The sequence below is a fragment of the Euprymna scolopes genome, chromosome 22, assembly GCF_053919585.1.
Source record: "Euprymna scolopes isolate OS-2025 chromosome 22, ASM5391958v1, whole genome shotgun sequence".
Taxonomy (NCBI): domain Eukaryota; kingdom Metazoa; phylum Mollusca; class Cephalopoda; order Sepiida; family Sepiolidae; genus Euprymna; species Euprymna scolopes.
This window is the reverse complement of record NC_136503.1, coordinates 53,904,636-53,976,724: the sequence shown is the minus strand read 5'-3', so window position 1 is coordinate 53,976,724 and position 72,089 is coordinate 53,904,636. Positions and strand designations below refer to the sequence as shown.

Genomic DNA, 72,089 nt, shown 5'->3' with positions numbered 1-72,089 from the left:
ACTGTAAAAACCTAGACACCAGAATCGAAAGCCGGGATTAAGAAATCAGCAGTCTCGCCCGAGGAAGAGCAATTTGACCTGCAAAATGTTTCTGGGCATTCCTCGTCGGCATTTCCTATTAAGGGTACCCAACGCGATTATTAATAAACTAACTCATTTGCAAAGCGAGAATGCAAAGCCCGAGAGGGTAGATTTCTTAGAATTGCACAGAACCAGTATCACACTGCAATGAATAAGGACCATGTCATTACAGGGATTGTTCAATTCTTGTTGATTTTAAGGCCCGAGGTTTAAATCTCTAGCCGCTTAATATCTTATGGAATTGGCAAAGAAAGTGCGTTTTTAATCTTAACGATTTATATCACCAAGCTAGCAACACTTCTGGATGACAGCAAACAAGCATTACATGATATTTTTATTTCAAAATAACCTAAAATGACAGGAACAAAATGAAAATTTCGCTGAAAGTTTATTTGATTCCTTGTTCTTTTTTTCTTTCCTTTTTTTTTTTTTTGGCTTTTAGCTCTTTTATTATTTTATATTTAGTCTTTGGTGCCTTATTTACATTATTGTTTCTTTGAGGTTCCATTGTTTTCCCATAAATTGACTTTCTGCCTTTTACTCCACCTCATTCTGCGCAGAACTAAGAAAACAATAATAAAAAGAAACCTTGTATAATGGTAACAACAGAATTCCTGTTTTTATATTTGTATTTATTTTATAATTTACAACAGACACATAAAAATTGATAGAAAAAAAGCCCAAAAAAAAAATTCTTCGACACTTCGGTCTTTTCCTGTGTTTATTCATTTTTCTCCTGATGAAGTTTCATTGGAAATTTCACAATGGCTGTGTTCGGTGATGAATAATGCTTCTCAAAGACGGTGCTTCCTGGTGTGTTAATTAGTTATAAGTGCTTAGGAAGCCATTATTCTCATTCCTTTCTCTTCTTGTTTCCTCATTCAAAAATGTATAAAGCAACACTTTCATTAATTTGGTTGGAAGGGAGAATTCTTTAATATCTTTACCGCATTTAAGATTACACATTTTATTTAAAATCAGACCCCATTATACGTGAAAATCTATAAAATATAAAATGATGAAAGATTCTTTTTGGAGCAATGCTGACTTGGCCCAGTGTGATTCTCTTCGGTTTGGTTTAATTCGGTTTGGTTTATTTGTCTTTTGTTTGGTTCTGTTTATTTCAGTTCTACCACATAATCTATGTTGGTTATTGAATGCTACATTTTATTTATTAACAAATAAAAGTTTGGATTATTTGGATTATTGAGACTACTGTTCTCATCCTGACTGTTGTTTTCAAAGCATTTCAGCCAATGTAACCTCCGACCTTCTAAGGTGTATCTTGTCGAACTCTGGAGTCTTTTTATCAAACTTGGGAATCTCTACGGGATTCCAAACAGAACTCATTATTTAAGACACAGGGGTAGTATACTCTCTTAGTAATTTGCAGTTGTATTTTGAATATCATTCACACTGAAGATTGAACCTATAGCCTCAAGAATAGTGTCACCCCCACCTGTATTTTGACAATTACTTTATTTGTTATGCTATAAAAGTATATATGTAAATGTACATCAGCTCATTTGCTATAACGGTTAGAATGGCTACAAGTGGACCAGGTGATCAATGCTAAGCCGACTCATACTGAAAAACTGGTACTTCCTGCCCACTTGCTTAACACTCAGCATTGTTATGTTTGGATCAATCGGGGTTACGTGGATTAATTCTGGGGAAAAAAAAGTGGCAGCATTCCCTACACCTTGGTGCAATAGTTCATGAAAAGCGTGTTCTCGGTTACCCTCGACGATGATGAACCACTAAACTTACTTAACCTTGAAATGAAACATCATATTTCTTTTTTTTTTCTTTTTTTTTTTATTACATTTTCACCCCAAACAAGGCACATTGCCACTTTGGTGTAGGGGGCTACTATCAGGAGCAACAACTACTGGGGTACTATGTAGGGATTTGGGCAGCAAGGTGTCGGTCCACGTTACACTTGAACTTCTGCACGTCAGTACTGTTGTGGAAGCAGGGACCTGGAATGGAATTCCAGAGTCTAGCGGTTCTGGGGAAGAAACTATTGGAGTAAAAAGATCTTTTACATCTAGGGATCTCTACAGTGTGGGGGTGGGATTTAGCAGCCTGTCGGGTTTGTCGAGGGTGCTCACGTCGTGGGGGCACAAGTGATTGCAGTTCGTCAGAGCATTCACCACTAAAATACTTGTAGAAAAGGCAGAGGGATGCAACATTTCGTCGATGGTGTAGGTGTAAGCATGTTATGGCGAGGTATGCAAACTATCCCTGCAAGAATTGTTGCATTTCAACATTATACCACCATTCCAAATCATGTTTTACAAAATAGGTATCAGCATGTTTTATTTTAGTTTTCAATTAAATAATTTCACGTAAGAAATAAATTAGAACTAGGAAAGAGGTTGCAATATTTGTATGCATCTGGTTCTTTATATCTTCAAGTATTTATTCATTGTGTTTGGTGGTGTTGCTTTGTTTTACAGAATATCAACACTTTTCAAGTAATTTTAAGGCCGAATCCAATAATTTTGAAAAAATTTCTTATGCTTCCAAGTTCTTTATATCTTTAAATATTTATTCACGGTGTTTGGTTTGGTTTGATTTAGTTTGGTTGAGAAAAATTGTTTAATTTGTTTTGTTTTTTTTTAATTTGGGGAACATGATTGAGTTTTGCAAAGGGGAAACAAATAAAAAAAATCATATCAATGTTTGGTGCATTTTAGGTAAAGCAGTGAGTATTTTCCGACTTGAGTTGAGCTTTTACTCTTAAACCCAATAATATATAGTCACATCTATGTGTTATGTATACATTAATGTTCAAAGTACCAGCGTTTATCCAATGTGTCACATGTCGTTTTGAGTAATTATAAAAACATTACTCCATAAAAAGAAATGGAAATGTCTTCTCAGTTTCTGTCTCTTCCGAATTCGAAAAGTGAATTTGAATCTTTCTAAATGTTTACCACAGAAAGGAAAATATTATTTCCGAAATGTTTTTCTTTTTCTTTTCTGTTTAAATTGGCCATTCTCTGCCAAAATGTGAATGTTCTTTAGAAATTGGCATAATCGAAGCTGTCTTCTTTAATGGACGAACTCACAACAAAGATCTTCAATTGTTAGGACGCAGACAGCAGGGAAGAAAGAAAAGCTGAGGAAACGTCAGCATATCAGTTTCACAGGCTTCCAAACAAGTTAACCATTTTAACTTCTAAGTGATTCTCAATTTGGCCCCTTCTTGAATAATATTGAAAATCTTGCTTTAAAATTTAATTGCTTTTTTTTTTCTATACTAACATATTTTGAATAATAGCGTTCGTTTTTGGGGGTTTTTTTTTGTAAATAGATGAGTAAAACCGGTCTATATGTGAACAATTAAAGTATTTCTGAGGAATAATATTTTTTTTTATGAAAACAGGATCGTTATAATTTATAATATATAATTTATATAATTTATTTGTTTGTAAGCGAATGTATTTTACTTAGTATATGATTATTCTCGAATTGGATTGACATAAGCCAATCAGAATACAGCAACAACTCCCTAACCCTGAGAGGGCGTTTTGCATGTACTAACAGAAGTAGTATATGTTGAAAGAAAATTTAAAGGAATAGCAAAATGAAACAATAACAGCTTGAGTTTGGAAATCATGCAGTAAAGGCGAATTTCCGGTGAATATGGGATAGGGAAAGTAGATATTTGCGAGTGAGTGAAAGTCACGCCCATTTCCTCTAAGTATGACTGATTTGTGAGAGTCAGAATGGTCAGAAATAATGTAGGAATTCATAAAAGCTTATGAAATGGGCGAGTAATTCCTGGAAACCTGTATCACTTATTGGCGGGAGTTTGGATCATATTGGAATTGTATTTAGATATGGTGACAGTTCTATTGGGTCCAAATTAGAGGGAAAAATCGACTTTATTTTATGTTTGGATAGAACTTCCTTATAAAAATTCCAAATACAATTTTTCTTATTTTTATTCTATCTTTACACTTTTCTCTTTGAACTATTGTCCTCGTCACTACTAATATTTTTACAAAGTAAGAAAGAAAGATATCTGTGAATATAAAAACAACTAAGAAAAAGTGCATTTAACAAGAACATTAATTAGTTGTGAGACTGCATACCTTCACTTGACAACGTAAGTATGATCCAAAGTCTTATCTGGGACACTTTCCATATTGTATGAATTCTTCTTCAAGTTCTGCCAGAGAAACGTTGATAACTAAAAAAAAAAATTATTTATTGCTGTTATCAAATTGAAAAAAATTAGAAATTGGAATTTTGTCAAAATTTCGATCATGATTGCATTATTCATATAAGATGCAGAACTTTACTAGCTACAATATGGGTCAAGCAGCTAGTCTCTATGATGAACAGTTATTGCCAAAAATGGGACTTTGCCCTTCTAAAATGAAATCATATTTGCATTTTAAAAAAGTCTACACTATATACAGTGTTGCTCATTCATACTTTAACATTTGTCTGACGTCACTTCCGCCGAATGGCTTTGTAAACAAAGAAGTACGACTCCTAACGAAAGCAGTAAAAACGTAACCTCTTTTTTGCACAAGTCAAAATGAGATATTTTTTAAATTGTTAATGTTTTTTTAAATTAATTCTAAACATTATATCAGACAACTAACGACGCAGATGTTTCCAACAGTTCTCCATATAATCTCAAGTGCAATTACGTGGATTTCCCCCTAATCATTTGAAATCTTAACTAGGTCGAGTGTGATTTTTTTGGAAAGCGTTTTCTATTAGCTATCATCAAAGAAAAAAGTCGCAAGGACTTAAATCTAGTGACCTAGGCAGGTAATCCGGGCCTCAACTTAGAGAGCAAGCACCGAGGAAACATTGTCATGAATGTTACATGATCATTGAAAGAGAAAATGAATATTATAAAAATTGTTATAAATGATGAAGGAAATAGAAATTATAGCTTACTGATTGAAACGGGTCCCACAATCACTATAGCTTGCCAACTATTTTGGAGGGCCTTGAAAAATTAACATAAATTAACCTGATGGTTGACATCACACTCTACTGGTTAGTAGTGACAGAAGTTCCTTTAATGTAATCCATTGCTAACTCTTGCTATAACACTAGCACCTGCCCTTATGGTATAATCAAGATAACAAAACTTCTGAACAACCTCTATACCTTTGCCATCCAAATATACTTCATCCTAAACTGAATTATCATCCGTCTTCACTCTGGTACACTTCTTGCACACAAATTACTCATTGGCTCGCAAACTACAAGTAATTTCACTGCATTTACTTCTAAAAAAAAAATGACATGGTCAAGAATGTTGGAATGAACCAGATGGACTACGAAAAGGTTTTAAATGAGAATTCGTACGCGTGAAGGTAATGGCAGAGAGAGAAAATTTTATGCAAAGCATGTGAGCATACTATTCTTAACTACTCCAAGAAAATATAATTGCCTCCTTCCAGCCAGATTTAATGATTTTCAAATTGATTCACCCTGTAGAGAATACGCCTGCCCGAAAGCTATGATAAAAATGGCTTTTTGCTGCATAACATTTTCTTTTAAAAGCCAAGTAGTTTTTTTTTTTTTGCTTTAAATCTTTGGTTTCTTGAAACTCTTAGCACTAAAAATAAAACTAGCCTAGAAGAAATAGACTGATATACCACCAAATGTTTTGGAGACTGGTGCGCTCTGCTAGTACTATCTTTTGATTAGGAACAAAGTATGGAATCTGTTCTGACAATACACTTAATATATTGTCCTATATAAGTGAAGGTGAAATACTTCTAGACTGAGACAATATTTTTCATCAATCAACACTGCGCTTTTGATGGGAGCTGGGATTCTCTACACAAAAATAAACGACCTTGTGTCTAACTACCCTCGTGGGAAGGCAAGTATGTGCTTTATAATTTCTGGAAGTAAACCATGAACTATTAACGCCAATTAGAATCCAAGAACTAGAACCTCTCATTGATCATCATTATTGTCTGTTCATCATACGACATAATTACATTGACACATTGAAGTTAAGCAACGTTGGGACTGGTTAGTACCAGATAGGTGACTATGTGTAGACCCGTGCTAGGGGTCACAAATGAAAGAAACCACAAGTAGTGTAAAGTGTATAAAATATATGTATTTATCATAAAGAATACAGGAGCCACTAAGGTGGTATATGAGGAACGTGTGAGTAGCATGTGGTAAAACATGGTATAAATGTCTCCATTTCGTCTCTGAAACCAGTGGTATTCATAGGACTGGTTGATTCCACTTAATTCTCAAATAGGGGTGATTTGTACTCCACAACAATATTTGTATCTGTTTGTATGTGGATGGACGGTGACACCTCTTTGCAAAAATTAACGCCATCTATCCTGATTAGGTTATACATTTGACTTCGAATTGGTAGTGTATTTAATATATTTTTATTGCATTTTTGCCCCAAACAAGGTATGGTGCCACTTTGATGTAGGCAGCTATTATTTGGGACATAGGGATATTATGTTGGGTACTGGCCAAGCTCAACGTTGCTTAATTTCGGTGATCTGACATGAACTGTGGTGTCTATGTGATTGTGCAGGCATACCAAACCTATTGGAATCTGTTGTATAATTATTCGGATGCTGCTTTCTTCATCCAGTTGGTTATGATATCATGACTGTTGGTGTCGAGATATCGAAATTTGGAAACTTGAGCTAGTTGTTGCTTTTGAGAATCATTCATTCATTTTGAATGTATCATATGATTATTGTTGGCATTCCTTTTCTTTATATCTTTCTAGTTAGAATTATTTTAAGAAAGACATCGAAAACTTATGGGAGAAACCACGTGGAAGTTGTCAACATCGCCAGGGGAAAGTATTTCTGGATGCGGACTTGCCACATCCATGTTGTCTGTCTGTATCATTAACCATTTCGTCTCCATCACATCCCTGTTGTTGTTGTTGTTGTTGTTGAGCATTGTTTTATTTTGTATGAATCCAATGTTGGCATTCGTCCTTCCCGATGTATTTCTAGAGAGATATCAGGTACTTACGGAAGTGTCTTTCAAAGATTACATATACTGCCTGATATATATGATGATTGCAACGTCCTGCCAGACGAGTGCCACTCCCTCAGACATTTAACATCCATGAGCCCAAATGTCTGAGGGAGTATCTATACAAATATGATGTTACAGAGTCTTAGCTTTGTACGACAGCTAAGTCTCTCTCTCGGTTCAAAATTTTGAGATCCAGCAACAAGCAAAAGCAAGATAGCTAGCAACAAATTAAACTGCATACCAGCTTAATGCGGGTACTGGTCTTCCGCTTTATGTTTTTTTTTTAATCAGAGATTTGCTTCTCCTAGAAAGGTTGCCTTCACCACGGCTTATGGGAGCACTCTCTACCCCAATACACATACACACACACACACACACAAATATACACTGTGCTAGTTGGCCGTTGACCCAGAAAAAGAGTTCATTCGCCCTTTGGAAGGTCTTGTTTTTAATCCTTCAGGGAGACTAGCCGCCCTCCTCACCAAACAAGTCTGGTGGGGGAACCAGTTTAGTCGCCGGTGACCCGAACATGAGGCAGGTAGTACTGGGTTACATGATACCAGTAGCATATGACATGACCTGATATATATATATATATATATATATATATATATATATGTCACAATGCTGTATCAGTTTTCAGAATACTGTGAAAATTTAGAGTGGAAGGATTCAACCAGTTTCATCTATTATTCAATCAAAAATAAATTTTTGGTAAGTAGTTCTTATATGATAAGTAATCCTACATTCGTATATATATATATATATATATATATATATATATATATATAATCAATGCTTTAAGCATTCTATATAGTCCATACTTGAAATTAATTTTAGTATCAAATAGTATTGTATTTCTAAAAGATTGTGCATGGTAAGTAAGAGAAAATATTGGCATTAATGTGTAAAATAATTATTGTAATATTATTAAGAAAAAGCGTGTTACAGAAAGTATGCGTCCGATTCTGTGGACATAACTGTAATCAATAACATCCCCAATGTTTAATCGTAACTGTATTTGTTTTACTACGTCCATTTATTACAGAAATAGGTAGATCGACTTAGACCAGAACACTAACGTTAAAGGAATAGATATGCCATAAAATCAGACAATCTGAACCAACTTGTGTTTCAATACAAAAAAAAAAGAAAATGGATTGCATACTATTTCTGAAAAGCTTCACTACATAATTGAGAACACAATTTCTGCATGTGGGAAGAGGTTGTTGTTCATTTTGTCTTAACGCATGTGTGAATAAGCAGATAATACTGAAGTACTTGCTAAAAGTATCTTTTTTGCCAAGTTGTTTTGTCACCCTCACACATATGTAGAATATTATTCTGGGCAACGCTGGGATTATTGCTGGGTGCACACACGCATATGGAGCTGGCTGCACACACGCAAATATTGTTGACAAACGAAGAAATGAAATCAAAAGTCATAACAATTGAAAGAAATGTGCAGAAGCTTTGAAATCAACATTCTTCAACTGACAAGTTTTGAAAATAGTCATTTTGAAATTTCGCCTTGGACGAATTTAATAAGGGACAGGATAATGCGATATCGGAAAACGAAATTCCTATCCAAAGTTTTTTTTTTTTTTTTTGTAAATAAAAACAAATGCCAGACAAAGAAGAATTCAGTCAGAGAGAGTGACGGACACCGAGCTGATCGACTTGTCATTTTGTCTTCACCTACAACACTCCACCACACACACCATCTCTCTCTCTCTCTCTCTCTCTCTCTCTCTCTCTCTCTCTCTCTCTCTCTCTCCTTCACTTCATAGCATATTTGTGGAAATATTATAGCAAGAATAAAATTGTCATTTTTTTATATACCCAAAATTGACAGTGTTTGTTATATACATTCGCCAAACATTTTGGCACACGATTTATGAATAAGTAGAACTACAGCATAACGTAACACATACAGCGCCTGGTATTGCCAGATAGTCACGCATTTGGTACTGACCAGACTCAGGATTGCTTTTCTTTGTTACGTGATTATGCCGTATGTTGCCATATAATGATTATAATCTTACATAATTACTATCTTTGACCAAGTTCAACCGTTAAAATGATGGCATGACTCTGATCTCTTCCATTGCTCCTGGACGGCGATAAAAGACCATTCTTGATCCTCTTCAATATCCATCAAAGCAGAATCGCCATTAAATGACTCGTGTAATACGAAAAGTGGGAAATCCTATTCACGACAACTGCTTATCATATTCTTCACCTTCGCTGTTTGTGTCATAAAATGAATAGGCCACGCTTATGAAGAGAACGGTACCCGCCGCCACACGTATGTTCATTTTGAATTATTCCAGACAGCATTTGATTTGAATCTAATTCCTCACTTTTGCTCTAAGAGATTTATTTACCAAACAGGAAGACACACTTTTATCACCGATCTCAGCTGCCTAGATTTATCAGTCACATTAATCCTTTTAGACTTTTGGTGTAATAAACGGGAATCAGGAATTATGTCCAAATCTAAAATCTGGCGCCAATGACTCATATAAAGCGTGCCTCTCCACAATGACAATTTTTAAGGAGAATGTGTTACCATTTCTAATTATCAAATATTCCTGCAACTTTTAGAATTATTCATGGTGCCTTAGTGTTTCTTTTTTTTCTATTATTAAGCGTTTGCTTTTGGTTGTTCTTTTATTCAGCAATATAAATCATTATACGTTTCTTTTTGCTATTGAACTCACTTGCATGTCGATGTTTATGTAAAAGTTTAATATAAAAATAGCCAGTTACCACAAAAGACTGAAGAGACAATTAGTACATGCATGAGATAGAGAGTAAAAGATAAACGGATAGCCACAATTTATCAAGTCCAAAAGCCATTCGTGGATAAAGATTGAAATAAGACGCTTTCATTCAAGCTGCTCGTTTGACGAGTTTTTTTTTTCTTTTATTGAAATAGCTTCAGAAAAGCATGAATCCACCTCATGCAAGGAGCTAAAAATGTGGTAAAAAAAAGACAGCCAACGATAAGTGTTAGATGAATATATACAAACCCAGAAACCAGCAATTCCTTTTTTTTTGTGAGAAATATCGCTCATTGTATGTGAGGACAAATAAGCAAAATAAAAGAATCTACATGTTTTTTTTTATTCAAGTTTATGACTGAAAATGGTATTTCGTTTTATTATTGTGACACACCAAACTGACAAAAAGAACCGATCATCGAAATACTTCAAATAAAATAACATGTATACGTTCAATGTACACGTTTTAATGATGAACACGCTGTTCCAAACTTGAAACACTGTTACATTTTAGCTTACATATATAAACCGTTACACACCAGTGTTGTCATCGTCATGAGCTCAGATTCTTTTCGTCTATTGACAAACTCACTCGGATACAGATGTTATATGAAATGTTTATTTATAAAAGTCAGTCACAGAAAAACACCATCAGAGAGACATGTATATGCGTGAGAAAAAGAAAGACGGATAGCAGCACTGCAGAACAGCACCCAGATGCGTTCTTCTTGCTTGAAATCTTGCTAAATAAGAGACAGAAAAAAACAGACTGTAATCACGTGATTTCATCAATTTTCACTGGGTTGACTTCTTCAGTTTAAACTTTTCCACTCATCCTTGCTATGTAAAAATATTCAGGAAATATTATCGACCTAATGTACGATTGATGTGGAATATGGGCGATAAAAACAGACTTAGATCTGAAGAGTAAAGAGGAAGATTAAATATGAGATAGTATAGGGAGATGTGTGCAAAACGGGAGATTTCGATGGTATAGCCACGTCGTGTTAGTAGATACAGAACAGTTTATTAAGCAAGTTCGGTTCACAGGAAAATATGTGAGGTAGTGCTGAGAATGAACTTGAGAAAAAGACTTGAACAAAGATAGGTTAGTTTGGAAGTCAATTTCCGAAAGCCGTCCAACACATGCCAATATGTAAAATGGACGTTAGGTTGGTTATTTTGTTTTACGGCATATCAGTGCCGTATTATTGACTGGACAATGCTGGATTTTATGAATAGCAACACATAAACAAAGAAGCAGCCTGGGCATCCTTGTTATTGAACTAGAGATTATGTCAATGGCCATAAAAAAAGAGCGCAATGAAAAATTGATCAATATAAACACATGCACACACAACAAAGGACAGACAGAAAGGCAGTTAGAGAGAGATCAAGCAGACACGTGTGTGACCTCAATTCGTTGCAAATCCGCCAGCCCCGTCTTTTATTTATTTTCTCTCTCTCTCTCTCTCTCTCTCTCTCTCTCTCTATATATATATATATATAAAGTAACCTTGTCAGTGTTTGTGCAAAAAGTCTCTACATAACTCCTTTCTGAATATTTAGTTTCAGAATTTTAATTTCATAGAGTATTTTGATCTATAGCACACTTTTGATTTGGGTTTTAGCCGATAAAATAGCTGTTAAGGGGGTCATAATTGAAATAAAAACATTAACTTTGACCTGATGTTAATTGACTGTCAATTACAGGTTAAAGCATGTTATTTTCTGCAGTTTTTTGTCTATGTGTGGATTTAGGTCATACGCTACCAGATAAGGCTGGATAGCTCTATGCTTTGGTTTCAATTCTAGTTCATGGCCCATATGTCATTTTTATTAACTTTTGAAATTACTACTTTATATTAGATACAATATGATAATTGATAGAGAATTGACTCAATAAAAATAAATTTTAAAAATCTGCATATCATATTTAAGTGTATTTTACAACCGAGCAATGTCAGACAGCCTGCTGGTTTATAAATATATACACATACCCAACTTTATATAAATAGATATATTGCGTTTATAAATATATATATTTATATATATATAGACATCATTTTTTCATCGGTTTGACTTGTTGCTCAATTACATCTGCACCTAAGTGCAGTAAAGGCTGAGCAAAGTTCATGGTACATGGGCTTCCAGCAATCAGTTTCTCTCTTTCCGATTAAAATGTTTTATCCCAAGCTGTCCATACTTGATACAGCCGCCATCTTTCTTCGATAATGAATCGGACACTCTTATTCCTGACCAACGTTCCATGGTCATCTGGCTATTTATGAGAGAAAATCACTTTTGGTTTGCCGGACAGTGTCCGTGAGTAACCATAAATCTATGCCACACACAATTGAGAAATCAGCCTCGACGACTTCCTGTCGGTCAAATTGAGTGCGGCCGTTTCCATTCCTATCCATTGTCTATTTGTGTTATTGAAGAATCGGTAATTTGATGCCAAAATAGAATGGGAATAAAGCCTTCAACTCAATTCTCAAAGACTAAAAATTTGGTAAATGAGTCACATACGTTCACAATTACCTGACAATTTGAATAAGTGTGCTTTATATGACTAAAGATTTTTTATATACTTATGGTTAACCACGACTGAGGCCAAAAGCCATTTGAGGATAAGTCTCGGTATGATTTGAAATTGGATGATGGAACAGTAAGATTGAGAACTATGATTAATTCATAAAACTTTGATATTTGTTGAAAGTTGACTAAAATTTGACTTTATATTAGTCTCTATAGAAACCTTCCTATGGTAACGGGTTCCATAGTTGAGTAGTTCTTGTAAAAGTCTGACAGCAATCTTGTATCCATCGGGCTGAGGTCTAGTTCTATTAAGTTCTAGGTGATCCACTCTCCTATGCCTTATCTTCTCTCTTTGAGAAGGAGTTAGTTTATTGCTAATTGTCTGATCGGAAAAAACAATACAGCACTCTTCCATATTTCTTTGGATGAGGTATATTGAGTCCGTTAAAGATATTCAATTTTGATCCTGCTTGTCTAAAAAAAAAAAAACTGTTTGCCTTTATTCAATGTTAAGCTTCCCAGTATAAATTGAACACCTGGTCTTGTTATCCTTGGTAAAACTTGCATTGGGACAAAGGGAGAATAGTCTATTAGAATTGTTTGATTTTGGTTTGGTCTGCAAACTTTTCCCTTTGTCTTGATGGATTTTAAAGAATTTCAATATTTGAAGTTTTTAAAGATTGCAGGCCTAATTAATTCTTACTAATCTATGTACTGGTGGCAGGAGGAAACGACAATTTTTAGTACAAAAAAGTAAAAACGAACAAACTTCAATGAAATCCGCATCAGTTCAAGGTCAAAGAATGAATTTCATCTCTAAATTTTAGATATTCTTCATCCAAAGCAATACTGCTCAAGATTGTATCAACTTTGTGGCTGTTTGTTTTGTAGGTTTTTATTTTTAGCTGGTAATTCACACAAACATACACACACAGACAACTGCTCTTTGTATCATAGACTACCGAAGGGGCACCCAAACTTGCCCAGTTATAAAATAGGCTTAAATATATTTTAATTCATGCATATTTTGTATTTATTACTAGTGAGCCAATTCACCATTGAATATCATATTGTACCTAATATATAGTAGAGATTTCAAAAGTAAAACAAAAAAAAATACTTGGGTGCCATCAGCTGGAATCAGTGCCAAAACATTTAATGTTCGAGTGATGTTCCCTACCGTATCAGCTGTCAACAGATAAGAAAAATTTGAAATGAAACCATTTCAAGCTATGAATGAATTTGTACAAAAGCAATAGAAATATGTAAGCGAATTGAAATTAATATTTTGCATTTGAACTTCAGAACTTATTTCTGTACACATTATTCATCCAAACAAAGATTTTACTCGTTATAAACCATCCTTGGTGTATTATTACTATTTCCTGATAATTTCAGTATTATGTGTTTAAGAGTTTATCGGTTAAATATTTTCATACATGCATCTGCTGTTTTATGTATATAGATTAACTTCACTTTACTTTTTTTTTTACAAAGAAGCCACCTCTTATAAAGGGCCAGTGGCCACTCGAGGATAAGGGTTAATGAGTGTACAGTGGTCAATGGAACAATATTGTAGTAATCATTAGCAGCAGAAATTTGGTAAATTGAATTACTTAAGGGGACGGCTCATCAAGAACTTGTTTACGTTGGACTTGAAACTACCATATTGTAGTCAACTTGAAAGCATGCAAACAGAATGGAATTATACAGGCGTGCAGTTCTAAGAAAGAAGCTTTGTTCATGGAATCCACGTTTAGGTTTAGGCAGAGATAAAGAGTGGGTGAAATTATTGATAGTGGTTTCAGCTGGACGAGTGTTTTTCATGAAAGTTTGGCAAAGAGCGACCATAGATTGGAGCTCAAACGAGCACTTGCCATGAAAATTACGATAGATAGAGCAGAGAAAGGCTTGCAACGTCTCTTCTGTAGGCAAAATTTTGATTTTGTTTGATTAGCATTTTGTTTATTTATTTTTTGCAGACTGTTATCCTCATCTTCATAACTGTGGAGATGAGGATAACAGTCCGCAAAAAAATAAACAAAATATGATGCTTCATCTCAAAGGATTCCCCCCCAAAAAAATAAAAATAAAAATAAAGCAATACATAGTATTTGTTTTCTTGATGTATTATAGCACTCGCAGGAGGGATGACCAGAAAGTTGTATATTTTCTAAACAAATGTTGCGCCATGGAGATGACAGCATTCGAACCTGACATGCAGTATTGACAGCCATATTAGCATTCACTTTATCAGGGTTTTATCCTACAATTGCAGCATCTCGACTTTCTCATTCAAACTTATCAAACTATCAGAGCAAAAAAAAAAAAATAAAAAGTGACAACAAAAAAAAAACCTGGCTTCAAAGTGAAACCTTAAAAATCATACTTCTCTCTTTCTTACTCATCGTAATTCTAGGCATTGCACCTTCGGAGGGTACTTTGACTGGAAATGAGGAAAGGGAAGCAGTAAAGCACCGTCCGCATTGGCCAGAGTCAGGGAGGAGGAGGAGGAGACACAAAACGGCTCTTTTTGCCAGAAAACTTGGGGAAAGCACCGGTAATGTGATTATAGCAAACATATGGCTTTCGGAATCTAATGCCGTTTGCGCGCTTGGCAAATTTACAAGATGTCTTGAATGATTGAGGGCAGATGGCAATTGCTTGAATGAAGGCAAAAACATAATTGGAAAACCGAATATATATACGTTATCACTGTAACCATCTGTCTTCAGGATAACCAATATATAAATATGTTCTTATGTACACACACACACACACACACACTTAAACACACACACATATATATATATATATTATAAAAAAATCCGTATTCCTGTCTGTTTGATTTTTTTTTGTTCACAATGACATCATAGCATGTGTTATCACGTATGATGCAATGTATGACCGGGCCCAAATGATTCTCTGGACATCGCCAGGCACCCTGCTAGTATATATATATATATATATATATATATATATATATATATATATATATATATATATATATTATTTGGTGAAACTAGTAATAAGTAAAAACCTGAAGAGACTTCTCAATACTATTGCAGAGCAAATGTTTTATGTTTTTATTACCGTTTTATCTGTTTGGTTACATATGTTTCGGATATATTTCCTCAAAACCTCTTGCCTTGATGGAGAGGAGATTAAAACTTGCTGCTATGATTTCAAAGGATCTGAATTAACAGCAAGGGGAGACCTTGATTCCAAATATTTCTCATGTATCTCTTGGAAATAGGGTATGATTATGAATATCTCCATTATCAAATAGTCCTTATACATACTTTATGTATGAAAACCAAAGAGGGGAGATATTACATATGAGAAATATTTGGGATCAAGTCTATTTCAGTTCATTTGAAACCATAGCAGCAAGTGTTAGTCTCCCCTCCGTGAAGGTCAGAGGTTTGGAGGAAATATCAGATATTTTTTAAATTCATATGATAAACTAGGAAAACAAATGACTCTGATTGAAATATTGGTTAAGGTGCAGTGTATTTCTACCTTCAAAAATCCTTTAAAGTTATCACTATTATAGGTTTTCTGAGGGTACTGAAAACGAAAATAAGTTAAAATCCCAGGAAACCAGTAATTTCCAAGATATGAAGAAATTTAGAAGTTTTTAAAAAATAGGGGATGATTTTTCTATATTAATTTAATGGTAACTGAACATCCATTTTATAGCCCTTATGTTGGGAGGAGCGTCTATTATTATTTTTTTTTTTTTAGAGGTGGGTTTATGAAATAATAATGTGCGACCTTCAGGACAAATGTCACAAAGCCCACTACACGATTAAGGTCATTAGCTTTCCAACGATCCGTCATTTGTTAAATTCTGATCAATAGTCGCCAAGATTTTGGACTTATAAAATTTCTAAAAAAGGTAGTATATCTATATATGGATATATCTATACTCATAGCCAAATTGAACATTGAAATGCTTATATCTTTAGTTATATGGGATAAAACTACGTGAAAATTTTTAGGCTTTTTGAAGATTGTTATACTATCCTATGATTATACTATTTATGATAATTATTAAAAAAGAACCTATATTTTCAAATCAATAAAATATGCCAAAATTTGCCAACATTTGTATATATAGTGTCCTTGCAGGCGGCTTCGGTTTTGCTGCTTTGGTTGTCTCCTCTACATGTGTCGGTTTTTCTGCTTAGGTTGTCTCTCCTGTGGTCTTGCCAGGCCACTAATATATATATATATATATATATATTTATATATATACTAAATTAATACTCACTCCAAATAGGTAAAATTAGTTTCCATAACAGCGCAACTTTGTATCACTTTTCTATCCCCTTACAAAGACTAAAATTATGTTAACACCTTTTGCCTAGAATCTTTATTCCAGTTTTGAACAAAACCTATTAGAGGATTTTGATTTTAAAAAATGCCTAAAAGGTATGCTTTAAGTTTTAATAGTTTTAATAAGAAATCAAAATTCAGGGAACCTTGCCTAGTTGGTGACCATGGGTAAAAGTAAAGGCAAATCTGAAATATTTGAATTTTCAAATGGAGGGAGGACTGTGTGAAAATATTTATTAACCGACATCTAATTTCATTTCTTAAAATTCAGAAAAATTTGAACTATCTGAATTTATGTAAGCTGAAATAGCAACTCCACTGTCTAGTCCACAGTCAGCACTCCTAATTACTCCTGTAGTTAGAACACGTTGATTGAAGAATTATGGTTTCCCATTAACATAAAAGCAGTATTTTTCAATAAAAAGAGTCGGGTACTTCCGGTTATTCGTAAATTTATTTTTTCTATTCGTTTTCTTATTCATTGCTACTTTAGGATAATTAAATAAATACATATCTAAACAAATTTTGCTGTATGTCTACAGTTAGTTAGTATTTCACATTTTGAATTTAACAAGATTTGTGAATCTATAAAAATGTAAAATTTCTAGCTTATCAAATATTATATAACTTTATAATGTATGCGTATCTATATAAAATAATATATATATAGAAAGATAGATATGAGAGAGAACTATACCCTAATGTGAAGCAATGCTTTAATTTCAAAGCTGATGACGAGCCTTGATATCAATAAAAAATTATATCTTCTCAGAGACGATCATACACGAAATTGTTTGTTAAATACCTTTAACATATATAAATTGTCGTAAATTTTGTTTATCTAGGATCTATAATTCGTATATATATATATATATATATATATATATATATATATATATATATATATATATACACACATAAATAAAGTGAGAATGTGTGTGTGAGGACAATTATTGGCCTGTATACGCAACGAATTTTAGATCTACAGACTTGAAATTTGGTGTAGAGAGTATTCAGACGTGTGGAAAATTTTATACTCTGTTTTTATCCGGAGAACAGGGTGTCTAAAGGGTCAAATTTAGAAAATTATTACGTAGGTGTCATCAGATTTTTATCTGTTTGTCAACGGTTTCATGAATGCGCATGCATGAATCGGTTAGATGACAGATTCCTCATGTTAAGAATAAGTAGGTTTGAAAACAGTTGAAAAGTTCATGTCAAGCTGGCATAATAGTTATCGTCCTTCATTCAGTGTCGTAGGGCTTTGGTTTTGATCTCAGCTTGAGTAATCTAATTTTTTTTACTTAAAAGAAGTGAACTGTTTAATAAAATAATACTCGCATGCACATTTTTCAAGTTCTGTATGAATTAGATCGTACTTTCTAATGTGTGTGTGTATATATATAATTATTATTATTTCCAAAATTAGCCAACGTTCCAGCTTACACAAACCATGAGAGCTGTAAATCAGAAATTCTAGATGATTTCCCCTTATATATATATATATATATATATATATATATATATATATATATAAACGCTATTCTCTGTCTTTTGTATCTTGTGTGTACGTATGTATAATATATATATATATACGTACACACACACACAATAGAGAGGGAGAGAGAATTGCATTTAGTAGATCATTTATTTTAATGGTCCTTCTATGATGTATGTTTTGTTGCATTATTGCAATAGCATGACGTATATCTACATAATAATGTGTGAAGGCATTTCGTCTTCGTACGTGCGTTATCACCTTTCATATATTTTAAAATAATTAGTTCGGTTGTTAATAAATCCAGTGTCATTAAGGTACAAAATTCGACATTAAACCATATAAAATGAATTTTTCCCAAGTCTAGTTCTGGCATCATGTCAACTAAACCAGTAAAGGCTTAAATACTCTTCAAAACATTGACATGCGGTTTACTGATTTTAAAAACATTTAGCAGGCCATTATTTTTACTCTAAAAAGACTGGGAATATTTATCGCTTTAAAAAGAGTTAAACGGCTATAATTTTAAATAAAACTAGTGAAGCATACATGTTCCTACCTGAGTGCACAAGGAACGAGGCATAAAAAAATGATTAAGTTCAGCATTTGCCCCCTCCATATTTAGCCCTAAAATTCCCCAGGGGACGTCAAATCCTGGTGAAAATGAATAACCTGGGCAGTTTTAGGCCTTAACTTATGTAAATTTGAGTTCTGCACCATGCAAAAAAAGAAATGACTAAGTCCATCATTTGCCCTCTCCCCATTTAACCCCAAAAGTCCCCAAGGCCTTAACATATTTAAATTTGAGTTCAGCACAATGCGAAACTGCTAAATAGACATGCACAGAAATTTTTGGACAAATTTGGTCAAATAGTCCCAAAAGTGGAGTGTTTTTATTAGCCCTAAAAGAGCCCCTGGGGCAGACCCAAGTGTTATCGCGAAGTATAGAAAAACAAAATTATATAGAAATCAGTTAGTAACAACTTTTCAGAAAGTTTTATAACAATCCAAGGCATAAATTTCTTTTAATAAGCACAGTAGTGTCAATTTTAGTTATTTTAACCAGAATGGTATCGCTCGGGAGAAGGAGGGGGCACCCAGAATTTTACTGGAAAATCCGTTCTGTTACATGTTTAATGTTTGTGCAATTTTTTTTTTTAATTCCAAGGCGTAATTATTGAGAAAAGTGTGAACAGACGAACGGACAAGGTTAAATTTACAGGTCCACCCTCCTTTTGCCAGGGGGACCAAAAACACATACGTTTTATTTATACAAAAATAATATTTATCTGATAATGATAATTAGATAGTCATATTTCTTGCAATAGTGTATTATTATTAGCAATAATTTATTATGCAAGGTCGTGATAATACGATTTTGTTTCATTTCACTTCAGTTGAAGTCATCAGAAATAAAGGGACCCTTTCCTAGGGGGCAACACTTGATCTCTATATAAGATATAAAAATATTCGAATTTTCCATTAAACTTCCCCGTTATATTGAGTTAGTAAAAAAATTGAGAACATAATTTTCCTTTCTCCAGTTGAACATTTAAGTATGTTATAGTGTGTCTTTATTGTGGTTTTACTGAGTTTTAGGACAAGAATTCATCTAGTCTGGCGGAGTATCAAGCTTCGTGCTGTTATCAAGCTTCGTGCTGAGGTAACACCACTTGGAGACGGTCTACTGTTCCTCGTAAAAGCCAGTCATAGCGATATCTTATTTGGTTTGGGAATACTATGTGATTTTTAGTATTTAGCCAAGGTTTAGTTCTAGGTAAAAGTATCTTCATACCAGGTTGCTCTGACAAACGCCTATACAGATGATCGTGGATAGTGCCTAGTAAGCATTAGGATTGTAGAAATAAAAAAAAATAAAAAAAAAACAAACGAAACAATTAATAGATAATAAAAGACGAAGGTAGAATTCTGACGATTGCATTGTATATAATACAAGCAGAATATCACCGATGATTTCTGCGTACCTGGAATACTTTTCTCGAAGGTTGGTGAGGTTCAAGGTAAGAGGTTTGAAATGGAAAACAAAACAGTAGAATGAAGTACGAAACGTGCATGCGTGTGTGTGTCTAAGGGGGGAGGGGGCTTAATGTTTGCACTGAGGAATCGGGGTCTGATGGGGAATCAACATAAGTCTGAGATGAGACCTAATGTTTGAAATCAATTTGAGAGCAACTTTCGAATTAGAGAAACGCAGAGAAAGCGAGAGGGAAAAAAAAAAAGGAAATTGTCTGGGCCACATTCGATGCGAGGTGACGTTGGTGGGATGGAGGTCGGCTTGATGGAATAAAGAGCATCGGACATTGGTTGATTTGCCTCGGCCAAACAGATCGTGACATTTAGAATTCAAATTTCAATCATCAATAGCGATTTATCCATTTTGGCATAAGTCTCTTCGGCTGTGTTCATAAACATAGAAACAAGCAGCGGGGGTCATCACTCTGTTTCTTACTCGACGACCTGGTGTGCAGATTTTTCGAATAGAGATTTTCGAACTATTTTTACATCTTACTGATGAACTTTGGAATCTGATTGAAAAGGAAGGTTCTATATTGTTCATTTGATTGCTTCTGGGTTGATTACGAGAGAATGTCTGAGTTGATTTGTTGTCTTAAAGAGGTACACATGCTATACAGATAAGTGAAACGAAATAAAAATTCAACAATCTTATATACTAGCAGGACCCGTGGAAATTCCACATAATTAGAAATATGTTAAATCAACAAATAAAAAAGCTAATACTTGCTGCAAAACGCAAATAATTAGCTTTTGGGGGAGAGAAAACCCAATAACACGTAGCAAATATGTGTTTATTAATATATCTATGAAAATAATGTCCATTGAATTTTAAATATAGAACTAACCCAAATGAGATAAAGTAATCAGTGCTAACAAATTCGCAGAAAATAATATTGTGCTACATAGTTCAATACAAATAATAAAATAACATTGTTAGAAACAATCTTAATTTTATTTCCTTAGTCCAGCACCTTTTGGTAGACAATGTTCCCCCCCCCCCAATTTTTTTTTCAAATGCCCCCTGATTTTGCACAACGTCTTGCTGACTTCTTTCGTCAGTGAAGAACCACTGCAGAGCGAAATTACTACGAGTTCTTTTCTCACAATATTAAAACAATGATCATATATTATTATAATGGCATTCGAGACGAGGTTACATGAAAGGCAGGTCAATCTCATATTTTTGATCAAGGTAGTCACGAATTTGTCCTTTTTTTTTCTTTTTTAAAAAAAGTAGTGTGGTCTTTAAAAATTCTATCTGACCTTCAAAATGTAATGTAGAGACTTACTAACGAACAAAAAAGCAGAATATTACATACTTTTAATAATAAACATCGGACAGTAATTTTGAAGCCGTCTGCAAAGCATTGCATTTGTGTTGTAAAAGGATTGTAAAGTATCAAAAACTTGTGAATATGAAGAAATTATTTTTTGAAAAAACAAACAACTATCAATAAGTAAAATATGAACACGCTATTTTGTACCAAATTTTTTTTATTCCCTTAGTAAGATTCCAACGCAGATCTAATACAACTAAACCTTAGGTCTAGAATCCTTCTTTTAACTTTGCTCAATACCCATTACTTGATTTTTTTGTGTCTGGAAAATGTCTATAATGTAAGTCTAAAGGGTAATAAAATGGTGCATGGAAGGAGAAAATAAGCATGGAAACAAACTCATTTAAATGATTCACAAAGAAACATGCTTAAAATTTTCATTGGTTCCAATATTTCTGATTTATGAGAATCGACCATTTAAGTAGAAACATTTGAGCCACTGAATATTTTGAACGTGTCCACATCAATATATTGAATTGGGTGAACAGAGCAAACATGTTTAGGATGTCTGCCTGAGCAAAGATATTCTTGTTTGAGACGTTGTTTAACCATATCAGGCAAATGGACTACAATCATCAGCGACTTTGCTGTTTAACAGCGGCAACGACCCTGGCCCTCAAATGCAGGAGGCTATCCAAGCCTGAAACAGCTCAACTTTTGATGATAATAATTCCGTTCAATTGGTCAAGTTGTCCATAAAAGTGTGTCTTCGACAACCTTGCTTTCTCGATCCTGGCATTCTACCAGTCAATACTCGATATTCTATGTCTCTTGGACGGTTAAATATGTCCTAAAAAAGTCTTTTGTCTTCTCATGATAGTTTCCATCAGCAATCCTTTAGTGCATCCAAATCTAGTCAATATTTCCTTGTTAAAATTTGATCTTTCCAAACGAATCCTAACATTTTTCTCACAAACGAAATTTCTGCATTATTAATGCATTTTCGCATTTCAGGGCAGATAATCTAGCTTTCGTAACCATATAACAAGACACACAAAGAATACGCTTTAAGAATGGACTATCTGAGGATCCCGGAGAATATTGTATATGGTGAGCTTGCAACTGCCTCTAGACGATGTCTGTTATTGAAGTATAAGGGCAGCTGGCACGATCCAACAGGCTGCTAGTTCATAACTGAAGATTACAGCTACTGGAAAATTGCTGTGGAGGCATGCTCCAAGAGAAGTAAGGAAATAACAGTGAGAAGAAAGAACAGAGTTAACAGAGAACAGGAATAGATATGTTAAGAACCACACACACCGTACATATGCGGCAACTGCAACAGAGGCTTGCAGAGTCACATCAGGTGCTGTAATTAGGATACGAACTGATCTAAGACGTTGGTTGGTTGGTTGTTTTTTTTTTACGGCATATCAACCCTTTTCAGGTTATTTAATGCCGAATCCAAAGATTTTGAATAAAAATTTTTGAATAGAATATATTTGTTGTTTTCAAGTCCGTTTCTATTTAACCCATAGTTGGGACCCTAACAGGTACTACCACTCCGGGTCGGAGTGGACCTGGGAGCAATGGCAATTAAAGGGTGGCTTCACACTTCCCAAAGCCCGCAAGCTGGGGCCTCACCACTGGATATAGATTTGTTATATGTCTTGTTAAACACGCTTTACACACGGATCAACTCGGGAAACATTCACTAAAGACTCTCACATACATGAACACTTATATACACCAATGAACTTTAGTTAACACAACGAGCATTACTAGACGATTATAGAGACTCTGTCATATTATATATATATATATATATATATATATATATATATATATATATATATATATATATAATACCAGAGTTGTAAAGTAGAATTTTACAAAAAACTTTTATTATTCGGCAGAATATTCCAAAGTTGGGTGTTCCTTAACGCGCGGAGTTTTAATGAATGCTATTTCTTCTCATCAGAGGAAAAAAAATGTTAGCAACATAATCAGAAAGTCACGTTAAAAGTTTTTAACATTTTATTGCATTTGCTGGTTGTTGATTAGGGTGAAACTTGAAGTTTTATGATTTGTAGTCACAAAACTTTAAAAAAACAAGATGTAAGTATGTAAAACAATTCATGTGGACAGGTCATTCAGAGTTCAAAGTTACAATAAATACAGCTAACCGTATTAGAAGGAGTCCGGTGTAATGGAGGTTAAAACTTTTCATTTGGTTTGGATTAACATATAAATAACTAAATTTTTTTTTGGGGGGGGGGATTTGCTTTTTCTTTATTAGTAAATTCTCCTCATAAGCTTTTCTGCCTATATGCATATACATAAACTCGTAAATAAACGTTGATAGTTATTATTAAATAGACCCCGTTAAATACATCACGTTTATATACACTACTTACTATGGAGCACTAGCTGATTATAAGTTAAACTAAAATGCTCACGAAACGAACATGGCAACGGGAACAATTCGAGCAGTAATTTTGCTTTAAACCTTTGCATTTGAAGTTTAATCTTTTTCACTCATAATCAGAATGGATGAAAAGGCAATGAAAGACCCTTTTTGTAAAAAAACACATTTTAATTAAAATCTACCGATAACATCTTACCATTTTGTTTGTTGTTGCAGGTGAGAGAGTATTGTTTTGTTTGTTTGTTTTTTTTGCTTTGTTTTTATTTTGCGATTTTGGCAATGGATTATTCTTTCCTTTCATTTCAATATTGCTAATAAAGGAAATGGAGGAATAGGTCTGCTTTGCATCATCCCTAATTGGATGAAAAAAAAAAAAAAAAAAAGATAAAACACGGATAAAACAATGAAAACCTAAAAAGAAAAAAAAGTTTAATATTGATTGCGTTTGAGAAATACATTAAGTTTTTGAAGTGCATTACAAAGCAGCAGCTATGATTTCAAGAAGAAAATCCAAAAATATAAAAGAGGAATATAAGATAAGAAATCAAATGATTTATGCTGTATAATGCAAGGTGGCAAATGTATCCTTTTTTGTAATACTTTTAGCAAACATTGATTTAAATAATACGTCGCTTTTTGCATATATATATATATATATATATATATATATATATATATATATATATATATATCCTACATGCATATTTCAGCTTCATATTAACTCACAGACACATATAAGTACGAGACGTACTCTTTATCCATTGGGCCTGAACTAAGGCTTGAAAACGATTTCAAAATCAATCTGTTTTCATATGATTACCACTATAACGTAAATCGATTTTAATGTTTATAGTTTGCATAAAACATTTCTCGCTTTTTGTTTCTTTTGTTGAAGTCTCCTTGGGGTATTTTGAAGAAGCTTATGATTCATAACATAGGTACGTTCCAAAATTCAAATATTTCAGATTTGAATGGAATGTGATCTAATGGAGATTAGATAAAGAATTGAGGTGAATTTGACGTTGGTTTTTACTTTCAGCAGCCTCGTAACTCTCGCTTCCCTTTTTGTCTTTTAGTCCTCACATTCTGTGAGCGATGTTTCTGTACAAGAGAGAAGAATTTTGACGCGATAGATAATGGGTCTATCATCTTAAAAGTATATATTTTTATATAAACCCAGGAATATAATATAATATATATATATATATATATATATATATATATATATATATTGTGACCCTCCTATCGATTCCGACGTATGAGCTCTCTCGCAACAACTAAGTTACTCGGAAATCCACAAAGATGATTTGTTATAGTGGTGAAGGCTTTGTGCAGAGGCAACCACACTTTTTGGTATTACTGCTAATCTCTGTCCGTGCAATGGCTGCCATATAGCAGAGCGGGTAGTAGACCTCAGGTTTTACATTAGTTTTTCCTTCTCCTAGATGCATGCCTTGAAGACGGGGGGGGGGGCATTTCTCCTAGTGAATTAAACGCGCCTCCTGATACCAACCCGGAAATTTTTATGTCACCAACACGGTACATACAACGCCTAGCCTTCCCAAACGGTTACCCATTTTGTACTGACCAGGCTCATCGTTGCTTAACTTGGGTGATCTAGTAAGAACAATATGATCATTTCGTATGTATGTGTTTGTGTGTGTATATATATATATATATATATATATATATTATATTATATTTGTTAATTACAATTAGCACTAATACACCTTTCTCCATAAAAGGTAATTACATATATATATATATATATATATAATTACCTTTTATGGAGAAAGGTGTATTAGTGCAAATTGTAATTAACAAATTTACTTACCACAGTGCTCAACTGACGAAAGGATGTAAGGGCATAAAAATTCATTCACATTTTCTCTAGTTTGTGCATATATATATATATATATAATGAATACTACATCTACTAATTCAAAGATAAAAACTTGTATCAACTGCTGAGTAAAATATCTACACATATAATGTAGCTATTTTTTGCATGTTTTTTACGTATGTTATTTGAACTATAATTGAGGGCAGTCAGTTTGAAAAACAAACTTATTCCTAATTAACATTTGATAAACTAATTAGAAGTTTTGTTGACTCAAACGTGTTTACAGTTATGCTAATTCCAGCGAGCATTTATGAAACTTAGCAAATTATGTAAATACGTGATTCTCTGCGCACCCGCACCATTTTCGAAATGATATTAAACAATAACAGCACGTGATAAGTAAACTTCAATGAATGTATTTCATAAACCTTCATGGTGCATGGAAAAAAAACAACCTAGACAATGAGGTTTGGGGACATGCATTGCATGGACAGAATTTATATGAGAGTAATATAATGGATCTATAGTGTTATCTTTATAGATAGACTTACATCTGATGACCTCAGAGTAAGATATCTTAATAGTATAGGGAGATGCGTGCAATACAGGAGACTTCGATAGTATTTGCCACATTGAAAGAATGCATGTGTGTTCTTGGGTTATTATGAGTAGAACAGTTGAGGTATCAGGATCCGTTCACAGAGAAAGGTCACAAAAATATGGATGTTAGTTTGGGGGTCATTTTTTAGGAGCGTGTCCCACACATCCTGGCATGTAAAACGGTTGTTAATGATGATGATGATCATGATCATCACTAGCATGTTGTATATAACACGTCTTTGTTTAATGTTACACATGTTTACACATGTGTTAACATGTAAGGATGCAACACGTTGTAGACTCCATCGCAAAAGAAACCAAAACAAGGATTTTCTTTTTTTTTACATGGAGGTCACTACTTATCAAGGCCCGGAAGCCACTCGGGGATAAGTGTTATTGTGTGTACGGTAATCAATGTAATAGTGTCGTAGAAATCGTTAGTATTGGAGATTTGATAAAGTGTCTTACTTAAGGGGGCAGTTCATCTGTTGGACTTGTAGACATCCAAGTTGTAGTCAGGTGGGAAACAGGCACGCAGGAGAGAGTTCCACAGGCGTGCAGTTATAAGAAATAACTCGACTCACTTTTTTTTTCGATTGAACAGTGACATTTATTTCCAGGTACTTTTCTGAATAAAACCTGATTGCACACGTTCTGCTTTTTATATCTATTGTTTTTTTCTTCTTCGTTGTGACGTCATCTCGCACACGACTCGGTCATTTGCATACAGCTGCCATACATGTATCCATGCTCTGTTAGATTTAGAGTTAACTTCAGATTGAGTTTTTCTTTTCTGCATGATGGGAAGAAAACTTGCTTTTCTCTGGATTGAATAATGACTACACTACTAAACGGAACCTACTCAGGCCTTGTTAATTGCGATTAACACAAACGATTGCTGTTTGGATATCTTATTTACTCTGTTAAACCTCGCAAGCACATCAGCTCGGACGGTAAAATGAATTCCTCGCACAAAAGAGAACAGATTTGCATTACTTTCATGTCCTCTTACAAGCATTAAAATGAATATATAATGAGACTAAAATTTATGTCTAGATTCCTTAATCAAATTTTGACCAAAATCCATTATATTATTTTCGTTCTAGAAATTGTCAAAAATATAAGGTTTAAGCTCAAAGAAATTTAAAAGAAATTGAAATTTAATCTTGGTTAATTATTAATTACTATACATCAAAATCAATGTAAACCCGAAATACAGGGTGGCCCACTTCAAAGTAGCCCGATCTTTCAAATGTTTCTCTAATCATTTTTGGGTGTCGCGACAAAAGGAGGGTGGACCTGTAAATTCAGCCTTGCTCGTTCGTCCGTTCACACTTTTCTCAATAACTACGCTTTGGAATTTTTTGAAATTTTGCACAAACATTAAACATGATATGAGTAAAAAAAAGTAACAGAACAGATTTTCCAGGAAAACTCCGGTTGCCCCCTAGGGGTGTCTTTCAGCTTAGAATAGCTAAAATTGACACTTTTGTGCTTATTAAAAAAGAAATTTATGCCTTGGATTTTTATAAAACTTTCTGAAAAGTTGTTGCTAACTGATTTCTATATAATATTGTTTGTCTATACTTCACGATAACACTTGGGTCTGCCCCAGGGGCTCTTTTAGTGCTAATAAAAACACTCCATTTTTGGGACTATTTGACCAAATTTGTCCAATATCTTATGTCTATTTAGCAGTTTTGCATGGTGCTGAACTCAAATTTAAATATTTTAAGGCCTTGGGGACTTTTGGGGCTAAATTGGGGATGGGACAATGATGGACTTAGTCATTTCTTTTTTTTGCATGGTGCAGAACTCAAATTTACATGAGTTAAGGCCTAAAACTACACCGTTTGTTCATTTTCACCAGGATTTGACGTCCGCTGGGGACTTTTGGGGGCTAAATAGGGGCTGGGGAGAGGCAAATGCTGAACTTAATCATTTTTGTTATACCTTGTTCACTGTGCATTCACGGGAGACTATGCAAGCTTCACTTGTTTTTGTTTTTTGGTCTGATGAAATGTTATCCTTCAATTGGGATTCCACTGACACATCTATGCACATATGTAATTGATAATGTTTGTATAATTAACAACCTATATATATATATATATATATATATATATATATATATATATATATATATATAGGTATGAATGAATTTACGGTTCGTAAATGATTAAAAATAAAGTTACAATAATTATTGAGTCATCAAATTTTCCAAACAGGCAATACAGCAAAAAAAAATTCTTAATCCATTTTCGAAAATTTATACATTCTTTAGCGGAAATAAATGGCAAATCATATTAAAAGCAACACACTATTAATTATAAAAATGAAAATTGTGAATGTGAAAAAAAATTTGAATATATATATATATATATATATATATTAAAATTCATATATATATATATATATATTAAAATTCATATATATATATATATATATATATTAAAATTCATATATATATATATATATATATATTAAAATTCATATATATATATATATATATATATATATTAAAATTCATATATATATATATATATTAAAATTCATATATATATATATATATATTCAAATTCATATATATATATATATATATATATATATATATATATATATTCAAATTCATATATATATATTTATATATATATATATATATATGTATATATATAATTTTCAGTATTTACTTCAACAGTGCATAACGTAGTAGTTACTGGTTCATATTATTATTTGTAGCCTTGCAGCAAACATATCTTCATAGCTCAGTCATTAACGGCAGAGGAAAAAATAAATTGTAAGCTAAACGTTTCGGTTTCGATTCTCATTGGCGGCGCACGAGTCATTTTTGCTTTGTTTTTTAACTTTTTACATCATTACTATATAATGGGTCCAAAAGACGAAACCTGCATTAATCAAAATATCATATTTAAGCTTTTTTTTTTGTTTTTTGTCTTTTTTTACGAGCGGGCAATGCCGGGCGCCTCCCTTATATATATATATATATATATATATATATATATATATATATATATATATATATATATATATATATATATATATATATATAATATGTATATATATATATATATATATATGAGAGAAAGAGAGAGAGAGAACAATTATTAAATGTAATAAATTACATATGCGTTTTCCCCTGCAGTAGTTTCAAACTTTTATTCTGCATTTCAACTTCTGCATGAGTTCACTATGTAGTTGCGTTTTAAATCAAATTCAGGAACAAATTGTTAGATTTTTTCCTTTCTTTTTCTTTTCTTTTTTTTTACTGCACACGGATTGCATTCATCTCGCGCACCTGACAAAAATTAATTTGGACAGTAATATGATAATCTTCAGATATAAAAAAAAAATGTTTTATGTTAATTTGTGTGAAGCATTGCTATTTAGTAAATCTGTATGCATGTTTGATATATAAGACTGTTTGGTAGGCCGGAGCAATAAAAGAGCAAAAGAATAAAAATACATAATTCGAGAAAAAAAAAATGATATTCTCTTTCAATAAAACATATTTTAAGTTTTAATTGTCTACATGTCTTGCACTTAGCTTGTATAGAGATTAAAAAGATGCAAAACATATATGTTGATATTTCAGGGCTAACACTCTCAGTTTCAAAGCAATCGTATATAAATATTGCCTGGCGTTTTTCGGTTTTTCAATTCGTGGTTATTATTATCGTATCGAAAGCTACATGGTTTCGTTTGTAATACAGTAATGATTAATTAGGGAATTATAATGGTAATGTGGACTCTGTATAGGAAAGTTATGTGATAAATTGAAGAGCTCATATTTTTTTGTGATATATCAACTCTGATGACGTCATCAGCAGCAGCCTATTCCGTTTGCCGGCCATTTTAAATGCTGGCATGCGTTTGATTTTAGAAACTGACTTCCAGACTAACCTATCTCTGGATAGGTTTTTATTTATCCCTTTTTTTTCTCAAATTCATTCATATCGCTTCCTCCCATATTCTTCTTCTTGGACTTCCTTTTTAGATTGAACTTGGTAGCTCATCTTCATACATCTACTAATTAATAAACTTGAAGTATAAAAACTTTCCTGAAATTATTGTATTCGGCATAATCTGTAAAGTGTTTATATGCGATAAAACAAAACAACCAAACCAAGTACCGTGAATAAATATTTGAAGATATCAAGAGTTTAAAACATAGTAACAATTTTTTTGTTTAAAAATGCTGGATTCAGCATTAAATAAGTCAAAAGTCAACCAATCCAAACCAAACCAAACCAAACCAAACAGCATGAAAAAATATTTGAAGATATAAAGATTTTAAAGCATAAAGAATTTTCATTCCAAAATGACCAGATTTGACATTAAATAACTTGAAAAAAATATGATATGTGGTTAAACAAAACAATCAAACATTATATCCCAATTATTTGTATAAAATTAGCAACTTCTGTTCAATTTATTGTACCAAATGTATGGGGATTGTTGTAAAGTAGTAAATAACGGCAATTTCTAATAATTGTGCTCCCAAAACAAAGATGGCGGAAATAGATACAGTTGGTATAATAAATACATAATGAAAGCCACCAAACATGAAACAAAACACAAAACACCCCGAGCCAAAAACTATCCAAGTTTCACCACTTCTTGTGTTAATACATTTAATATATAATTTCGAAAAGATCTCATTTATAGAAATTTAAAAATGAAAAATGTTCTTTATTTTTTTTTGTTTCGTGATAACACAAGTGTTAAAACAAAAAAAAATAACTTAAGGAAATGTAAAAAATAAATATTTTTTAATGTTAATCAAAAAATATATATATTATTTTAAAAAAATGCAAAAAAATAATTAAAATAAATTTCTTATTGTTTTATGATAGCACTGAAAGTCTCAAATCACAAACAATTTCTTGAAATAAAACACATCCACGTTTAAGAATTTTTTTTATGAAGCCTTTTTGAAATATATTAATACAAGATATGTTGAAACTGGGATTGTTTTGGGAAATGGGGTGTTTCTGTATGGTTTCGTGTTTCGTTTCATGCTTTGTGACTTCACTTTCGTATTTGCATCAACTGAATCCATTTACGCCATCTTGGTTTTGGGAGCGCAATTGTTAGAGATTGCCTAAACAACATAAAACAATAATTTGATTTTTCATCATACAAACAAACCAAACGACATAATAATATGATGATTAATGAATCTTGGCCGCTATATTCGGTGTTATATAGAACTGGTGATATAATAGCTTTAGGTGATGGGTATGCATATTTTGAAGCACGTGACCAACTGGACTAATTTGCTTGTGTCATTATCATTTTCTCTATAAAAGAAAAAGTTCTCTTCAAATTAGTAATTATGGTAGCATGAAAAATTCTAAATTATCTGAAAAAATAAATTAACACACGCTCCCTTAAAAAGCATGAAGATAAAACTACAAGAGAGATATTAAGGTTATTTCCTCCAGAAATACAAAGAAACCTATTAAAAGTAATCCTAGTTTTTTCTTCTACTTTCTCTCTCTCTCTCTCTCTCTCTCTCTCTCTCTCTCTCTCTCTCTCTCCATGGATTTCTGTTTCTTGTCTTAAATATCTTTTATTTAATCTTGTTCTTTTTCCATTCATATAAACATCTTATCACTGTCAATCTCTCTCTATTCTATATAATATTCTGCCTATTTTTTTCTTAGTTAGTCCGTACGCTACACTTTGAAAAAGGACAAATATAATTTTGGAAAGCCAAACTGCTTCCAAAAATGCTAAATCCACGAAATTTGGCTTTATAAAGGCCAATCTGGCAACTCTGGCCAAGCATATGAGATAGACGTTCCTTTGATGTAGCCTCGTTTTCGAATATCATTATGCTATTATATAATCATTGTTGTAATTGTGTGAGCATGGAACTCATATTGATTTCACTGAAGAAGTCAGTGAATATTCTATTCTCTCTTTCACTTCTTTCTTTCTAATTTCTTTTTTCCCCTCTGTCTTTCTTTCCTCTCTCTCTCTCTCTCTTAGTTCTTTCTCTCTCTCTCTCTCTATTTTATGTCTCATTCTTTTTCTTTCTTTCTTTCTTTATCTCTTTTCTTGTCTCTCTGTCTATGCTTTCTTTTTTTTCTTTATGCTATCCACTTCTACTCCTTAACATATCTTTCATTTAGTCTATTTCTATCAACATCTTAGAAGTCTGTTTTTCTTTCTTCCCTTCATTATAAATAACGTTTACTTAATACCCCTCCCTCTTTGTCTCTCTCTCTCTCTCTCTCTCTCTCTCGCTTAAGTGAGAGAAAAAGAGGGGTAAAACATAAATTCATTCTTAAAAATAGCCGAAGTTGAATCCATAAATTATTAGCTACAAACATTTTTTTGCACACGTCATACAGAAACACAAAGATCTATCTAGGTTGAAAAAAAAAAAAAAAAAAACAGAAACAAAAAAAAACTAAGCTTGTCTTCATAAATATTTAAATAAAGGATTGTTTCCGAAATACACACACACATCGATGCCTCCGTTCAGTCTCAAGGGACAATCGATACTCCCCTATAAGGGGAGCTGCACGTGCAATTGTGATATAAGGGTTGTGCAATCTCGAACCACACCTCTCCTGGAGCGGCACTGCTGGAGTCAAGTGACAAAAAACAGTGCTAGACGACTGGAAACAATGCCGAGATAAGCAGAGAGCACATACATTCTCAAATCGTCACTCCTTTTAGTATTGACTAATCTCAACGTTGCTTAACTTCGGTGATTTTGAAGTTGGACATAAACAGCATATAAGCTGACATATCAAACTGATTCTGATTATCGATTTTCTTTTTTGTGTCTACTCTATTTCACCCCCCCCAAAAGGAAGCATATGGCAAGTTGGACGTAAGGGGCTACTATTTAGAACCATTTCTACAGAGGCACTACGTAGGGAGTTAAGCAGCAAGATGGCTATTCACATTACATTTCAACTTCTGCATGCTAGTACAGTCAGTGAAGCAGGAAACATCAAGATAATTTTGAAGTCTAGCAGAGCGAAGGAAGAAACTATTAGAATGGGAGGGTTTCCGGCATCTAGGGCCCTTAACAGGTAAAAGCTGTCAAATTTGCTGCTTGTCTGGTTAGTTGGAGATACATATGTTGTGAGGCGGACAAGTGCTACAAATTGATCAGAGTATGTGCCATTAAAGTACTTGTAAAACATACAACATTGTGGCGATGGGACGGTAGTTAAGCTTGGTTGACAGCTTTGGAGACATTTTTTTGGACTCTGTCTAAGACCAGTGATAGATGCATCAACAATACTCCATGCATGGGTGATTGTTATTAGTGTACAAAGTTATCGACACTGTAATAATATACTTCACTACAGTTGATTAAAAAAAAAATGATGTAGTCCCACCTGGAAAACTGTTACTATGGAAACATTTCTTAATTATGACAAAAGAAAAGAAAATTAAAACATACCTTTTTATTAGGGAATACAACTCAAAAACATTGTATTTCTGTTGTCTATATCAGTTTACAAAAAAACGTGAAAACAAATTTAAAATTAGAATGATTTCACTGGTTCCCTGTCAATGTCGAGAGGTCACAGCTAAATAAGTGTCTGTGATGATATGTTAACTTGAACGCGATTATGTGCATACAAAGTTCAATAAGCAACATCTCATCACTACAGATGCTCGTTTAAAGTCGTAGATTATTAACCACTTAAAAAAATAAATAGTATTTTTAACTATAATTATCCATGGGCATATGTTTCGTTGTTACAAGGCTCATCAGCATGGTTTAACCACACTGATAAGTCATATAACGTTGAAACACGAGTCCATAGATAATTATATTATTAGATAAATCTAATGCATATAGTTGAGTAGTAGCAGATAGAAATGCGGTTAAGTTAAATCTAGAGGTTTATATACTCAGGGATTTTGTTAACATCATAGTCCCCACTCATTATGGCTCAGAGGCCACTCAAGGATAAGGGTTAATGGATATTGTAATAAAATTTGATATGTTAATTTGTTTTAGAGGACGGCGCTTCAAGAATCTGTTCAAATTAGACTTGAAAACAATTATGTTATAATCGACCGAGCAGCAGCTCCATGACATTGTGTTCTACAGATGAGCAGTTGTAGAAAAAAACTCTGTTTATTGAATTTTCGCTTAGATTTATGCACAGATAGAGAGTAAGGAAGACTGCTGATAGTGTTTGTAGCTTACATGGTGAAACTATAGTGAAGGTCAGTCGAGCATCTTCCCTGAACCTAATGATAGAGAAGAGAGGCTCCCAACATCTCTTCTGTGCAAAAGAGACAGCAGAAAGGTGAAAAGGACATCCCCAATCAAGTTTTTAATTCCGTTTTATTACCTGTCGAGGCAAGAAAGGATGCTCGGAGCAGTTCTTCCTCAGATGTTGCAACAGTACTTCATCTTCGGTCGTATTTAGCTCTTATGCAGGTAGAGGATTGCTGCATCAGGTGTGAGATATTTGCTGATGCAGTAGAATGATTCGACCATCTTTCCGGCGACCTTGCCAACAGATTTGATACGTATCTCATTTCAGATCATGAGTCCCAGAAAAATGACAAAGCATGGTGCTTCCCTCAGATGAGAGCTATTCATTTTAATTGGGGTCAGACGGGGATACAAGCTTTGGTGATATAAAGTGAGAAGCTTGGCAAATAAACTTTCTGTACTAATTGAGTAGCTTAATACTTCAGCTTTCTTTATCTTTACATTGAGTAAATAACATAAAGTCGCAAAGTTTTAGTCAGGAATTTAAACATTTCTCTAGTACTTCGTCCTCGACTCTATGCTCTTTATCTTCAAGGCTCTCATTATCACTACGAAATTATAATTTCTGATAATTATCCTTGGGATGTCGATCTCTTCCGGGCCTTTCTTCCCATGCTTTCTTCCCATTAGGTTATGTGAGCCATTTGGTATCGAGATGTCAGGTTCTACTATTCGGCTACTATACAATGGAATACAATGAAATGTGTAAATATATCCATATGACGATCTGTAAAATGTTAATCTTGAATGCCGCACCAAGTCCAGGGAACATAAGTTAGACATGTCACACCATCGACTATGACTACGATTCCTACAGTTATATGTCTAGAAGACGGATCTATTAAACCTGATATTATTATATGAACAAGAAGAACAAAGAAGAAACATCGGATGTTAATGTCTTTGTTAAGGTATTTGTTTTTACTAACGTCCATAAGTGCTTAGAGGATTCAAAATCGTATTCTGAAAATAGTTATTGGAAATTTACTACAATACAGTACAAAAGTATCAGTTAATTATTTTTTAAATCAGCAGTAAAATGTGAGAGTATATATATATATATATATATATATATATATATATGTATATATATATATATATATATATATATATCTGTTATAATTGTAGTTTTAGTCAGCGGTACGGCATACTTTGATTTCGGAACAATTCATTTTAAAATTGGTAAATTTATAATGTTTTACCTTAAAATCATCGGATGAATCACTAATCACAATCTTTGTTAATCTCATATTTAAAACGTGCGATAACATGCGTGCAAACATAAACTGTTGTGGTTAAAAGTAAAGAACCTTACCTCATGCAACGTGCGGCCAGTGTTAGGAAAGAAAAAATAAACAGAAAATAAAAATGACCGCCCCCTGGTATTTATGGACTGATGATCACATGATGTGAGGAGAGGGGGGAGGCGTATGCAAATGAGATGTGGTTGGGTCTCTCTATAAAAGAGCCGTCTTTATTTTGGGTGTCAGTGTGGAAAGTGCAGTGAGAAGAGAACAGTTGGATTTTGGAGTTGAGTTCAAATTTAACGTCAACTGTATTAGCGTATTATGATAGAGATTTTGTTTTAACTAACTTTTAAGCTTATTGTTAAACATTTTAAGCATATGTAAATATTAAGTTGTCCGGAAAATAATGACCGACTTCAGATACAAACATTTAATCATTGGAATTAGTTATCAAGCTTTTTCACTTCACCAAATTTTGTCGGACACTGTTGGAATACTGACATCAATTGCCTTAAGCATTCCTTTGGTTTGTTTGTTTGCTTCCCCATGAAAGCAAAGTAGACACATGGTCGTTTTTTTTTAATGTGGGGTGAAAACCAGCCCCCCCCCCAAAAAAAAAGGGGCACTCTGGCAGTAACCAAATGAATATTGTCTCGGTATGAAAGGTTTTCCCCACATGGACCAAGGCCTAATTACTTAAATGAAACATCAGAACAGATACTACACTATGATCTTGGCCTGAAGGTAGATTCCTTTGGTACTTTGTAAGAAGTTTCATTTAATAATTAGTTTAAACATTCGTTATCGTCTGTTTTTCATCTTCAAGACGCTCATTATGGAATTTCTGAGAACCGCTTTTATAGTTTATGATCAATTGTTGACCCTTGTTTCCAAGGTCTATTCGTATTGGCGGCTTTTTTGGGAAACATTGTAAGCAATTTTCTTAATCATACAAGTTTACAATAAATTATATCCATCTATATTATATTTCTCTTTGTCTGTACGCCCGTTTAATTTTTTCAGAAACTACTGGGCCGATCTTCTAAAATTTTGTATGAATCTTTGTTATGATAAAGTACAGCGGACTAAGTATTATGGTATTTGATCGATGCACAGTTAAGGGGTAATAAGGATTAGTATTTTATAAAAAAAATGAGCAAATGTGCACCTCACCATATTCAGTCATCAATTTGGAATGGAGCAACAACTATATGCACCTCACCATATTCAGTCATCAATTTGGAATGGAGCAACAACTATAACTTTTTGTCTGTTTGCAAAAAGATAAAAACTTAAATTTTTAATATTTATTTTAATTACTAGCCCGGGTGCCCGGCGTTACCCGGGTGTTTTGAGGTGTGTGTTAAGCAAAGAAAAAAAAGTGGTAGTAGGCAGGCAGGCTCCAACCCGTACATCGAAGGAGGGAAAGAACATGATAAAAAAAATGTGACGTCTTTGCCGTCACGTCCATCGCCAAACCGGAAGTGGCGGAGGTTTAAATCAAGGCTAGTCAATCGAAAAGAGGCGATGACTTTCGAAAATACAGCGAAAAAAGCGACTCCTCCGCGTAGAAAAGTGCCTAGTTAAGAGTGAAGAAATTAGTGTTTTTAGCCAATTCTTCGATATTTGTCGTCTGAAGGGTCGAGCTTCAAAACATTACCAATTTCGTGTAAATCCGTCGCCTCTTTGGAAAGTTGTAGGCAAACATACATACATACATGCATTTAAACAGATAGGTGAGATTTATATAATAGATTAATGGCTTACGTGAAAGATTGTGCAACACTTGCTTCACAATAGAACTGCACAGACATTTACAGGCGTTGTCTATTGTCTCTCGAATCTTAGCAAAGACTTCTCATATCTCCCAAAATTATGTCCCGAAAGAAATTATTTTTTTCATATAGATTACATATACATTTTTTTTTCTTAATCTGAAGCACTATAAAAAAGTAGCAGCTTAAATCTAGTTTTTAAATGTAAGTTGAAAAATCGTCCAGTATTTTGTGAACAGCATTTCGGCTTTTCTAATCAAAATCTTTCCATTTTTTTTTTTTTTTTTTTTTTCCATATTTGATATGCTTTAATTGAAAGTCATTCATGCATAACGCTTTTTGTTGCCAACTCAAATTTACCCAAAAGTCACGCTTGGTTGAACCAAGACTTAATTTAGAAAATATGCATATGAGATTGCTCAGAGTGCATGAAAACATATAAAAGTTGCATTGTTTTTGCATCATGGACGACGTGCAGTAACAACTTCACAACTAATTGCTTGAAAAAAAAGCAAACAAAGGAAAACATTATTCAGAAAATTAAAAAAATAAAAATAAAAATTACTTTCTGTAAACAATTACATATTCTCAGGTTGCTTTCAAATTCACCAACCAAAAACGTAATGATAAAAATTTCTATACCCATGGACAATGGTTAAGATGCCTTATCTCCCAACACCCAGCTTTTAGTCTCCTTTTTTCATCTCGATCGGCAGCCCAAAATTTGCTCTCCTAACATCTAGCTTTTCTCTCTTACTTCCTAACTATTATACTAAATCTAACTGACGAGGTGCCTTAAATAAGTTTCCAGACTTTTTTCGTATGGCCACTTTTATTGATAGTACACACATGAAACTCTGGTCCCTTTTGAAATAATCTCCTTCATACCGAGACAAGTAATATTCGTTTACAACTTCTCTGAAGAAAATACCATGCGGAATATACTTTATGCATCACTAGAAGAATACAAATCCCAGGACGGTGCACAAATAATATCGTTTTTTCACTATATATAAAAAAAACACATTATTTTTGCACTAACCAACCAAATATCTGACAAATCTGAGTTTCTTTGGAAATACTTTAAAGAGTTTTCAGGGGTATAATATGGGCACAACCTCCCATTTGAAAATTTAATATTTTAGATTTACATGTGACTCAGCCATTAGACACCAATTGATTAAGATTCCCTGAATTTCAATCTCTTCTTAAAACCCCTTAAATTTTTCTAGAATTTATATCATGTACGTAATGGATTTTGATCAAAATTGGAATAAACATTCTAGACATAAAGTTTAGTATTATTAAATCTTGATTTTAATCTTTGTAACTGGTGCAAAGCTGTTCTCTCCAGGGAAATAAGTTTTACCTATTCTGGGTCTCGTATTCTTCTAGTGAGGTATAAATTATATTCCGTCAGATGTAATTTTCTTCAGAGAAGTTGTAAAATCAGCATGCTGAACATTAATGTTTATTTAATCGTCTTCAATAACAAGTAAAGCCTTACTATTATACCATTTTTGCGTGGTGCTGAAAAAATTCAATACAAAATAAGTTTACTATGGCACCCGATAATCTCGCTATTATTTTCCTATGTGTTGTGTTTTCGAATTTAATTTTTTTTTTATTTTATTTTATTAATTTATTTTTCAGATTTAGTCCACAGGTATGTTTACTTGTGAAAATAAGGCCGTTTTACACCGGCCAAGAGAAATAATAAAATCTCAACAATTTTTTTCTTAATAAAAACCAATTTCCTTTCATCATAGCTCAATGGTAGAGCATTCGACTACTGATGGAATGACCCCCTTGTTCAAGCCCGCATGTACCTCACCATTTTATTTTAGTTTTTTTTTTTTTTTCTTATTAATGAGTTCTTATTAATTAATTTAGGATAAATGAAAAAATACCATTTAAAATCGCCGCAAATCATTTCTTTGATTGCGTATTTTCAAACAAAACATTGATCAGAAGTGACTTTTCCAGCGTAAATATCAGCTGACGTGATACTGTAAATTCGAAATTTGATGAACGACATTTTCATTATTTTTTTAAAAATTTCTTTTGCAAATTAGTCCACCGCGAAAATTATTCCTCGGAATCTATAATAACCAAAAGAGAATTGATTGTAAAATAATAGATACGCAATCTGCATAAATTAAAATAGCAAGCATATTGTACGACCGGCCAATGCCGGGCGTATAGCTAGTTTTCTAAAAAGTGATTTTTATTTTAAAATATGCACATGAAGTCCTGTGCCAGTATTTATATTATAAAAACAACTATTTTCTTTATTAAGTCAAGAACTGGGTTCAACTACTAAAACCGCTGACTCTGTTATTCTTCTTTCTGTGCTTTTCCTGTGTGTATGGATGTCCATTTATGTAACATACATTTTATCGCAAAATAATTTCATTTTCCAATATATAATACGATAAACAATGTCGATTACAAAGAGACTGATTTTCAACTTGAAATGGTAGGATAAAAGGCAGAGCTTAGAGTCTCCGTCTTTTGTTCTGCAAACCATACCAGGGACAGCAGCGTGATTCATAATTGATGTATGACTGTGGCATAACGTGTGTGTGGGGGGCATGTGGATGCTGGAGCAGTACGAAACCTATGGAGACACACAGACAGAAAACAAATTTTATTATTTCATATGTTAAGATATATGTATAATCGATGCGACGAGGTACAATTGAATGTAGATTTTTATCGATTTATTGAAATTCGTGTTTAATTTACAGATGAAATTTTCTCCCTCAGCAATTTAGCAAACTGGAGAACATACAGAAGATTGGATTTTGATATAGGTTTTTAAGACAACAAAGACAATCACATGTACGTACACGCACACACACACACACGCACACACACACACACGTGTGCGTGTGTGTGTGTGTGATTAAAAATAAAAGCGGAAATTTATTCTCGAGAGTTTCTTCGATCAACATCTCGTCAGGAAAAATCGATGATATGCAAAATATATAATTAACGAAAAAGAAAAACGAGTATGAAAAACTTAAATTCCAATAACATGGAGAAATAAAATAATTTAATAAACCTTTAAAAGGCAATTTATTTTTAAAAGGAGAAAATGTGAATAGATATATATATATGGTAGCCTCCTTCAGTCTTGACAGACTATGGATACCCAATCTAAGGATGCCTGCATGTGGAATTTTTGTGGCTAGTGTTGCGCAATCCTCAACTCCGCCTCTCCTGAGTCAGCGTTGTTAAATACCAGTGGAAAGGGGAGGTTCAGGACGATTGGAAACAATGCCAAGATAAGTGGAGAGCACATACAGCGCCTAGAATTCCCAAATGGTCACCCAACTGGTACTAGCTAAGCTCAACGTTGCTTAACTTCGGTGATCTGACGAGAACCGGTGTGTCAACATGATTATGTTGTGTGTGTAATATATATATATATTGCAATACTTTTGAACGAAAAGCACCTTTTTTTTTTCAAAAACATGATGCCCCTAGATAGGGAGCGACATCTATATTTTTTAAATATGATTATCTACGGCATTTGATAAAAAATAAAATTTGGATTAATATTTTTGTCAAATGATCAAAAAACAAGGAGTGTAACAACAGATTTCTTATCCTTATTCCTTGGAGTTTCAGAAATTTGGGTTTTTTCTCATTGAATATATATTTCATGTATCAAGATAAAATGTTATGAGAAGATATATTGTATGCGTCGATTTTCAGTATTTATATTTATCAATATGTGAATAGAGCTAAGTAGTAAGCTACACAGAAGCTTACGTGTTGGATTCCTTACGGGATTAAACATCGAAGATTCTGTGTAACTTAATTTTCATATTTTCAAAATGTATGTCAATTATTTAATCTTGCTAGGTTTAGCTACGCTGATAAGTCTATAACGATAAAATATGTGTACGTGGGGAAAAATATCTATACGATCAGTGAAGTCAAACATTGTATATTCATAAATACTGCAGGTATTATATCAGCTCAATGTTTAACCTCTTAGGTCAAATAAACTTATTATATAGTAAATTGAAATAAACAAATTTATGACGTAAATTCCAGGAATTCAAATTCAATGCCAAAAAATTGTTAATGGTGAATTTATAGACGTTGTATAATATCAATTTATTTAGTTTTATTTCCTGTACACACACACACACACACACACACACACACACACATATATATATATATATATATATATATATATATATATATAAAATGGAACATTGTGTGGGGGGAGTTCATTCCTTATGGACTCGAAAACGGCTGGACCGATTTTTATGAAATTTCACACAAATGTACTATATGTATCTGGCAGTGTACTTAGGAAAGTTTTGTATCAGGAGGTCTTCGATAAGTATCGTTAATTGATAATAGAAAAAAATCTAATGAAAGAAGGAACAGACGATCTTGACCAAAGTTAACATCTTACACAGCCTAACATCACAAGTGCATTTAAGAAGTTTTATTAACACACAAGCCGAAAGGCCCAACATATAAAATCAACAGTAGGTTCTTTGATATGACAGGAGCACATTTGAAATGAATGTTTCTGTTTTAAGCACAATTGAACTACGATACTTGACTTTTAAATAAACTTTGATTCAGGCCATTATATATAAAGAAAATATTTTATGAAATCAACAGTAGGTTATCTACAATGAAATGTAGACTATAACGTATTGTGGACTAAGTCACTGTGTGGTGGCATATGAATTTCCTCCCGGTGCACCACGATGGGTTCCCAACTAGAGCAGGCAATTAATAGATTTGATTGAAAAATGGACGATTTCACCGATTTCGATAACAATAAAAAAAACACTTGTTGATCCTCATTCAATCCCAGGCAACGTCCGAGTGCTTTTGCCTATGTGAGTAGACCTTAATAATAATGCAGCTGAAAGTGCGCACACAAATTAACAATAAAACCATTAAAATACAAATTAAGAAAATTCTGCATTCTATCGGGAAGATAAAATCTATTCTTTTGTTCTGAAAGCAGAATAAAATTTAGCATTTGTCCTTCAACTTTTAATATTTATCCTCTACAGATATTGAGCACTGTTTTTCATTTGTAGATGTTGAATAGTTTTATAACTTATTTTTCTTAATCTATTGTTTGATTCAGATTTTCCAATTTTTAGCCAGTGTTGATTTTACGAGGGGCGTGCAATAAGTAATGCCCCTGACCAACTTCCCATAGCAGTAGAGAAACGAAACCTGACACAGTTATTAGTTTTTTTCTACATAGGAACCACTCAGAGTTATGCATTTCTTCCATCGTTTGATGCCGCTCTGGAGACCATTTTTGTAAAACACACCAGGTTGGTCCTCCAACCACGATATGACTTCAGAAATCAGAGCTGCATCATCTGGGAAACGCTTTCCTTTCAAAAACAACTTCATGGCTGGGAAGAGGTCAAAGTCAGAGGGTGCAAGGTCAGGAGAGTAGGGAGGATGGGGAAGGATTTCATAACCACACGCCTGTGCTTCTGATCTGGCGACATGCGAGTTGTGGACCGGAGCATTGTCCTGCAGGAGGAGGGTAACTTTGCTGATCTTGCCCCGCCTCTTGATTTTGATAGCTTCCCTTAATTTCCTCAAAAGTGGAGCATAATAGGCTCCTGTAATTGTAGTACACTTTGCCAGGAAATCTGTCATCTCTACTCCGTCCAGGTCCCAGAAGACTGTGAGCATGACCTTGCCAGTGGAGGGCTGCAACCTTGCCTTCTTAGGAGGTGGTGAGTCCAAGTGCTTCCACTGCATTGATTGGGCTTTGGTCTCTGGATCATAGTGATGGAACCAGGTTTCATCCTGTGTAATCAATCTTTTGAAAAACTTTGACTCATCTTCTTGGCACATCTCCAAATTCATCCTCGAGCACTCGACGCGTTCTCGCTTCTGGAATGGTGTGAGCAATCTGGGAATCCATTTGGCAGACACCTTATGCATATGCAAATGGTCATAAATGATAGTTTCCACAGACCCTGTACTAATCTTGACATCTTGGGCTATTTGGCCAATAGTAATGCGACGATCTTCCAAAATGGCAGCCTTAACTTGACGGACAGATTGCTCATCAATGGCAGAAGGTGGGGGACGACCGGGTCTGGAAGCTGTTTCCACAGACTTCCGGCCGTGTTTGAATTCACGATGCCAGTGTTTTACAAGGCCATATAATGGGGCATTATCATCATAAGTTTCTTTCATTTCATCAACAGTTTCCTGTGGTGTGCGTCCTTTCAAATACAAAAACCGGATTACTGCGCGACATTCAAGTGGCCCCATTTCACACCTGACTCTGTAGTTGAATGCTCCCTCACTGAGATTCATCGCCAGATAGCAATAATTGTTTTTTTTTTAAATTATTTTTAGGAGAAATGATGTGCTGAGATTTTATCATCTCCCTTGGCCGGTGTAATATAAAATATTCCCCTGTAAAAAATGTTTCTATTTTATCTATAAGAAAAAAAGACGAATTTAGGATCGAATTTCTTCAATTTTCGATACTTATTGGATGAATTCCTGTAAAAAAAAAACCATATCCAAGGAAACTGCCAGCTATATAAATTACCTTTGTGTGAAATTTGCAAAAGATAGGTTCAGCCGTTTTGGAACCTATGAGGAAGGAAACCCATACACACAAAGTGATTTTATATAAAAGTAGAGATTTTTTTTTTTTTTTTTAATTCAATTTTCACCCCAAACAAGGCACAGTGCCACTTTGAAGCAGGGGGCTACTATTAGCGGGGTCATTATGAGGGTAGAAGAGTAGAAAGATGTTTGTTAACATTACACTTGAACTTCTGCATATCATTGCAGTTGGGAAAGCAGAATCCCGGAAGGGAGTTCCAAAGACCCGCAGTTCTGTGGAAGAAACTATTGGAGTAAAAGGCTTTCTTGCACCTATAGCGATAATAATATCATAAACGAATTGAAATTAACTCCCTTTAAAATTCATGAACATTATATTTTAGAAACGTTTACTCTTCTTGTTATTAAATGACTTCAATTAATTCCTGTTGATATCGACAAAACGATTGCACACATATAGAAACTTACAAATGAATAACACCAAACACTAATTCATTGTAAACTGTTTAAAAATAATAGCAATATAATTTAAGCATATAGATAGCTGCTCTCTGCTCTATGTACAGGATTTCAAAAGAAGATGCCGTATTATCGATTTAAATAACAGTGGGCCACTTTTATAGTAATGAAAGCATAATAAACGAAAAGTACTTTGGCATTTGTACAGCTAAAACGAGGAAATAGGGGAAGGAAACACGTATTAATGGCTTATTAGTACTTCACTCTGAAGCACTAATATCCTATTAGTACTTCCGACTAATAGGCTATTTGCTTATTGTTAAATGAAGCACTGGGTTCAACTACTAAAACCAATTACTTTGTTGTCTCCATTTGTTTGTATAGAATACAAGTATGGATGCCCATCAGTGTAACAATTAGTTTATTGCAAAATAATTTCATTTCGCAAACATTTGTGATAAATCATGCTGATTTGAAAGGGCCTGATTTTCAACTTGAAAAGCAGGAAAGATGCTTAATATGGCGCCAGTGAAGAGACTCAATCGATAACTTTCCCAAGGAGAAAATAAATTCTTGATTCGGTGCCATCTTCTGAAGGCTATTTTCTCTTTGCTTAAGTTTTTAGATCCGGAGGATTCCTGTGAGTTAAGTTCAAAGGACATGCTTTCTACTGACCGCCATGGTATTTCGTTGGCAGCAAGTAATAATAATAATAATAATAATAATAATAATTATAATAATAATAATAATAATAATATAATAATAATGGACTCTCTCATTGAATCCAGGCGTGAGATTCAGACAACTAAGTTGTCCAACATCAGATGATTTTTTTTGTTATTGGAATCGTATAGAGATGAGACAACGAGATGGAGTTTCATTCTATATTAATAAACAACTTTATTTGTTATCTTCGTTAGTAGCGTTAGTAGAAGAGTACGAGAGAGAAACGGGTTAGTGTTCTTGTGTAGAGATAGAATTAATATATTGCCGGCTTGTTGAGGAGAGAACAGCTCAGTCTGCACATGTTTATAGCTAGTAGTTGCCGGGGCAAAGGAAGCCGATTACAGGAGAAAGAAAGGGTACAGTCTTCAGCGTGTTTGTGTGTTGTCATGGGTGAGTTAGGGTTAGGGTTAAATGGTAATTAGAAGAGAGCCAGTGTTAGCTTGTTGTACTCACGTTCTGTCTGGGGCCAAAGCCCCAGGCGAAGTCTGCTCCCAGGCAGGGTCAGGTTGAGAAAGAGTTCATGGTTTCAGATTTCGCCTTTTCTATACTTTGTCACGTGATACAGAGCTGCTTTTTGATTGGACAAGCCAGAACGAAATGGATTTCAAATCTCGAATCATGAGAGTTAATTCCTGCCTGTGATGTAGCAAGCGTCGGTGCTACAATCGTTTTTAGAGATGCGTAATTTGGATATTAATTTGTTTTGAACGTCGTGAAACAACAACCATTAAGATGAGAATAACAGTCCGCAAATAAATAAATATCAGATGGTTTGTTTATATTCTTGAAAGCTTAGCGTTGAATTATCCACACTTTCTAGAACGACTGCTAACCTCAGTCGGTGCAGTTGATTGCCACAAGGCAGAGCAGACAATAGATCTCAGGTTTTTCATCAGAGATCTTTTTTTTTTCTATATGCATGTTTCAAAAATTACTCTGGGTGCATCTTTCACAGTGGTTTTAAATGCATCCTCAGATACTAACTTTGAAATTTTTTTATGCATTGCTGCAATGCATACAGTGCCTAGCATTCTGAAAAGGTCACCCCCCCCTGGTACTGGCAAGGCTCATCAATACTTAACTTCGGTGATCTAATAATAAGTATTATTGATGGGACGATTCCAATATTTTCCCCCGATTCAAATACAATCATGGATTCCAATTCGGATTCTTTTTAAATTTCTAAATATAAAGTTGTCTTCTGTTTTTGGTGAGGGAAAGGGGGATTTCTGCAAAAAAACATGTATGTATATTTTTTGCAAATGTAAATCTACTTGTTAGATTTATTTATAGATTTTAATTTTACTGGTCGCTTAAAAATCAATAAATATTTATCATTTATATGAATCAAACAGATTTATGTGTGTCTCTGTGTGTAAATATTTAACCGATGAACTCTTAAACTATTAGTCACATAACACTGAAAACAACAGAAAATAGTACTCATACACCAAAGATGATTTATAACGAGTAAAATCTTTGTTTGGATGGATGAATAACGTGTACAGACGTATAATAAGTTGAAATGCAAAATGTTCATTTTAAACTTGCCGACATATTTTTACTTTCTGCACATGCCCAAATTTTATTCATTTATTCAACTCATTTAATATTAAAACGTTCTTGCATATCTCGATAATTACATCGGTAGGAAACGAGGCTGGAGCAGTTTGTTTTGACTTTTATTCTAGTTGATGGCATACAAGTCGTTTTAATCTTTGGAAATAACAACTATATATTAGGTACAATATAATATTCAATAGAGAATTGGCTCTGTAATGACAAATACGAAATCTGCATAAATCAAAATATATTTAAGCATATTTTACGACTCGGCAAGGTCGGTCGCCCCTGCTAGTTTCATCATGAATACAAACCCTGAAAAATTAATTTTTAAACAGAAACGAACAATGAAAGGAATTGTTTTTAGCATTAAAAAATAGATACAACTTTTTCTGATTCTGATACCCTAAAAAGTTACGATTTTTTTTTTTTTTTGATGATCCGATTCCAATTAATAATACCAACACTAATGATTAGTGGCAGTTGAAAGGAAAGCGGTATCCAAATAAAGAGCCTGTTTATGCTGAGTGACCTGTTCAAAATTGAATCCAATTCATTTTTCTTATATAACTTTGCTAATAGTTAATCTCCCCTCTCTTCCTTTTCCTGGTCCTACTACTTTAATTCTAACCAGCGACATATACCATGGACTGTGTTGGGTTATCAATAAAGAAAAACATTTAATATCTTAGTTGTATTTAATTACAAATGTACAACTGTCAGAAAAATGACAGAAACACAGTAGAACCCTGCAATACGGTGGCCCTAGGATACGTTTTTTTCAGGTTGTGGAATACGATGTTTTTCTGGCCCCCAGTTACAGTATTTGCCTCGTCTTACGGTGTTATTTATAATGTTATTTGATTTTATACATGTGTATTATATAATTTACTGTATTTTGTTACTAATTTTTAATGCCGTATCTCGGGGTTCTACTGTAATTAGAATGAGTGATTATTTCATTTCACTTTTTGCAACCAAAGTTGAAAGCTGGCAACAGTAACAGAGGCCACAATACCCTTCTGAAATGACGTCAAATTCTCAACTGCTTATTTACTGGAGTCGCATTTTAACCTTGGGTCCGTCAATCATTCTGCTAGCCGTATTGCCTGTTCGTCTAACCACCATTTTATTTGATCAATTATTATTTGTCCCTCGTTATCTAATACGCATACTTGGGAAGAGAGAACTCCCAAGTGAAAGTGTAAAAACCGTCTCAAAGTCAGAATGTCTCTTTGTCTGTAGAAGCTTCAATTCCTACATCAAAATAAAGGTGAACGCTCAACAAAGCACACACAACTGGTTTGTCAAAGCTATCCCCCTTGACAAATACCAATTCACTTCTTTATTTGGCTAAGTACAATAAGATGAGTAAATAATTATCTAACTTTTCAATATTTGTGGACTGACTGGCTGAATAGAAGAACTGTCACATCCATTTGTAGTGAAAACTGAATGGATCAAGGGAGATAATTTGTGAGCAAGGAGAACAAGATCGTGGTTGGTAGCAAAAAAAAATGAATATAAATGATTCGGTATATAGGATCGTATATTTTTGTGTTGATCAGTACTGACTTGTCATAGTGTTTGTGACTTTTAGATTTGAAGGAAGAAAGAATGAGAGAAATAAAGAGAAGAAGGAAAAAATTAAATACATGATGATATAAAGAACATTTTTAGATAACAAAAAATGGCTATCAAACAAGTGAAGATGCAGTATAAAGGTTTTTTTAAAGTTTTAATTAGTGTTCAGTTGAAACAAGTCCCATAATTGTCTAAGTTGAAGAAATGGAAAAAGGGGGAGGAAAAGCACAGGAAAAGCAAGATATTTTTATGTGGTATTGTGAAATCCTGCTGTCTGTTTGGATCGCTGAATGTAATGCTTGTGTGTGCCATTGTTTTCTTCATCTTCATCTCTTATTCTTCTTGTTTTCATTCTGGTCGAGTTGTCGTCTCTCATATTGGTGATCCTGGATTTTTTTTTTTTTTACACAGTGGTCACCACTTATCAAGGCCCGGAAGCCACTCAGCGATAAGATATGACCTTAAACTATATCCGATGGTGAGACCTCAGCTTGCGGGTTTTGCAGAATGTGGAGCCATTACCATTCTGACCCAGAGTGGTAGTACCTGTTAGGGTCCCAACTATGGGTTAAATAGAAACTGAGATTTTTTGAATGTTTATTTAATATAGTGCTGTATCTATGGAGTTGTTGAAAGGATTGTTCAGTTATTTTTTAAAATTCCTTTGGTATATTAGTTTTTACATTAGAGTTGTATGGATTTTTTTGCCTTAATTTATTGCTATTCTTTTTATTTTGTTTGCTATTGGATTTAGTCTTAGACTTTGTGTGCTCTGGATTAGGATTATGCTTGTTCGAGGGGTTACGGATGGGATTATTGCTTATGTCAAAACATGACTAATTGTTCTTTGTGTAAACAAATTGAGCTTAGGTATTTAGACAATATCAAAACATTGTTAATTCACTGCCTGCACAGCAACAGCCAAAAGCTCTGACTGTCGTTTGGGTGGTCGGGTTTCGATCCTGGCTTGAGGTAGTTGCTTGTCTAGCCGCACTGATGAGCTGTGAAACAGCAAAACAGTACTGTATGTGGATGACTATAATGCTCCCTATCTTGGGTTGAGCATATTAGGAAGTGATATATGAATTACGATTAGCGTATAAGCCATGCTTAAGTGATATATAAATTACCATTAACATATTAAGCGATGCTTTTTGTAGATTCTTGTTGGTAAGCTATCTTTGCTAATGGTTTCATCATGTTTTGTAATAGTCTGATGCTCTTTATGTAAACAAATTGAGCTTAGGTATTTGGACAATATCTTAACATTTTTGATTCACTGCCCACATGGCAACAGCCGAATAGCGCAATGGTTAGAAGCTCTGACGGTCGTTTGGGCAATCGCGTTTTGATCTAGGCTTGAGGTAGTTGCTTGTCTAACCGCACTGATGAGCTGTGAAACAGCGAAACAGTACTGTATGTGGATCATATATATATATATAAAAGGCACATCGTGTGCTTAAGAGAGAGAGATCTATGGGACATGAAACGGCTGGACCTATTTTTATGGAATTTCACCCAAATATATTTAACGTGTCTAGGAGCGTTCTTAGATAGGTCTTGTGTAGAAATGCTTCTGGAAGGTATAGAAAATTATTTATCGATAATCGAAAAATTCGATTAAAAAAAGAACAGTTTGATTTTGAACAAAGTTAACACCTTATAAAGTGAATTTCAGAAGTTTAGGGCATAATTGAACCATGAGTCTTGACTTGCGAATTTTAAACTAATTGAAGATATGATCTAAAAATAATATTATGGAAACAACAGTCGATACTCTACAGTGCAATGTGAATTACAATGTATTATGGACGAAGTCACTCTGAGAAGGCATGTAAAGTTTCCTCCCGGTACAATGCTTAGGGTCCCAACTAGAGAAGACAGTCAATGGCCAGTTTCACTGATTTTAATGACAATAAAAGTAATAATGGCAAGCAATCTACGAAAGATTAATGCAAGCAACAGTAAGCGTAGTCACTAGTTTTGTCTTCTCTGAGCCAGCCTCTCGAACCAAAGGTTCTCAAGTCCTTCACCACCGTTACTCAAGGCACGTCTCCATGCTGGTCTATCTTGGACTAGCTCCTCCCACACATTCACATCGATGCCAAGAGCGATCAGATCCTGTTTGGCCATGTCTTTAAAGCACAGCACCAGACGACCGTGGCTTCTTGATCCATTTGCTAGTTCACTGTAGCGGATATCCTTAGGGAGACGGCCATTGGGCATTCTGCACAGGTGTCCAAGCCAGCGCGATCGTTGTATCTTGAGTGTCTGGAACAAAGAGCGGCTGTCGGCACGTTTTAGCACCTTTTCGTTGGTGATTCTATCCCACTAATTGATGCCCATGATATGTAGCAAGCATCGGAGATGCTAGATGTTCAGTCTTTTCTCGTGACGAGCATACATAGTCTAAGTCTCTACTCCATAGAGTAAGGTACTCAGAACACAGCATTCGTAGATGCGGCATTTTGTGCGAGAAGTGAGGTATTTATTGAACCATGCTCTTTCATGTAGTCGGTTGAAAGTAGACACTGCTCTATCTATGCACGTTTGTAGCTCCGGTTCAATAGATACTCCCTTGTTGATGTTGGATCCAAGATATGCAAAGTTCTCGACAGTCTCTAGTTGATGACCATTGATGGTGATTGGTGATGCATCACCCTGGTGCATCACAACTGTCTTCTTCACACTGATTACCAGTGCGAACTCCGCACAAGCAGCGCTCGATTTGTCAAGCAGCCGCTGGAGTCCACTTGCGGAGTGCGAGACCAATGCAGCATCGTCTGCAAACAGCAGCTCAAGTATTAGAACTTTTCGAATCTTGGTTTTGGTGCATAGGCGAGCCAAGTTAAAAAGTTCTCCATCAGTACGAGTACGAAGGAATACACTGTCTTCGTCCTCGTGATTTCCAAAAGCGTGGCGCAAAAGAACTGAGAAGATTCCAAACAGTGTGGGAGCCAACACACAACCTTGCTTGACTCCACTGCACATGGGGAAGTTGTCAGATATGTCACCCTCGAAGAAGACTGCGGCTGTCATGTTATCATGGAGCGATCTTATCTAACTAAGAAGAGTTGATGGACAGTCCAACTTTTGTAGGATGGCAAAACTGACCATGTCAAAAGCTTTCATGGGGTCCACAAATGCGATATGGAGAGGTCTACATTGTTCTCTGCATTTTTCCTGGATTTGACGCACTGAAAATATCATGTCCGTGGTATCGTGTGGAATATTCGTTGATTCGCCTTCAATCTTGGGCAACTTCGGGTCTTCCTGCTAGTGTGTGTGTGTATATATATATATATATATATATATATATATATATATATATATATATATATTCGTCACGCCTTTGCTGGAAACGTCTATAGAAAATGATTGCAAAACATTTTACGTGACATCTATTAGACTTTTTTCTTTATAGTTGCTGCAAAGTCGCCTATGATCTTTATTTTTTTTTAATTAATAACAATATCGAGTTACTTTAATCTTTTTGAATATCCTTGGTGTTCTAAATCGAGTGAAAAAGTGGAGCCAACTCGCCATGGTGTCTGGACAGAACTTGCCGATTTTTGTTGGTAAGCTATCTTTGCTAATGGTTTCATCATATTTTGTAATAGTCTGATGATATCTGAAATTTAGGCAACCAATATGACATCACAGAAGCATTCATAAGGAATTGTGATTTCATGGTCGTGGGGAAATTCTTGCGTTCAACAAGGCAGGTTCTATATCCTGTTCCATGTAATACCACTTATCCCCGTAGCAGGAAATTCAGAGGATACACAATTAAATGTTGAATATAGACGGCTCTTTGCAGTTTAATTTTATGGGATCGAAATTTGGTCACTTTGTGCGGTTGGCATTCAGGATCTGGAAGTGCTTTATCACTATCATCTCTCATGCAAAAAATGAAAAGATGAAAAAACACACTGACAAGCATATCATGAAGGAATAAAAGACTTGATTATTTTTTAAAACTAGATAAACAATTATAAGATACCCCTAAAGAAAAAAGATAGAGTAAATAAAAATCAATGGAATCGAGTATTATCTTCAGGATAAATAAAGTATATTCAGTTTCAAACATCATATTTTCCTTAGGATATTATTAAAAGATTTCTGGTACTTTTTTTTTAACTTTCTTTCCATCTCAGCATTCACCATTAAATTTACGACTTTTATGTTTTCAAGTAGGCTGAAAACGAATATCACATTTTAATTTGGCACATACAAGTAGTTTTCTGGATATTAAGACCTTTATTATCTAATGTCATCCATTGTTTTACTGGAGGTCATGTTTTTCCCCCAACTGAAAAAGTACAAATGCGCATGCGTGTTACAAAATACCCCCTCCTCCCCATGTTAAGAATGGCGAATGCCATTGCCATTTATTAATATCTTTAAAAAATTAGTCTTAATATCCAGAAAACAAGTTTAAATGTGATATTCGTTTGCAGCAGACCAGAAAACCTTTAAAAGTCGACATTTTAAAGGTGAATGTTAAGGTTGAAAAAAAAGTAAAAAATTTACCAGTTTTTTTTTTTTTTTAGGACACTTAACAGTAGTGTAGAATGACGTAATCATTACAACCAATATGAATTTCTTTCTATCATTGTTTTTCTTTTTTCTTTCTTAATATAAAATATATTTCAATTCTATTTGGCCCACTTTCCCACTGTTTAATCGAGTGTTATTTCATTTATCTATCTCTCATCTCACATGATCTTTCTATTTTTTTCTGAGGAGTATATATTGGAATTTCTTCTGCAGAATTTCGAATCTGCAGAAGGTCCTCTTGACAAGGAGACTCTGATAGTTTGTTCATGTTTTCCATCATTCTCAGATTCAAAAGGGAAAAGTCGTTGGCCTGATTACCAGAATGGTGTAAGAGGAAAAGAAATCAACTGAGAACGTGGCTGGTGATGGCCACAGTTGATTTTGATGTTTTTGCCGACTTGATTATCTTCAGGCATTCGTCAGTGGAACTGCGATTGGTTAAGCATGCTGAAGAGTCAGCTATGCATAGAAGTGAATAAGATGTCTTGACTCATGACCCAACAAATTCACATGGGTCTGGATCATCCATGCTGCCACAAATTAAGTGTATACATAAGATGACCGCCAAATTTTGCCAGATTATAGCTGTCACATCATGACCTAATCCTTTTATATTCTCTGTTATGTTCTCCATCTCAGAAGTGACTCTTAAGACAAGATTTGCATCCCTTAAAAGAACTATAGCAGCCTTTATTCAAAGAAGCCAGTGACTCCATAGATATTAAAAATAATTATTTCTAATTATAATTATTTCCACTCCTTTAAGAATCAAGCTTCTTAAGAGTTGAGCACTGTCTGCTGAAATGAATAAGTCGGCCATTTGTCCTGTGTGCGAGATCATGACACTTTAGTCGCTTGATCACTGTAGACCGTTCTTGTATAACGTCTATTCCTTTATAAATGTTTAATTTCTCTTCAATATCGTTGTAATTGACAGCGGCCCTGTGATTTGTCCCTTGCTAATGGAGACAGAGATGGCTTTCGTTGCTGGATTCGAATCCCCAAATCAGCAACAATTATAACCTGCGGCACTGATGATTCTAGAAGGATGAAACAGTAGTGTCTGTAGGTATTAAAAATAATTATTTATAATTATAATTTTATATAAAAACAAATCTTATTACTTCGCCGTACACTACAGCTGACTACAATATGGTTGTCTTCAAGTCTAAGGTAAACAAGTTTTTGATGAGCCATTCGATATAGGTTAACAAATTTACCGAATTTCCATTATTAACGATTACTTTATTGTCTACTGTACACTTTTTAACCCTTATCCTCGAGTGACCTCTTGGCCTTGATAAGTAGTGATGCCTTTGTAAAAAAACATGTTTAGAAAATTTTGTTAGTTAATTCTTCATAACTAAATGTGTATCCCTATATCAATACTCAGTAAAAGGGTTAAATGATAGAGGACACACTTGTTTGTTTTTTTGGTTTTTCTAAATAATCAACATTTAAATATCGGCTGAACGGCTCCAACAAACAAAACACTTTGGTACGAAAAGCCGTACACACAAACAGAATCCATGTAAAAAGAAAGCACAATTCAACTTCTGTTGAAAATCATGAGAAGAATAGCCACTTCGTTTCACCGCACCAAAGTCAATCAATTCTTTGCCTGACATGCACAAACAAAGAGCAATCTTGAAAAAGAAAACGGCATCAAAGACAAATTCTTGCAATAACAACACGCCACTTCTCATAAACAAGAGAATTATAATATTAAAATATGGGAAAAAGACAAAATAACAACTTGGTTTAGTCATTATATTGTTTGGTGGTTTGCCTTGAAGAGTGTTCTTCAAGATATATGTTTATGTAGACAATCCTAATAGCAGTCCTGTAAACACGCATGTGCATATGTGTCAATATATATATATATATATATATATATATATATATATATATATATATATATATATATATATATATAAGGCCAAACTATTTGCCAAGAACTTTGCAGCAAATTCTACCCTATGCGACGAAGGCCATCAACTCCCCGTATTTTATGCTATAACACACAACACACTAAGTAATATGCAAATATCTGCCAAGCTAATCAAGAACCTTGATTTCAGTAAAGTAACTGCCCCTGACGGTATTCCAATTACAGTGTTAAAAAAGCTTCAACCAGAACTTGCCCCCATACTTACGAAACTGTTTACGCGTTGCCTTAAGGAGAAGTGTTTTCCAACACCCTGGAAAACCTCATCAGTATGCCCTGTATAAGTCATCTCCCTCTCAGTACAGACCAATAAGTCTCCTGTGTGTCATGAGTAAGTTGCTGGAATCCATATTAAATAGAGAAGTAGTCAACCACCTCAGCAGAAATAACCTTCTTAGTGACACACAATATAGTTTCCGTTCTGCAGATGTGCTAACGGTTATATCTCATAGGATTAGTGAATCTCTCGACAAAGGCTTCATTTCTAGGACAATTGCTCTTGACATATAAAAGGCCTTTGATAAAATATGGCATGAAGGCCTTCTTCACAAGATTTTCAGCTACAGTATAACTGGAAATATTTTCTCAATCACTAAACTATTTCTCTCTGATAGGCTCATAAGAGTAGTGGTTGATGGGCAGAAATCAGAGGCCCATAGTATTAATGCTGGAGTCCCTAAGGGGTCAATCCTGGGCCCAACTCTCTTCCTGATCTGCATCAATGGTCTCCCAAAACACATACTTAAATCATTCGTTGACATCTATGCTGATACATGACCATATATGGCAACATATCAAAGGTCGTAAATGATGTTCTCTCTGATTCTCTCTCCTCTGATCGCAAGCGCATGGTACAATGGGTAAAAGGTGGCTGGTTACCTTTAATGCATCTAAAACCAAGCTCCTATCTTTATATCATAAACGCTTTGATCCCCATCTGGCATCAATTGAAATGGATGACGCTCGTCTAGGGGAAACCCCATGTTTTGATAAGCTTCTAGATTTGACCTTTACTCCTGATCTGAAATGGAACACATACATGAAGTCTGTGGCCAAGGTCGCTGGGAAAATGGTGGGATCCTTCTACCGCTCAAGAATATATCTCGCTACTGATGCAATTCTCTATCTATATAAAAGCCAAGTACGTCCAAGGATGGTGTACTGTTGCCACATCTGAGCAGGAGCTGCCTTGACAGAGTACAAAATAGACTTCGTGGTTTAGTGAGGGATGCCCTTTTCTCTTCCCCGCAGCCTTTCTCCCACAGAAGAGACGTTGCGAGCTATCTTTGTTTTATCGTTATTTCCATAGCAAGTGCTTGTCTGAGCTCCAATCTCTGGTCCCCCCTCGCCAATCTTTCACGAAAAACACCTGTTTAGCTGAAACCACTATCAATAATTTTCCACACTCTTTATCTGTGCCTAAATCAAAACATAGATTCCATGAACAAAGCTTATTTCCTAGAACTGCACACCTGTGGAACTCTCTGCCGCTTGCCTGTTTCCCTCCTGACCTAAACTTGGATGTTTTCAAGTTCAACATAAACAAATTCCTGATGAACCGGCCCCTTAAGTAATGACACTTTATCAAATCTCCAATACTAACTATTACTACGATACTATCCCATTGAGTACTGTACACACAATAACACTTATACTCGAGTGTCTTCTGGGCCTTGATAAGTGGTGTCCTCCATATAAAACAAAAATATATATATATATATATATATATATATATATATATATATATACACACCGTACTTTGGGGTAATTGTGCCAACAAAAAAGTGGTCTTTATGTGCATGGTTGCCAAAAGAGCACCTTTAGCTTGTTGGCGCAATTACCCCAGACTTGGCACAAATACCCAAAGTACGGTATATATATATATATATGCATATTTGTATATTTTGCCAGCAAGTCATTATTCAAGCACATCTGATTGAACACAAGTTATTCTTTTATTCGCTTTGCCAAGCGGTCTTTTTTTTTTTTTTCAGTCAGCATGTTGTACAAAATGGTGCCCAAAAGTTGTCGTTCAGTTATATTCTACTCATATATATATATATATATATATATATATATATATATATATATATATATATAGTAATTTATAAAATATATATGGCGATTAAGCTACACTGAATATTCTGCGTTTCATCCAACTATAGGATTCGTCAGCCTGACGAATCCTATAGTTGGATGAAACGCAGAATATTCAGTGTAGCTTAATCGCCATATATATTTTATAAATTACTAACTAGCTCTACCTACGTATTGAGCACTTTTGAAGTAAATACTTAAAGTTTACGCATAAATCTATACTTTTATATATTAAATTTATGCGAATAAATAAAGTAGTTATATATATATATATATATATATATATATATATATATATATATATATATATATATATGATGGGGGTCACCAAACAATTGCTGTTGATTTTATGATGGTTGCTTTATTATTTGACATTTTCATTTTTCCAATTGTTATATTGTTTAATGCGTTTCAGACGATTTTCAGACATTTTGTTTAAAGACTAATTTTGGGAAAGCCATTCCATGTAACAATATACACAAATATGATAGATTCCTCCAGTATCGACAGACTATTGATACCCACTGTAAGGATGCATGTACATGGAATTATTATGACAAAAGTTGTGCAATCTCTAATGACACCCCTCCTGGGTCGCTGGTGTTAAATACCAGTGGCGAAGGGAAGTTCAAGATGACTGGGGACAATGTTGAGATAAGCCAGGCTCAATGTTGCTTAACTTCGGTGATCTGACGAGAACCGATGATTATGCCGTATAGACACAAATATACATGTTTCAGGACGAATATAAGTAATCAATATGGAATTATGGTATCAGTTTTAATCTCCATAATAATAATGTGCCCATGTTACTCACTGCATTCCCTAGAATAGATATTCCATAATTCATAAGTACAAGTTCAGTAGTGTAAGATTTTATTAAACACAGACATTTTGCACATCGATCTTTTTATTAATGTATTATCTAATATAACTTGAAATTTTATGAAGAGCTAATCTTTTCTCTAACTTTTTTATCTAAATTATTTTAAGTTTGTATTTTTATTTTTAGAGAGTGAACTAGTTTTGATATGTACCCCCTAAATGATAAAGTTTTAAAAAATAACATGGGAAACGGCCTTAGAAAATGAATCGCTTTCCTGGACCTTAAATCTGTTGTTTTTCATCCCCCCCCTTTCTCTCTCTCTCTGTTTTATTCTTCAAATTCCACTCAACGCTTTTAACGGATATAAACAAAAAAAAAACTACGCATATATATATATATATATATATATATATATATATATATATATATATATATATATATATATATATATATATATATATATATATATATATACACACACACAATGTGGGGGTCGCTTTTTTGGTTAAATGTTTTTTTGATTTTCAATTATATTTCACTATTTATATATACCAATTCTTTTTGCTTAGAAGCTCAATGTATGTCAAATATGACAACAGAGCATAGCTAAGATGGTTGCTGGAACAAACACACGATGTTGAGTTTTCTATGAACTGTTTTCTTTATTCTTTTCCGACATTATATTGTCATGCGTTTTTTTTTTCTGATACGGTGTTTTTGTCTAAGGAGTATATGCACGAAAAGAATCGATATTGCTATAATAAAAACTGATTGTTTGCACATCATGAAACAAATCTGTAAAATATTACCGACATTTTAACATACTGTTTTGCATCATAAAAAATAAATATTTGGATCTTGGAATGTAGCCATACTGTTATATATATATATATATATATATATATATATATATATATATATATATATATATATATATATATATACTGAGGCTTTTCTTATCAGTTCGTATATAATCACCTTTCACATGCATCAAGAAGACATGCAATTTCCCGCTCATCAAAAAGTGCCCATTAATGATTAATATAATATATATTATTGTAAAAAAATAAATTCTTCCAAAATCAAATTATGATTTGTTCGACTAAAGCTGCAATTTTGAAAGTGAAATTCTTTGTATTTATTGGAAAAATATTTACCTGACCTTCGTTTTATGGTAAGAAAGTAAAGAATATTTATTGCCGAAAAAAAAAAAGAAATTGCTGCAATTTTGAATAAATAAAGGGGTAACAAATTCGTGTAATTTATTGAATAGATATGTAGCTAACAATGAATTTTATTTCATGGGTGATAACAATTGATATTATTGACACTGGCAGGATAATAATAACAATAATAATTATTATTAGTGTTATGATTAGTATTATTATTATGATTATTGTCATTAGTATTATTATTTATTGATATATAATTGTTATGATGATGATGATTATTATTATTCATATTATTGTTATTATATTGTCATTTATTTTATAATTATTAGTATTTATTATTATTTAATATGCTTATTAACAGCAACAGTAAATTATCTAGATTGATGTAGAAAACCCTGCAGTATTTTCGTGTTCTAGTATATTATATTAAGCTGAGTTAATCAAAGTTTTATTGTCCCTTTCCTCTCCCAAATTGGTAACTTTTTTGCAATTATATAATTTCCTTAATTAATATCTCATAGGATTAGCAAATCTCTCGACGGAGGCAACCTTTCTAGGGCAATTGCTCTTGACATATCTAAGGCCTTTGATAGGGTATGGCATAAAGGTTTACTTCATAAGATCTCTAGCTATGGTATTGCTGGAAATATCTTCTCAATTATTAAATCATTTCTTTCTGATAGGTTCATAAGAGTAGTAGTTGAGGGGCAAAAATCAGAAGCTCACAGTATTAATGCCGGTGTCCCTCAGGGGTCCATCCTGGGCCCAACTCTTTTCCTGATCTACATTAATGATCTTCCAAATCACATCCTTACATCATTTGTAGACATCTATGCTGACGACACTACCATTTATGGTAGCACATCTAAGACAGTAAACGACCAAGTTCTCTCCAATTCTCTCTCCTCTGATCTTGAGCACGTAGTACAATGGGGTAAAGAATGGCTGGTTACTTTTAATGCATCTAAAACCAAGCTTCTCTCTTTACATCATCAACATTCTGATCCACATCTGACATCAATTGAAATGAATGGCTCTCGTCTTCAGGAGGCCTCAAGTTTTGACAAACTTCTTGGCTTGACCATTACTTCTGATCTTAAATGGAACACGTACATCAAATCTGTTGCCAAGGCCGCTGGAAAAATGGAGGGATCTTTCTATCGATCCGGTAGATATCTGACTGCTGATGCTATTCTCTATCTATATAAGAGCCAGGTACGTCCAAGGATGGAATACTGTTGCCACATCTGGGCAGGAGCTGCTAGAAAGGACTTGGCCTGCCTTGATAGAGTTCAAAATAGACTTCGTAGCCTCGTAGGAGATGTCATTTTCTCTTCCTTGCAATCTTTATCTCACAGAAGAGATATTGCGAGTTTGTCTCTGATGTATCGTTATTTTCATGGAAAGTGTTCGAATGAGCTTCAATCTATGGTCCCCCCTCGCCAAACTTTCACAAGAAACACTCGTCTAGCTGTAAACACTATCAATAATTCCCCCCACTCTTTATCTGTGCCTAAACCTAAACGTAGATTCCATGAACAAAGCTTTTTTCTTAGAACTGCACGCCTGTGGAATTGTCTTCCGTTTTCCTGCTTTCCGGCTGACTGCAATATGGTTGTCTTCAAGTCTAACGTAAATAAGTTCTTGATGAGCCGTTCCATATAAGTTATCAACTTTACCAAATTTTCATTACTAATGATTACTATAATGTCCAATTTCTACTGTACACTCTTTAACCCTTATCCTTGAGTGGCCTCTTGGCCTTGATAATGTGGTGATGCCTATGTAAAAAAAAAAAAAAAAATGTAAAGGGAATTTTGTCGTTACTAACAAGCAGAGCCTTACGACTATCGACAAATGACTTTCATGTGTCGACTGTCGTAACGTTCTGCTTGTTAATTGTCATATGTACGCAATGTAATGATGTATGGAAATGAAATCTGACTAATGCTGGTTGAGGACAGACGCTTCCTGAAAGGAAATGTGGTGTAAATGATACCATGGATGTGTAATTTGTGTTGTAAAGAAACCTTTAGTTCTGACTAGAATGGAGATTTGACGTTGTCCGAGATTTTATTGTCATCGAAATTGGTGAATTCGCCCATTTTTTAATCAAATCGATTGGTTTACACCCTTTAATTAGGGACACCCACCCACCCACATACTCTGCAGTGTATCGGGAGGAAGCGTTACATGCCTCAGATAAAAATTAAATCTGAGGAATATTGGGGAACATGTGTGCAGACGGGTGGACTCCGATGGTTTGGTCACATTTAAAGAAAGTATGGGCATTCTTTTGTTTGTAGATGTAAGTTAGTTAAAGTAGCAGATCAGCTGCACTGGTTTAATGACTTTTGATCCCAATAAAGCTCTGGTTCGGTACATATGCAACTAGAATTTACATTTTTTTTTTTAAACAAAATAAACCTGAATTTTTTATCTTTTTTATTATCCAAGTCATAACGTTAACAGTGGCAATCAATTCATAATATACTTATTCAATTAGTAGTGATTTAAAGGAAGACACGCTCCTGTTTTATCTGTTCAAGTAAGAGTGATTATAAAGGGAGACAACTTTTGTTTTACCTATTCAAGTAGTAGTGATAGTAAGGTGAGGCACTTCTTATTTTATCTATTCAAATAATAGGGGTGGCAGAGAAGGATAAATAATCTTTTACTAATTCAAGTTGTGGTGATCTCAGGAGGTGAAAATTCATGCCTTACCTAGTCGAGCAAAAGTCATTTCATGGGAGAACTCCTGTTTTGGATAAACTTGAGAGTTGCTTATTCAGAGCATTATTATTAAGATCATTCCCCATACAAATGAAAGATTTATCTGATATTTAATTAAGAACAATGACATGAGATAATCGATTTAAAAAGCAAGACATGCTCAAAATAAATTTAACTTGGAAGAAGATACTTTGCATGGGAAGCATCGTCTTTTCTATAAATAAAAAATGTCTCTTACCATTTCTTGCTGGCGGCCATCTTCTTCATGATGATGCTAACATCATCAAGAGAATTGTAGATGAGGAAACGGCAACACAATGGTACCTTCTTGGTCAAGGAAAACTAATTGTGTTTATTAGGTTAAAAATAAAGGCAAATTATTTTAGATCGATGAGAAATTTCTATGGAAACTCATGATTGCAACATAATATTAGGAAAAAAAAAAGAATTGCATTCCTCTCAAAATAACTTATCCCTCCCTCTGTGTGTATGTATATATATATATATATATATATATATATATATATATATATATATATATATATATATATATATATATATATATGTATATTGTGAATGTAAGATGATATATAATTATATCCTCAATTAGACAACACCACAGCTCACGCAAACCATGAAAACTGAAGACTGGAAGTAGCTATACTCCACAGATAACTTCGCAGCAGTTTGCATGATATGTGTTAGCCATTAGACTTTCTTGTATGTCGCCTGGTGACTCAGGTGGGGAAATGCTTACTACGCCCGCAAGTGACTCTTATAACGAATCCTGAGTGTTTAAATCTGTAGTTACATAATCTTTGTAAATATATATATATATATATATATATATATATATATATGTATATATATATATATCAAAGGGCGAATGAACTCTTTTCTGAGTCAACGGCCAACTAGCACCGTGTATATTTGTGTGTGTGTATATGTGTATTGGGGTAGAGAGGGCTCCCATAAGCCGTGGTTAAGGCAACCTTTCTAGGAGAAGCAAATCTCTAATTTAAAAAACTATAAAGCGGAAGACCAGTACCCGCATTAAGCTGGTCTGCAGTTTAATTTGTTGCTGGCTATCTTGCTCGTGCTTGTTGCTGGATCTCAACATTTTGAACCGAGAGAGAGACTTAGCTGTCGTACAAAGCTAAGACTCTGTAACATCATATTTGTATAGATACTCCCTGAGACATTTGGAATCATGGATTTTAAATGTCTGAGGGAGTGGCACTCGTCTGACAAGACGTTGCAATCATCATATATATATATATATATATATATATATATATATATATATAAGAAGAAGAAGTAACTTTATTGTAATCTGAATATTTATCTTCCGAATATTTTACATAAGATCATCTTTAGAAAACAATTGCAGCACTTCCCAAATCACGATTTATTTTTAATAATTAATTTTTACTAAATAGTACCTCCAAAGACTAAATCGATTTTCATTTGAATAGTGGAGGATGCGAGGAGACTTGATTCTGGCGTGCAATATCGTCAACGATTATGTAAATCAATCTTTTCAAGGGTTTTTTTCATCACAGGATAAAGCGGTAGTCTCTTCAGACACTTGCAAAAGAAGTACCAATTAAAAAAGGCAGCATTCTCTATCCGTATTCCTGCTCCATAGTACAGCATGCCATAGGAGGTGGTGACGATGAATACTATACCAAGATTTAAAGCTGTCTTAGCTAAATATGTAGACTGTATGTTGGTGACAATTCCTTCCACCTGTCTCTTCGCAAGTGTTGTTGCAAATTTGGTTTGAGCTGATTAATATAATTATTGTTTTCAAGTTGCTTCCAGAAATGAATAATTCTATGAAATTAACCCGAACCTCTTGTTGTTTATTGCGGTTGCAGCGTTTTCTACGGGAATTTGAAATCCAATTTACAAATTCCCACGGGGTCATCAGCTACAAATCCAAAAGGCTAGAAGGTGTAAATGCCTATTACCACGTGATGATCATAATTGATATGGTGACACTAATCTAAATAAATCCGTGATAATTCATCTCCATGATTTGCATAAAATACAGAAGTTATTATAAAAAAATACACTTGGAGATTAAGATTATTCTATTTAGACACAAAACGATTATTTTCAGAATCTATAAAATATGTTTTTGTGCCTTTCTACACCTTGAAAATATCAATGAACATGTATTTTCCTCCAGAACAGCTTGATCTACATGAATCATACACAATAAGTTTTTTCACAATGTCTTTTATAGTAAAACCAAATCTATCTAACATATAAAATTATCTTTTTGGAGCCAAATAGCATTTATTTATGTCTGAATAGCCAATTTTGATTTCTTAACGTTATACCATGTTATTGGCAATACTAGTTAAATTCAAATTCTACGCAAAATTACTTGGTATAGCAGGACGACTGCTAATCCGAAATATTTTAAAATAATAACTAGGCCTATGACAAAAGAATATCCTTTTCATTTTGACTCTCAAGTATATATCCGAGACAGGGACAATTGAGAACCACATCACTCTATCTAAAAACATGTAAGATATTAACTGATATATACTCGAGAGTCAAAATAATGAAAAGAATATTCTCTTTTCATAGCCCTAATAATCACCCAAATATAAACATCAGTAATATTTTAAATTGAATAATATAATTAAAAAAAAATTTTTTTTTCTTAATTCAATTTTCACCCCAAACAAGGCACAGTGCCACTTTGAAGCAGGGGCCTACTATCAGGGACTTAATAAGCGGGGTCATTATGAAGGGGGATGAGTAGAAAGATGTTTAACATTACACTTGAACTTCTGCATATCAGTGCAGTTGGGAAAGCAGAATCCCGGAAGGGAGTTCCAAAGACCCGCAGTTCTGGGGAAGAAACTATTGGAGTAAAAGGCTTTCTTGCACCTAGGGATCTCTACTGTAAAGGGATGAGACTTAGTAGCTTGTCGGGTTTGTCGGAGGTAGTTACGTCAGGGAGGTACAAGTGTTTGCAGTTCGTCAGAGCATTAACCATTAAAGTATTTGTAGAACAGGCAGAGAGCTGCAACATCTCGTCGATGGGACAGAGGCTGAAGCCTAGATGACAGTTCAGGAATATCAGGTTGGCAACTCTCTTTTGAACCCTGTCCAGGAGCGAGAGACAAGCAGCAGATGCACCAGCCCAGATGTGACAACAGTACTCCATACATGGGCGAATGGTGGCCTTATAGAAGTATAGGATACTGTCAGGCGTAAGTAGTTTTCTAGCACGGTAGAGGGAGCCAACCTTCCTTGCAGCAGCCTTGGCAATGCTCTCAATGTATCTATTCCAGTTCATATTCCCTGTAAATGTTAGGCCGAGGAGTTTAAAAGAAGTACTTTCAGGCAATGTGTTTTTGGCCGTTGCTATTGGTGGTAGAGAAGGTTTCTTGTAGTTATTGAAGGAAACAAGCTTAGTCTTAGCAGCATTGAATGTGACCATCCATTTATGTCCCCATTCCACTACAGATTGGAGATCATCCTCTAGTGTTTCTGCCTAGTAGTCCTCTTGCTTGAGTAAAAAATTCTGCAAACAAATAAAAATTAAAAACTGAAATTGATATCACTACATCATGGACAACGCTGATTACATAAAGCTAGTTTCTATTTATATAAAGTTACATATGTGTATACAGCTATATTTTTTAATGTAGAGGATTCCATCCTAAACTAATTTAACCATCATTATTGTTATAACTTTAGATCATTATTAATTTTTGCGTATGGGGTCGTAATGTTGGCTCTATTTAGTTTAATTTAATTTTATGCAAAGAGATTGAAAGGTAGTGTACGAGAACCCTCCATAAAAATTCAGGTATCTTTCAATTTGGTAAAGAGAAATAAAAGTTCTTCTGTTTGGAGAATTTTATTTTTCTACTCCTGGGTCGGTTATTTTTCTAGCATGTATATATGTAGGAAATACTTTTTATGCTGGTTTATTACTGCCTATTTATATGTAACTAGTAGGGACTCGACGTTGCCCGGGATTGAATAATGATCAGTGAATGTTTCACACTCCCATATATTTATTGTCATCAAAATCGGTGAAATCGCTCACTTTTTTAATCCAATCAGCTGATTGCCTGCTCAAGTTGGGGACTCATTGCTTTGACTTGCACTACACTACATTGTAATCTACATTGCACAAAAGAGATAGCAACAAAGCCGATGCATGATTGCCTCCCTTTACATAGTGCAAAATAAAGACATAACGCTATTAAACCTCATGCGTAGAATCCGTATTCCAAGTCTGATCAAACTCCATTACATGATTTTAATTCTAGAAATTGTCTAAAATTTAAGGCTTAAGGTGTCTTAAGAAGCAACTGGAATTCAGTGAATCTTGTTTAACTGGTATCTAATAACTATGATCAAATTAAATGAACATCTAAAATACTTTCATTTTCAAGCGGGAAATTGTGTCTATTTTATTCACCATGAAACCATCTGAAACCTTCCTAAAGAAACTGAAATTTCGCGAATATTTCTTAATTGATGTCTAATACCTATTGTGAAAATTTCACTAAATGGAACGTATCCGAATTTCCATGTAATTCTTACTCCATCCCTGCCTTTGTTATCTTTGCAGTAAACATTGCGAGTCTGTCTTTGCTTAATCAATACTTTTATGACAGAGATTCGGCTGAGCTCCAATCTATATTCTCTCCCCATAAAACGTTCACGATGAATACTCGCCTAGCTAAAACAACCGACAACTTTCTGAATGAGTCCCCGGTGGAATTTTCACAGGTCCCGCTAGTCATAAACTATTTGTTTTTCCCGTTTCCGAGTATGAGGGGCGTTCCAAAAATAATACCTATTTTATATTATATATTCATACAGTGGGGTAAAACAAATAATCCTGCACATGTAAAGTTGTATTTTAATATATGTTAAACCCTTAACTGAAATAAAATTCGATACATTTTATGTACAAAGATAATACAACTAAAAAATAAAACAAATTCTTATTCTAACTGAAATGCATTGTTTTCATTTTAAGGGGTGAAAAAAAGTATTCGTACAAATCAATTTTAACTAATATTTTAAGGTAATATATTCTAGAATGTTTGAGTAATGTTATCAGTAACTATAGTTAATGCTATTAGCCACTATCAGAACATTCTGAAATTGCTAGTCTTACGAGAAGGTTCTAATAATGCCTAAAGGTAAAGGATTGACTATTCCACAAAAACAACTGATTTTATCTCTTTGGAAAGATGGGAATAGTTACAGAAATATTTCTAGCAACCTGAATATTCCTTTTGCTACACTTGCTTCCTTCATTGCGCGGTTTAAAACTCAAAACGGCGTTGAAAACTAAAGACAAACAGGTGCACTGAAAAGATTTCTCCAACATCAGCAAGGAAATTACGACGCCAGATCCAGCAAAATCCGCAGGTTATCCAAGAAGATCTGCAGGAACATCTTAGTGCATCTGGGATTAAAATAACCAAGCGTAAAATAAGTAATGAACTACATAGAAACAGTCTGAAATCACGCACCCCAAGGAAGACCACACTCCTCTTAAAACGACACAGAGATACTAGATAAAAATTCGCTGCAGAGCATAAGGATAAAGATTGTATGTTTTGGGAAACGGTACTATGGACAGATGAAACTAAAATAAAAATTATCGAAATCCGTTGTTGAGGGACCGTGAAACTTATCAAAGAACACGGTGCCAACTGTAAAGTTTGGTGGGGTTTGCATCATGATATGGGTCTGTTTTTTTTTGCAAAAGTGTTCGTGTAATATCAATGAGGAATGGTAAGATGAAGGCAGAACGCTTCCAGAAAATCTGCAAGACAATTTAATGACTTCTGTTGACAAGCTTCGGCTACCTCCTGATTGGAATTTTCAACAGGATAATGATTCCAAACTAGATCTACAAGGATATGGTTCACTGAAAAAACCGTTACTGTCTTACAATGGCCAAGTCAGTCCTCAGACTTTAACCCAATCGAGAATTTATAGCGATATTTCAAACTTCAAATTGGAAAATGACCCCCCAAAATATGAAGAATTTGAAGAAAATATACCAAGAAGAATGGGCAAAATACCAGTCAATGTGTACAAATCATTAGCTGAGAGGTACAGCAATAGACTGGTAGCTGTTGAACTCAAAAGATATTCCAGAATGTATTAAATTAAATTAATGATTTTGTTTCATACGAATACTTTTTTGACCCCTTAAAATGTAAATAATGCATTAATTTCTCTTAGAATAAGAACTAGGTTTATTATTTTAATAGTATGTATTTTTATACATAAAATGTATAAAATTTTATTTCAGCTAAGGGTTTTACATACCTTAAAATTTAATTTTTTATGTGTATGAATATTTTTTTCAGCCCACTTTATGTTGGTATATGTCAGTCCGACCTCCATAAGTGCAGGAAGTCTTTATAGTGAGTGAAAGAGTTCATTATTATATGTATGGTTGATCACCATAACACTTTCAAAGAATACCCCGTTTGAGAAACACATTACCAAGAAACTGCTTCCCAGCTAACTACAACGTGATCGTTTTCACGTCCAATGTTAACAATTCTTGTTAAACCGTCCTCTTAAATATTTATATCATTTCGCCCAAATAAACCAGAGGGGAATGGAAATTGCATTGTTATGATTACTGAACTTGTGCATTCATGACCATAAAATTTCACCTCTCTGTTGCAGATATTGGCGGTGTGCGACTCTGAGAAACAACCGCTGTCATGATACCACTCCTGTCTTTGTAGCTCTTCAACATTTTGAGTTAAAAATTAAAAATAGGAGGCTTTACTTTTGGGACGATCCTCATATGACAAAGCATGCTCCAGATGCCCATGCACAGCCGTCGTTTTTCACTAGCAAAAGTGCATTGAGGAATCGTGCTATGTAGAAAAATAGATTCTGGAGTGCAAACGGTCGCTCGTTTTAATGGTACCACTTCTGTCTTCGTAGTTTGTGAACTTTTTTTTTAGTTAAAAACAGAAATAGAAGGCTTTAACTTTTGAAGGATTATCGTGTGTATATCAGATTCCCAAAAATGTTAAAGGAAACATCTTCACCCCTGAACTTCGAGACAGACAAGATAAGACTCTTGCAACAAAAACAGTTTTTATCTTTTCGGGAGATTCTGCATCAATAATCTGAACAATGAATTGAAAATAGAGAGCGTTCAAAATCATCAGTGAGCACAATCGATGTTTTTTTTTTTCCTCCTCCTTTTCTGATCTGTTGAAGAGTGCAAATTAAAGAGCATCGTCTCTTCTTTGACTCGTCTATCCACGGATAACATCTAAACGTGAACCATCAAAACTAATTGAGTTAGATGTCACAAGACCACCATAAGTGTATATTTATGAAGTTAGTCAGCACTTCTGCCACAAGTTGATGTTGTTATACGTCAATATTCATGAAAAGGGTGAATCTCGGGCTGAATAATAATGAGCTGGTTAATATGTATTGATTATGATATATGTTGGATAGGCTTTTAACAATGGTTCTCTTAATATCTAAATTTAACAAAAGGAACTCGGGTCGACCTTTAAACCCTCCGGACCTATTGCTCCTGATTGGGCCTCGCACCTCCTGGGACCCCCACACTATGGTAATCTACTCGACAGAGCAAAACTTATTTGAGAGCATCAGGGCAGCTATATCCTTTGTAATATTTGTACAATTAGGTTTATGGAAATAGGAATTGGCAGGGATTTGAAAAGCTCTTATTTTAGTGCTATGTAGTTGAAAAGCTCGTATGTGTTTTAGCTAGGTTTAAAGTATATATATAATTACAAGAGTCACCACATATCAAGGCCCGAAAGCTACTCAGGGATGAGGTCAATTAATGTAACGTGGTTGTGTAGTAATCGTTAATAGTGTAAGTTGCGTACAATTTGATTATATAAGTGAACAGTTCAACAAGAATTTGTTTACATTAGACTTGAAGTCCGCCATACTGTAGTAAGTCGGAAAACAGCCAATGGAACTGCTCCATAGGAGGTAGTTCTAGGAAAGAAGCTGTGTTTGTGGATTTAGATTTAGGCACTGATAGGAAGTGGGAGAAACTGTTAATAGTGGTTGTAATTAGTCGAGTGTTTTTTTTTGTGTAAAAGTTTGGCAAGTGGGACCATAGATTGGAGCTCAGACGAGCACTTGCCATGGAAATAACGATAGAGCAGAGACAACTTGTGACGACTCTTCCATGTGAAAGAGTTTGCAGGGAACCAGTTTGGAACTCTATCAAAGCAGGATAGGGTGCACCAAGGAGACTCTGCCAAGATGTGGTAGCAGTATACAATTTTATGACGTCGTTGGCTCTCATACAAACAGAGGATTGCATCCGCAGTGAGATTCCTAATGGAGCGGTAGAATAATCCAACAATTTTTCCAGCAATCTTGGCAACAGATTTGATGTACATGTTGCATTTCAGGTCAGGAGTGGAAGTCAGTCCCAGAAGCTTATATATATATATATATATATATATATATATATACAAGTATACTTTAAAGCACTGTTGATATGGAACGCAAAATTTAAAATTTACTGTTTTTAAAGACAAGTGCAGAATTCTTTCAATGAATAAACATGTTCGTTTATTAACATTAAATTCGATATTTCGATTTATAAAAGAATCTTCATCAGGAAAAAGAAGTTTTTTTTATATATTGTTTTTCTTTGTTTTCTTCTTTTTACGCACCATTATGCCGGTGGTGGCGGCCAAGCATGCTTTCCTTTAGATGTTGTCAACATGTAGGGGTAAAATGTCTGATCCAGTAGAAACGCTGACCCATCGTGTATTTAAGTAATAAGACAGCTTAAATATACGCTGAACCGGCGTTTCTTCTGGATCGAACATTTAAGAATATATTTTACTTATAAAATAGTAATTTAAGGATATGCCTGCTTTGTGGTCCTACCTCTCGTCAGCATAGCATGAGTGTTTCTAGGATTTTTTTATTTTTATTTTTTTATTGCATTTTCACCCCAAATAAAGCGCATTGCCACTTTGGTGTAGGGGGCTACTATCAGGGGCAGCAACTACTGGAGCACTATATTGGGATTTGGGCAGCAAAATGTCGGTTCACGTTGCACTTGAACTTCTGCATGTCAGTACAGTTAGGGAAGCAGTAACCTGGAATGGAATTCCAGAGTCTAGCGGTTCTGGGGAAGAAACTACTGGAGTAGAAAGATCTTTTACATCTAAGGATCTCTACTGTGTGGGGGTGGGATTTAGCTGCCTGTCGGGTTTGTCGAGGGTGTCTACGTCGTGGGGGCACAAGTGTCTGCAGTTCGTCAGAGCATTCACCATGAAAATACTTGTAGAACAGGCAGAGGGATGCAACGTTTCGTCGATGGGACAGAGGCTGAAGCTTAGATGCCAGTTCAGGGCCTATCAGAAGACCATATGTATTATGATCTAGTACGTTAATAATTACGTCACGAAGTCATAGATCACTTTACGTGTTATTTTTATCGCATTTAAACTTATGTAGATTTTTTTGGGTTATTTAAACGATAATACGGTTAATAGCGTCGTCCACCTTAAAGAGCCTTTTCCTTAGAAAATCGCCCATATTTGTTTTGGACATAAACAAATATTGTTTATTCAATGTTTGTTACTTATAAAACATGAATGCATTTTCCAGGCGCTATTTCTCGTCATATATATGATCATCCAATCTCAGGTTGCATTTTGTTGTATCATGTATCAAAACAATATTTTACTAGTGGAACCTGTGGGAATTTCACGGTTGTATCTTTCAACTGATGTTGCCGTATTTATTATACATGGAAAATTTACATTTTGGACAAACATTTTTTTCGTTTTTGTTTCCATTTATTTACTTTAATGTATTATATTTATTAAAAACATTCTTCTAGTATTAATTATTTATGTAAATTTAATATTTAATCTATTTGAATTTAATATTTTTTTAATAACCGGGTTTTCAGGTTAGATTGCACCATTTAGTGAAGGTCCTTTTCAAAGCAGGAAGTCATTTGTCTAGGTAAATATGCGCATGCGCCCAATTTTTAAATCCATTT

General features: G+C 34.2%; 1 pseudogene; it reads right to left on the bottom strand.

Annotated features, from left to right (window-relative positions):
• Positions 1-41,060: 41,060 nt before the first annotated feature.
• Positions 41,061-41,177, bottom strand: LOC145244255 (5S ribosomal RNA; annotated as a pseudogene).
• Between the last annotated feature and the right edge of the window lie 30,912 nt (positions 41,178-72,089).